The sequence below is a fragment of the Panthera pardus genome, unplaced genomic scaffold, assembly GCF_024362965.1.
Source record: "Panthera pardus isolate Hobbes unplaced genomic scaffold, ASM2436296v1 HiC_scaffold_12, whole genome shotgun sequence".
Classification (NCBI taxonomy): Eukaryota; Metazoa; Chordata; class Mammalia; order Carnivora; family Felidae; genus Panthera; species Panthera pardus.
In genome coordinates, this window is record NW_026526677.1 from 96,143,436 (window position 1) to 96,215,524 (window position 72,089).

Sequence of the window (72,089 nt, forward strand, 5' to 3'; positions counted from 1 at the left end):
TCCGCGTGCCATCATGTCAGCTGGCAGTGACCGGGTGACCTGTATTTCCTCTGCGATGGTCTGTCAAAGCCAAGGGGGGGTGTCAGATCTTGCGGAGACACTGAGTCGTCACGCATCTGACTTGTCACCCCTAGCTACTCTGATCCCTTGGATTCTCCAGCGGGAGTCTTCCAAGGGAATGCTGGGAGTGGCTTGGCCCCATAATTCAGCCTAATGGCCAGTAGGCCAGCTTTCTCCAGGGCCAAACCCAAGCTCTAGTTGGAAAGGAAAGGCTTCTGAAAGCTGCATTAACTCTCTCATGCCACCAACGCTGTGTTGCCATCAGGGGTCCTATAGTAGCCACTCCCTAAATGGGACTGTTGGAGCATGAAAAAAGTTAAGTGAGCTTCTCCAGGTCCATCCTTCCCAACAGGGGAGGATGTGGCTCACAGGGGCAGGGGATTTATGGGAATAAAAGAGAATGCCTGCAAACTGCTCGGAGCTCCATGCAGGAAGAACCCAGAGAAGAACGATCTAGCTAAAGGCAATTGTTTTCTTCCTTTCCAACCGCGGTGTATTAATTGGGTACAAATCAGTCCACTTAATGCCAATTGACATTAAGCAATTTGCCATTTGATGGCAATTGAAAACCCATGCTTACGGCTCCAAACCCTCTTGATTGTTCCAAACAAATTTCCCATCCTAAAGTGGAAATGGATTTAATTTGATCTCTCCAGTCTGTTCGCCATTATGTGTAAAATAGTGACATTGGTCCCAGGAAATCAGCAGCTACCTGAGCAGTGTTCACAATGAAGGCTCTCAGTCAATGGCGAGAATGCGAAAGGAAGAGTTGCTGTAGAGTTAAGGTTGCGGCCACAGACCTGGGGTAGCATGGTTGTTTTTTGTCGTTGTTGCTTACTGTTTTGATTTTGGTTTTCCTGCTCTGTTTCCTTAACAGCAGAGAAGCTTCGAGTTGAGAAAAGTCCTAGAAAGAATCTAGTTCCATTCTGTCACTTCTCCAGTGAGATACCTAAGGCCTAAGGAAGTTTCATGACTGGCCCAGATAGTTAAGAACGCCAATCCGTTGTCTCCTCATTCCTGTGCCTTCGTTTTTCTCTCAGATCCCCACTCCCACGCCCCAGAAACCCGGCTCAGAGCTCTGTAGACAGAGAAGTAATAGAAAGAATATGTGGTCTTTTTAAAAAAATGTTTATTTACTTTTGAGAGAGAGAGACAGAGAGAGAGACAGAGAGAGAGTGCCTACAAGTGGGGGAGGGGCAGAGCAAGAGGGAGACACAGAATCTGAAGCAGGCTCCAAGCTGTCAGCACAGAGCCCGACGCGGGGCTTGAACTCGTGAACCACAAGATCATGATCTGAGCCAAAGCCAGACGCTTAACTGACTGAGCCACCCAGGCGCCGCGAGACTGTGTAGACTTATAACCCAAGGACTTGGAGTTCAAGTTACGCATCCGTGGCGCTTAACTTCTTGGGGACTCAGTTTCTTTATTGGTGAAAGGGGAATAAAGATCCACACCTGCCAGTATTTTTATGAGCACTGGATGAAATAACTTCTACAGAAGCACGTTAAAATTGCCAAGGAACATGACATTTAAGGCATTGCCTGACTGCAGCCCAGCCTAGACAGGAAGGACATGGGACACAGGTTGAAACCCAGGCAAGGAACAAACTTGGAGCAATTGATGGTAACACCCGGTGCTCTCCACACGTACTTGAAACCAAAAAAAAAAAAAAAAAAAAAAGATTACAGATTAGAAGGCTAAAAATACTTGCAGATGTTTGGCATGGCTGTGGTTGGCTTTTTGACTTTTGGAGCACATAACATCTAGGGATATTTGTTCCACTTGGTTTTAACTAAGTTGTCAGCATATTATTTGAAAACTTTCTGAATTCTGAAGATCTATTTTGCAGAAAGATGTCTAATCATTTATTTGAACAAAGCTATAAACATGGCCTCCGGGCTGGCCCTACCATTATGCCTCCCAGTGAAAGGCACAGAACCCTACCCTTTATGCTGCTGGCAGGGCACCCAAAACCTTCATCAAAGTGTTTACAGAAATGCCTGCCGATGGTACTTTCACAGGTATAGGCCTAAATGGAACCACACACAGCCGGGTCCTAGAAAAAGCCCTGGGTTGTTTCCCATTAGCTGTATGACTCAGAGCCACTCTACCTCTCTGAGCTTCTAAGAGGCAAAAGGGGGATAAGTCACAATATCAACCCCAGGATTAAAAGGGATCGCATCATCCGGTCTTAGCTCAAATGTCCCCTGCTCAGAGGGGCGATAGCGGATGCTGTGACACGTCACTTCAGGACTCAAGCATCGTGCCCATAGCTGCTGGGTATGTTGGAAACCGACAGCTCACAGCTGGGCCCTTTCGTAGATTGCCCTCCTCTGCCCACCTCATCCAAGGCCTCACCCACCCACCCCCCAACTCAGCGCATGTACAACACTGGCCACTAAGAGGGTCTAGAGGCCAGCCCTCTGCCTCCGACCACAGAGTCGCAGCGAAGTTCCCCGTGGCTCCGGAGGCTGAGGTTTTGCTGCGACCATGTAACAGCCCAACTCCTCCCGCTCGCGAATACTGTTTCCTGTACTCCCGCATGGGTGTTGATCCGAAAAGAGCTCCGCGATACCCTCCCTATACGGTGATCCCCAATCCAGAGTTGTCCTCCCAAGGAACCAACCTGCAGCAAGGACCCTTCCCTGCCACACCAATGTAGAACCACTCCTCCCCTGGTCACTGTCTATCCCATCGCTCTTGTCACTGAGAAAAACACCATTTGTCTGCACATGCATCGTCTACCCCTCTGCTGCTATGATATATGCTCCCTGAGGGAAGGGACTTGGTGTGTTTGACCCACTGCTGCGTCCCTGGTACCTGGCACACAGTTGGGTGACACTCCTTAAATATTGTTGCATAAAAGAATATTATGTGTTAAGAGCTTCCAGTCTAGTGAATACAATAAGCCGTACAAATGTTAGCTTATATGTTTGTAGGAACTGAATTTGTGCTTCAAGAAGGATGAATTAAAGATTATTAATGTGGAGGCTGAAGGACTCACCCAGTGACTCACTTATCAACAAATTAATGGATCCTGCCTCGGTTGACATTTCTGTTTGTCAAGTAATGGCAAAGTTATTTAAATATCTCCATTATGGGGGCGCCTGGGTGGCTCAGTCGGTTGAGCGGCCGACTTCAGCTCAGGTCATGATCTTGCAGTCCATGAGATCGAGCCCCACGTCGGGCTCTGTGCTGACAGCTCAGAGCCTGGAGCCTGTTTCAGATTCTGTGTCTCCCTCTCTCTGACCCTCCCCTGTTCATGTTCTGTCTCTCCCTGTCTCAAAAATAAATAAAAACGTTAAAAAAAATTAAAAAAATAAATAAAATAAATAAATAAATATCTCCATTATGGGTCCTCTGTATATCCAAAGAACACATTTAAACATAAAAAAAAAAAAAAATTTGAATGCAACACAGTGTGTTTGTAGTCACCAGCAAATCCCATTTGGATAAACTAACAGCTCATAACTAAGGAAACAGCTATCGATAAAGTGAACAGATTATCAGTTCAAGAACAGAGTGTTGTCTGTTCACGTGTTGTCAATTCACGCGTTGATCCTCATAAAGTTCTGGGTCACAAAGGCTACAAGTCAGGAGATCCCCCTGGTCTCTGATCCAAGCTCTGCCTCTAACTCCCCAAGTGACCCGGGTCACCTCACTGCACCTCTCTGGTCCTGAATGTTCTCATCTGTGACATGAGAAAGATGCTTTCTATCAACCCTTTTAACAATGATATGCTACATGCAGACCATACTACCAACTACGTCTAGGACAAGGTTAAAAGATCTCATAGCCTACACGATATTTGCGGTGAAAAGTAGATAATTTATGATCTGAATCCAAGGCGATACTTAAACCGATTTTGCATGATACTGGATAAATAACTGAAAAGGCAAATAACCTTGAGGCCAGTGGATGATAGGATATATATAACTACCTTTGATCTATGGGACGGGATCTGTTTTTCTAGGTCACAAGAGGCAGGTTTTTCAGAATGGTTCCTCCAAAAATGTCTCGACAAATGCAACGGGTCTCCTTTTCTCGGGTGTGTGAACTAAGCGAGGAGGTACCAGTCTCCATCCGCTCTCGCTTCCGGTTTGGAGCCCTAGCTCAGAAAATTGCGACTTTTGTTTCCTACTTGCTCTTTCCTTCACAGCTTCTTTTTCCCTTCCTTCCCCATCCTCCCAATTGTGGTCACCCTTCAAGGCCCCATCCTCTACCCTCTTCCCTGTGTGCTCATCTCAGATGATGATCTCATCCACCCACATAGTTTGGTTATGGCAAATGACTCCCATGGCTGTCCCTCCAGCCATGAGCTTGCAGTTTCGAAATCAAATTCCTAATTGCCCGCTGGACAGTTTCGCTGGCCATCTCAACGTCTCAAACTCATATCTTAACGTAAACTTAACTTTTTTTTATCGTCCATATTTACTATCCACAGTTCCTGATGCTCGCTTCCTTCCCTTGGTTTGTGGTGGCACTTGTATTCAAATTCCTGTTTCCCAACTCTAAACAGTCACTAAATCCCCCCCTTTTTTCTTTTCCCTGTCTTCTGCATATGCCCCATTTCCACTGCTCCCACCCTAAAAGAGGTCTTTTTTTATGTTTATTTATTTATTTTTTCAAGTTTATTTTATTTATTTTGAGTGAGTCAGAGACAGTGCAAACAGGAAAGGGGCAGAGAGAAAGGGAGAAAGGGAATCCCAAGCAGGCCTCTTGTTGCCAGTGAAGAGCCCGATGTGGGACTCGAACTTACAAAATCACGAGATCATGACCTGAGCTGAAACCGAGTCCGGTGCTTAACTGACTGAGGCACCCAGGTGCACCCCGTTTACTTATTTTTGGGGGGGGGGGGAGGGAGAGAGAAAGAGAGAGAGAGAGAGGGAGGGAGAGAGGGAGGATCTCAAGCAGGTTCCGCACTGTCAGCACAAAGCCCAACCTGGAGGTCGAATCCACGAACCATGAGATCATGACCTGAGCCGAAGTCTGACGCTCAACCCACTGACGCTCAACCCACCCGGGCTCCCCAACAGAGGTGTTGAATAAGATGACCCATTCAGTAGTCAATAACATGCATGTTACTATTCGAAAAGTTGAAGTAAGCGATGGTATGAAAAAATATGTAAGCCTAACTCACTTAGATACGGCAATATGAGGGAAATTAGTAGCAAACCAGATCAAGCAATGAATAAAAAAGGCATTATGATCAAGTTGGGTGTATGCCAGGAATTCATATATAGCTTAACATTAGAAATCTGAGTAACATAATTCATGATATTAATAGACTGAAGGAGAAAAACCATATGCTAATACTCATAGCTCCAAAGATACAGGAAAAAAATATTAAAAATTGATAAAATTCAACACCCATGCAATTTAAAAAGAAAAAAAATTTAGCAAACTAAGAATACAAGGGGATTTTTTACATCTACCAAACACTTCTCTCATACATCATTTTTAATGATCAAATGTTAAAAGTTTTATAGGAAAGTTGCAGAAATTCCCACTATCAACATGTCTGTCTTTATAATAGAAGTTCTAAACAGGACAGTAAGAAAAGTCTAAGAAACAGCAGGTATAAAAATTGAAAAGAAAAAATTGTTAGTACTGCAGTCGACATGATTAGCTCTATGAAATAATAAAACAAAAGAATCTATAAGAAAAAATAGTAGATTTAACATTGTTGTATATAGCATAAATATACACAAATTAATTACCTTATAAATTAAACAAAAAAATGTTAATGTGATTTTGCAAATACCATTGACAACACCCAAAATAAAGTAACCAAATAATTAATCTCACAGAAAATGTACAGCATCCTTAAGGACAAAATGATATAACATCATTGAAAACATAAATGACCTAAACAAGTAGAAAGATGTACCAAGTTCATGGATAAGAATATTCAATATCTTAAATATGTCCATTATTCCTAAACTAATATATACATTCAAAAAAATTCCAATCAGAGTCCTAGTATAATTTTTCATGTAACTTAAGAAGCCAAATTCTATAATCGTATGAAAGAGCAAAAGGCCGAAAAAAGGCGAAGACAATCTTAAAAACATTTGCCCTAAATGATTTCAAGACTAACACTGTAGGGTTGGAAAAGGGATGGGCAAATTAAAAAACTTCCACACACACAAAAACAGGCTACAGAGCTCAAAAATATATCCATATATATGAGGAAATTTTACATATATTAGAGGAAATGTCGATCGGGGGTGGGCGGGGAAAGGATGGGCAATTCAATAAATGGCGCTAGGGTAACTCATCCTTATGAGTAAAGAAAAAAATTTCTACCCTATCCCACACCCATTGAAATCAACTTACAGGTGGCTCAGTCGGTTGAACATCTGACTCCTGATTTCAGCTCAGGTCAAGATCTCACAGTTTGTGGGACTGAGCTCCACATGGGGCTCCACACTCACAGCACAGAGCCTGCTTGGGATTCTCTCTCTCCCTTTCCCTCTGCCCCTCTCCCCCCGTCTCTCTCTTAAAATAAATAAACTTTTTAAAAAGCCATTTATAATAGAAACAAACATATAAAGATGAAAAGTTTTGGAAGAATTACAAGAGAATATGTTTATGGCTTTGTGATACAGGAGAATTCCTTAAAGATTCAAAGCATAATCGGACTATATTGAAATCAAAATATTTTGCACTTCAAAAGACATCATTAGAGGGGCTTTTGATTATGGCAGGATGAAGCAGTTTTTCCAAAATACATACAACACTGGACAAATTGTCAAAATCAATCATTTCAAGGTCCTAGAAATCAACCAATGGTAGATAATAAATTGGAAAGCTTTATTCTTGAAAAACTGCTAGAACTTTGGGTGAGAACAAGAAGGGTCTGTGGTCATCTTGCCTGGGGCTGCTCAATCTATTTGCCCCAGTTTGACTGGTAAGCCTTGTAGTTTTGCCAGTGCTTAGCCAGCTGCAAAACTAGGAGCTTTGCTGCCAGAGAGATGAGGTTCAATCCATGATGGTGGTCGGAGGGGTGACATGGGGAGCAAACACCCGGGGCTTTTCCAACTAAAAGTGGTGAATTCTATAGGAAATAAGAATTTCCTATGGCTTGAACTATAGGAAATAAATGAGGGAAACCCGTAACAGCTTGCTCGTCCAAGATTGCAACCTTAGTTGTGGTGAGTGATAGACCAATCCGAAATTTAATGGAGAGATCCAGGAAATGAAAATGCCATAGAAGCGCTGAAATAGACTCCCCACACACACCTTAGTGACTGCAAAACTACACACATGTGCAAGGGAGACCCAAGGAAGTCTGGAGATAAAATCCATGGGAGACCTGAGAACTGGTTGCACGTCTTAGTTTCCCTGCTCGCCCATAGATCATTTAGCACAGGGTAAAAGCCTCACTGAATCCAGAACAGCCTCTGCCCAGATCATTGGCTGGCCGCTAGCTATGCAGACACAGGGGTGACCTTTAAGAAGTCAAGATAAAAATTAAAGTAAGAACGAAAAATTTCAGCAGATACCTTAGTGACATCACACCTTAAGGGAAACTGTCTTTCCACACCCCCACCAGCTCTTGGTGTTGCTAATCGTCTTAATTATAGCCATTCTGGTGGGGACTTAGTGTTAGCTCATTGTGCTTTTAATTTACATTTCCTTACTGACTAATAATGCTGGGCATCTTTCCATGTTAGCCATTCACATATCTCCTTCAGTGAAGTGTCTATTCAAATTATATGCCCACTTTTATTTATTTTTTTTATTTTTTAATGCTTATTTACTTTTGAGAAGAGAGAGACAGAGACAGAATGTGAGCCAGGGAGGGGCAGAGAGAGAGAAGGAGACAGAATGGCTTCGGGCTCTGAGCTGTCACTATAGAGCGCAAAGCTGGGCTCGAACTCAGAAACAGATCACACCCTGAGCCGAAGTTGGATGGTCAACCAACTAAGCCACCCAGGAGCCCTAATATGCCCACTTTTAAAATATACATGCACTTTGGGGGCACCTGGGTGGTGCAGTCGGTTAAGCGTCCAACGCTTGATCTCGGGTCAGGTTGTGATCTCACAGTTTGTGAGTTCAAGCCCTGCATCAGGCTCTGCAACACTGGTGCTTGGGATTCTGTCTCCTCTTCTCTCTGACCCTCCCCCACTTGTGCTCACTCTCTCTCTCTCTCTCTCAAAATAAATTAAAAAACTTAAAAAAAATTTTTTAAATATACATACAAAACTGATGGGGATGAAAAATGGTACAACCATTTTGTGAGATAGTTCAGCAGTTTCTTAAAGAGTGTTAAACACAGAATTAACATACAAATCAGCAATTCCACTCTAAATATCTACCTGAAAGACATCAAAATATACATTTACCCAGAAATTTGTACACAGATGTACATAACAAATTATTCATAATAGTTAAATGCTGTAAACCATACAAATATTGGAGTGGATGAACAAAATGATAGAGCCATACAATGGAATACTAGCCAGCAATAAAAAAGGAACAAACAACAGTAGTTGGATATGCAACATCAGGGATGAACTTCTAAAATATTACATTAGATGAAAGAAGCCGGACATGAAAGACTACATATTGTATACTTCCAGTTATATGATATTTTTAGAAAAATCCAAACTAGAGACTCAAAGCAGATCAGTAGTTGCCTGGGGCTTCGGGTAGGAGGTGAGATTCACTGACAGTGGCCAAGAGGAAACTTTTAGGGGTGATGGAACTGCCCTAAAATTGCAGCAATGGTTGTCCAACCATATATTTATTCAAAACACATCAATCTGTCCATTACAGCGAGTAAATTTTGTGACTATACAAACTACAGATCAATAAAGCTTGCCTTAAAAAATAAGCCATCGTTGAAAAAGTAAGAAGTTGTAGATTGGGAAAAGATATTTAACACGTAGATAATTATAGAAGGATTAGAAGAATCCAGAATATATATGTGTGTGTGTGTGTGTGTGTGTGTGTATGTGTATCCATATATATCCATATATATGGACTCTTATAAATCAAGTAGAAATAAGACACACAATACCGAAAAAAGAAAAGATGGCAAAAGTGATGTACAAGCATTGCACAAAGGAAACCTGAACGGGCAATAATCACAACATCTACAAGACAATCAATCTCATGGTAATCAAGTAAAATGTAAGTTAAAACCACAATGAAATACCAAGTGGTGCCAGGGAAAAAATTAAAAATCTTGATCACATCAAACGTTGGCAAGGATATGGAGGAATAAGAATTCTTAAACACTGCTGGCGAGACTATAAATAGTCACTATGGAGAGCAATTTGGCAACGTCTCCCAATGTTGAAGCCCCGCACTCTTCAGGACTGAGCTGTTCCATTGCTACGCAAACACACAGACACACACACACACACACACACACGCACACACACCCCGAAATTCTCACACATACTCCACAAGATACGAGAACATTCATAATAGTAACTGGGGTTGGTGTCAGATTAAATCCTTTATTCTGAATAGCCTTAGGCAGAAATTTCTTCAATCTCACTCAGTTTTAATTTCTCTACTAGTAAAAGGGGGATAACCATACCTGCCCACCAGAGATGCCGTGCGGGTTAAAAGAGCAAAATGCGTATGACAAATGTAGCACAGTGTCTGAGACTTACTAGACCCTCAAGGAACATAATTTCCCTTCCCTCCGTGTACTAAATGGATGTTCATATCCTTAATTAACTGGAGGCAATACCTCCACCATAAGCGAGGCTGGAACCTACAGCGAAGCAAGTGGGTTCTTTCAAAATATTGAAGCTCCCATTTCCTCTCTTTGGGTGCTTTCCAGAAAGTGCACCACACCATGCTTCACAAAGAATTTAGAACCGGAAGCAAAAGGTATGTCGCGGGAAGAGGGACGCAGGGACACTGAGACAGTTACAAGGTTAGGAAGCCATTGATCACAGACTTTGCTCCACCTGGATCTCAGTATGAATTAAATCTAATTATGCTTGGCTTAAAGCAGCATTTGTGTTACGTTCAAATGGGTCTCGGTAGTTGTAAGGGGTAAATGTGCTTATATACGTTCAATGGGACACACGGATTCCTGCTCCTTAAAAACATACAAGACCATCTTAATTTCTCCTAGGAGGTAAGAAGACCAGCGATGTTATGGAGGTCAAAGTAAATGTGTTGGCCCTTTCTCATTTAACTTTACAAGGAAGCTCACAGCAAATGAGGATAAAAATGTGGCTGGATTCAGAAGCATGATGGTACGTCCTCCTCTCACAAATGAATGTCAGGCTAGAAGTCTGGTTATTCGGAGCGAGCCCTAACTAACGCAAATTGTCTATGTGAACATGTCAGAACTGGGAGCCACACAGAGCCAGCAGGAAGGGAGTAGGGTGGGATGCACTGGATAGGAAGAGGGTGGGTTTCAGACTCCAGCCCCCGGTGTGCTTACTTACTGGCTATGCCTTCTGAGCAAGCCCCTCAGAGCTTTCAGGCCTCCGTGAGACCCAGTGATGTGCGTGCTCTAGTTCCGGGTTCGGAAGCTCATCACGTCCTTCTCAAACCCCAGTTGTAGAAGTCATATTCCAGGGCATCTTTTAAGACCCCCGGAGAACAGAAAGACCTGTACTGGATATACAAATGGGTACCAACGAAGTATGGGAGACAGGGAACAAAGAGAGGAATTTAGAAGATGCGTAGACATTACAAATGCATAAATGATAGGGGCGCCTGGGTGGCTCAGTCGGTTGAGCGTCTGACTTCAGCCCAGGTCATGATCTCACAGTTCGTGGGTTCGAGCCCCACGTCGGGCTCTGTGCTGACAGCTCGGAGCCTGGAGCCTGCTTCGGATTCTGTGTCTCCCTCTCTCTGTTCTCTCTCTCTTCCCCCACTTGCACACTCTCTCTCTCTCTCTCAAAAATAAATCAAGATTAAAAAAAATTTTTTAGGCATAAAAAATAGACATGCATTTTTTTTCAATGGCATTCAATTGCAGTGGATACATTTAATTAAAATAATGCCTCCATAAGTTCAAGGAGGTCCAGGTGGGGTACCTACTTTACAGTCTGAACTCTTGAACTGACTAAATGTGTGACTTTGGGTCGGTCACTTTCCTTCCCGTGGCTTCCATTGTCTTCTCTGTAAAAGGAGGGGCTCAGCCAGATGGTTTCCAGGCAAAACAATGTGATGAACCTAAGTTTAGAGGTAAATACCACATAACGTCTGTACAAGCCTTGAGGGATCTGGGAGGAATCCAGGCAGGTTAGAAATGGGCGGGGCTTCCCACTTTGAACCTCTCCCCTTTCCAGAGTGCGCCCCTCCCCAGCAGACTTCCCAGACCACGCTGGCGTTGCCAGAGGGCTGCTGGGAATTTCTCTGCAGAACCCTGTTCCCAAACGAATTCCCAGGAGGTTGGGGGATGGAGAAGGGTGCCAGTTTAAAGCAGGTCTGATATGATCCAGGACCTGCTAGGGTTTCAGCTGCCTGCTTTCTGGCAATCTGCAGAGAAATTAAAGAGATTCTTGTAGAGGTTAAATGGCTGTAGTCCTAGGGAGGGGACTCTGTTGCTCAGAAAGAAACACAAAGACGAGATTCATCTTGCTCAAGAATTATAAATAGAACAGTCAGATTAGATTCGGCAGAGGAATGGGGGCACCAGGAAGGAGCCAAGTTCTCTCCGAATAAAGAGGCAAGGCTCCAAAGACTCCCAAAGCAGGCTTTCAAAAGGGAAAAAAAGGAAAGATGGGAAAGAAGAAAACTTCAAAAAAAAAAAAAAAATGGGCCTTTTCTTTTAACCCACAACTTTTTATCAGGCAAGAAGGCAAAATCATCAGTTCCCTGAAAGAGAGATTAAAAGTAAATTATCACCCCATAAGGAGCCGTTCCCTGTAAAAGGAATGAAAATAGTTTACTGCTCTACGGAAAATGCAGACGGCTTCCAAACTTTAGGTTAAAAACTTGGCAAGGGGAGTTTGGCCTCCCTGTGCGTCTGTCTTAGAGATGTTTATCCAGCGGATGGAGATACTGAGATGGGTCTGGTTTTCAGGTTTGTTTTTTTTTGTTCGGCATAAGGTTTCCATCAGATACAGTCTGCAAACTGGCGCAAGCCGGGAGGCTGCTGGAGGAGAGGCCGTGATTTAACTGCAGCCGACTCTGCACCTTAGTACCAACACAGCCACAGTGCAGAGACCAAGCTGGAAACCGCGCTGGGGACTGGTGGAGGGCCTACTGGCTCCTGACTCCAAAGACCTTTTTCCCAGGTCTCCTTCCAGCATTAAATGCCATATGGTCTTAGACAAGTCACTTGACCTGTCTGAGTTACAGATTCCCCATCTGTTCCTCAGTGAGTCTGGCTTACGCCCCCATCTCAAAGTTGTTCAAGGAAGTAATATAAAATACAAGTTCTGTAGAAATGCCATCAGTAGTCGAGGCAAAAACAGCTCCCTTCCAGGGGGCCTCGGGGCTTTCTACAAAACACGGATACCGGGGGCTGCTTGGCCACGTTGTACATTTCCCGTTCGCCAGGATTCCTCTTGTAAAAGGAGGCCCACAGGGGGCATGAAACACAGAGATTTCAGGTTTTAGGCCAAGACAGGCTAAAGTTTGAATCCTTCCCTCCTGTCTCATTCATTAGGTATAGAACACTGGGGGGGGGGGGGGGGGGGGAAGTTTCTGAAACTTTCTGGATCTCAGTTTACTTCACTGTGAAATGGGAATAATGCTGGCTCCACAGGTTTGCTGTGAGGACTCGTAAAAATGGTAGAAAGTATGCCCATGTGCTCAATAAAATATGGCTGTTGTGAATCATCACCCACTACCGTGGTCACCAATTTTATTCTTTCTGGATGAAATCAGACACACCCTCCTTGATTTATTCATATACCCCCAGCTGCAATTTAAGCCTTTTTGTTTTCTTAAAAATATGTCTTTTTTTTCTTATCATATTTCCACTTCCAGGAAGATAGAGTGGGCACGCGTTTCCCTATTCCTCCCACAAACTACAACACAAGAGCCTGGCCGTTATACGTGACACAAACACGAGACTCTACAACGTGGAGAAAAGGCAGAAGCCCGGCCAGGGGCCTCAGGACCCAAGAAACAAGGCAGGGTTGCGTTCTCTGGGTTTTCGTTTTGCTTCGTATATGCCAGGCTTGGAGCTGAAGAAACTGAAACCTCAGACACGGCAACAGGCACAGATTAAAAATAACGTCAACAGCAGCCTGTGCACCCTAGCCAAGGGACCAGGAAAGAGGCAGTCAAGCAAGATGGAAAACTTTTAGACAATAATCTCTCTACCCCTGCCAAAAAGCACAGAGAACACTGTGGCCTTACCCCCACCCATGCCAGCAAAGGCCAGCGAGGAACCTAGATTTCTATCCTTATCAGGCTATAGTGAGGCACCCACCACCCCCGTCAGGCGTTGTCAGAAAAGACCAAGTAGGAAGCTGCACCTTTTATCCCTGCCAGGCAGTAACCCCACCTCCCCACAGTGACACAGGAGGCCATGTGGGGGGCCTGGACCTCCACTCCCACCCAGACTGTTGAGGCACCCCTCCGCATCCCCTCTGGGGTAGTATCAGAGGAGGGCTAGTGGGGAGTCTGAACTTTCACCACTGCCCAGCTGTGATAAGGACACCTCCCCATGGTGTCAGTGTGGCCGGATAGAGGGCAGTAACAAGGCACATCAACCCCTCCCAGCCAGCTTGGGAGGTATTAGTGGGGAGCCAGAACTCCCATTCCCAGCCAGCTATGACAAGGATCCCCCCACTGGATGTCAATGGAGGCTCTGTGCATTTGCCTTTGCCAGGCATTATCAAAAGAGGGCCCTCGGGCGCCCGGGTGGCTCACTCAGTTAAGCGTCCGACCTCGGCTCAGGTCATGATCTCATGGTTTATGGGTTCAAGTCCCACGTGGGGCTCTGTGCTGACAGCTCGGAGCCCAGAGCCTGTTTCGGATTCTGTGTCTCCCTTTCTCTGTGCCCCTTCCCCGCTCGTGTGCTCTCTCTCTCTCTCTCTCTCTCTCAAATAAATAAACATTGAAAAATAATTAAAAAAAAAAAAAAAAAAGAGGGCCTGCTTTCCCATTCTTGAAGTAGTGTTAGAGAAAGCCAGCTAAAATGGAATGTTTACATAAGATCCAGAATATCATAACATATACAAATGTGATCAGTTTTCAACTGGAAATTCCTCATCGTACCAACAGCCAGAAAAATTGCCGAGAGAATACATAAAAATACATCAATAGGTGGTAACACCAACACCAAAATGACAGAGATACTGGAAGTCTAAAGAGGCCACGATAAAAATGTTTCAGGGAACAATTATGGACATGCTTAAAACGAATGAAAAGGAAAGCACTAGAAACCCTCAAATAAACACAGGATAAAAAGAATTAAATAGAAATTTTAGGGCCAAAAGTAAAATAATTAAAATGGAAACGCATGAAATAGAATCGGATGAAACTCCAATTAAGACAGAGATTGGCAGAGTGGATAAAAACACATGACCCAACTATATGTTGTCTATAAGTGACTCACTTAAGATCCAGATATATAAATAGGTTGCAAGAGAAAGGGTGGGAAGAGATATTCCATGCAAACCAAAAAGTAACCAAAAGAAAGCAGGGGTAGCTATCCTAATATCAAACACAACAGATTTTTAAACCCAAAAAAGGTCACAAGTACAAAGAAGGGCATTATATACTGATAAAAGGTTCAATACAGCAAGAAGACGTAACAATTATAAACATATAAGCACTAGTAACAGACCAGAAAAATATATGAAGCAAAAATTGACAGAATTGAAATGAGAAATAGTCCTACAGTAATAACAGGAGTTTAATAGACTACTGTCGATAATGGCTAGAACAACTGGAGAGAAGTAAGGAAACAGAGGGTTTGAACAATATAATAAACTAACAAGATCTAACAGACGTAAACAGAACACTCTACCCAACAACAATAGAATGTACATTATTCTCAAGTGCACGGGGACGTTTTCCAGGATAAGCCATGTTAGCCCCCAACACTAAATGCCAATCGATTTATTTTTTTATTTATTTTTTATTTTTTTTTTTTTAATTTTTTTTTTTAACATTTATTTATTTTTGAGACAGAGAGAGACAGAGCATGAACGGGGGAGGGTCAGAGAGAGAGGGAGACACAGAATCTGAAACAGGCTCCAGGCTCTGAGCAGTCAGCACAGAGCCCAATGCGGGCCTTGAACCCACAGACCGCGAGATCATGACCTGAGCCGAAGTCGGATGCTCAACCGACTGAGCCACCCAGGGGCCCCAAATGCCAATCGAAAATTTAAAGGCAAAAGCCATACAACATATCTCCTCTGACCACAATGGGATGAAGCTAGAAATCAATAAAAGGAGAAAAATTGGAAAATTCACAAAGTTGTTAAGATTAAGCAATACACTTTTTGAACAACCAATGGGTAAAATAAAAAACCAAAATGGAAATTAGAACATCTTGAGACAAAAAAGGAAAACACAAGGTGCCCAAACTTATGGGATTCAGTGAAAGCAGTGCTAAGGAGGAAATTTATTAGCTAAAAGTGCTCACATTAACAAAGAAAAAAGACTGGGGCACCTGGGTGGCTCAATTGGTTGAGTCTCTGACTCTTGCTTTCAGCTCAGATCATGATCCCAGTGTTATGGGATCGAGCCCCATGTCAGGCTCTACACTGAGCATGGAACATGCTTTGGGATTCTCCCCCCCTCCCCTGCCCCTCTCCCCTGTTTGCACTCTCTCTGTCTCTCTCTCTCTAAGAAGAATACAAAATAAAGAATAAATGAAAATAAATTTAAAAAAAGAAAGTGATGAGTTTAAAAGAAGAAGCAAAACTTCATATCAACAATCTAACTTTAAAAATTAGTAAGCTAGAAAAAGACCAAACTAAACCTAAAACTAGCAGAAGGAAAGAATTAATAAAAATTAGAGCAGAGATAAATGAAATAGAGAATAGAAAAATAACAGACAAAATTGACAAAACCAAAAGTTGGTTCTTTGAAAAGAGCAATAAAATTGACAAACCTTTTAGCTAAACTGACACAAAAAGACATAAGATTTAAATTACTAAAATTAAAAGTGAAAGTGAGGACAATACTACTGGAACTACAGATATAAAAAGGATTTTAAGGTAATCATAAGCCAACAAGCTAGATAACCTAGATGAAATGGACAAATTTCTAGAAATTTCTAGAAATACAAAATCTACCAAGACTAAATCATGAAGAAATAAAAATCCTGAATAGACCTATAACTCGTAAGGAAATTGAAAAAGCAATTAAAAATCTCCCAACAACCACAACAAGAAGCCCAGACCTGCTGGCTTCAGGAGTGAATTCTACCAACCTTTTAAAGAACACTAACTCTTCTCAAAAAAAATTGAAAATGAGGGGACATTTCCAAATTCATTCTGTGAAGCCAGAATTGCTCTGATGCCAGAGCCAAAGACAATGCAAAATTACAAACCAGTATCCCTTGTGGACATTGATGCAAAAATCCTCAACAAAGTACTAACAAACCGAATTCACCAGCATATGAAGAATTTATGTACTATGACTAAGTTGGATTTATTTCTGGAATACAAAGATGGTTCAACATACAAAAATCAACCCTGTAATACAACACGTTAATAGAATGAAGAAAAAAACCAACGCATGATCATTTCAATTGCTACAGAAAAGGCATTTGATAAAATTCAATAAATTCAATACTCTTTCATGATAAAAACACTCAACACACGAGGCACAGAAGGAAACTACCTCAACATGATAAAAGCTATATAAAACCCCACAACAAATATCATACTCAATGATGAAAGACTGAAAGCTTTTCTTCTGTGATCAGAAATAAGGCAAGGATGCCCACTCTATCATTCTATTCAACATAGTACTGGAAGTTCTAGCCAGAGCACTTAGGCAAGAAAATAAAATAAAGGTATACAAACTGGAAAGAGAAAAGTAAATATATCTATTCACAGATGCTATAATTTAATGTGTATAATATACTAAAGATTCCATATCAGAATAAAACTATTAGAATTAATAAATGAATTCAGCAAAGTAATAGAATACAAAATCAGCACACAAAAGTAACTTACATTTCTATACACTAACAATGAACAATATGAAAAAGAAATTAAAAAACAATTATATTACAATAGCATCAAAAATATTTACAAATTAACTTAAACAAGAAGGTAAAAGACTTATACAGTGAAAACTACAAAACATTGCAGAAAGAAATTAGACATAAATAAATGGAAAAATATCCCATGTTCGTGGATTGAGAGACTTAACATTGTTCAGATGTCACTATTACCCAAAATGATCTTCTACAAATTCAATGCAATCTCTATCAAAATCCCAACAATGTGTTTGCAGAAATAGAAAAACCCATCCCAAAATTTATACAGAATCTTAAGAGACAGCAAATCATTAAAACAATCTTCAAAAAGAACAAAGTAGGAGGATTCACATTTCCTGATTTCAAAACTTACTACACACATAAATTTGATAACGTTGAGATGAAATGGATCAATTCCTTGAGAAACAGAAACTACCACGACTTGTCCAATATGAAATAGATAAGTTGAATATTCCTATAATTATTAAATTGGATTCATAACTAAGAAATTCACCCAAAATAAATCTCTGCGCCAGTTAGTTTCAATGGAGAATTCAATCAAACATTTAAAGAAAGATTGACACCAATTTTAAACAATCTCTTCCAGAAAACAGAAGAGGAAAGAACACCTTACAATTTATTTTATAAAGCTAATATCACTGTGATATCAGTCAAAGACAGTACAAAATCAGTCAAAGACAATACAAAAAAAGAAAACTATAGTCCAATATCCTTCAAGAATATGAACACAAAAATTCTTAACAAGATATCATCAAATAGAATCCAGCAATTAATAAAAAGAAGTATTCATCACAACCAGGTGGAGTTAATTCCAGGGATGCAAGGCTGGTCCAATATTCAACTATCAATCAATGTGATTCATCATATTAATGGACTAGAAGAGTAAAATCATATGATCATATCAATCAATGCAGAAAAAGCACTTGATGAAATTCAATACCCATTCATGATTCTTTAAAAAAAAAACTCTGAGAAAAAAACAGAAATAGGGAACTTTCTAAATTTGATAAAGACCATCTACAACAAACCAATGGCTAACATTAAATAGTGGAAGACTAAATGTTTTCCTCCTAAGATCAGGAATAAAATAGGGACATCTGCTCCCAGTCTTAGTCAACATAGTGCTGGGATTTCTAAATGCAGTAACACAGTAGGCAAGAAAAGGAAATAAAAGACATACAAATTGGAAAAGAAGAAATAATATTGTTTTTACTTACAGATAGAATGCTTGTCTAAGACTCCTAAACTAATAAGTAACTTCAGCAACATTGCAGGATAAAAGATGAATATAATTTTTAAAAAAATTTTTAATGTTTTATTTATTTTTGAGACAGAGACAGAGAACGAGTGTGGGAGGGGCAGAGAGAGAGGGAGACACAGGATCTGAAGCAGGTTCTAGGCTCCAAGCGGTCAGCACAAAGCCCGACACGGGGCTTGAACTTACAAACTGGAAGATCATGACCTCAGAGATCAACCAACTGAGCCACCCAGGCGCCCCAAGATGAACATACATTTTTATATTTATAAATAAATATATTTTATACATTTATGTATTATACATACATAAATATAAACATGTTTTTCTATTTCTACACATTAGCAATGAATATATGACACTGAAATTATAATACCATTTACAATCACTCAAAAAAAATTAAACGCTTATGTGCAAATCTAACAAAACATGTACAGGGGCTTATATGTTAACAACTGCAGAACAATGATGACAGAAATCAAAGAAAATCTAAATACATGAGTGACACGTTGTTCTCATGGATTTGAAAACTTAACATAGTAAAAGATGTCACATCTCCCCCGAATTTATATGCAGGTTTAATGTAATTCCTAACAAAATCATAGAAAGGCTTTTTGGTAGCCATAGGTAAGATTATTCTAAAACTTACATGGAAAGGCAAACTAAATAGTTAAAACAATTTTGAAAAGAGGGAATAAAATACGACTGTTTTCCAGACTTTTTATATGGCTACAATAATCAAGATTGATATTAGCAGAGGGAGTAGACACACAGATCAATGGAATAGAATAAAGAACACGGAAACAGACTTACACGAATATGCCCAGCTGATTCTGACAAAAATGCCAAAGTAATTCAGTGGAGAAGGGGAAGAAGGGAAGGAGAGGGAAGGGGAAGGGGAGGGAGGAGTGGAGAAGGAGGAGGACGTCATAAACTTAATCTCCCTTTTTTTTTAATTTTTTTTCTTTACTGTTTATTTTTTATTTTTGAGACAGAGACGAGAGCATGAACAGGGGAGGGGCAGAGAGAGAGAGAGAGAGAGGGAGCCACAGAATCCGAAACAGGCTCCAGGCTCTGAGCCGTCAGCACAGAGCCCGATGCGGGGCTCGAACCCATGAACTGTGAGATCATATCCTGAGGCCGAAGTCGGACGCTTAACCGACTGAGCCACCCAGGTGCCCCTAATCTCCCTCTTTAAACAAAAATTAAGTCAACGTGGGGCACCTGGGTGGCTCAGTCGGTTAAGCGTCCGACTTCAGCTCAAGTCATGATCTCACGGTTCGTGAGTTTGAGCCTCGCGTCGGGCTCTGTGCTGACAGCTCAGAGCCTGGAGCCTGCTTGGGATTCTGTGTCTCCCTCTCTCTTTGCCTCTTCCCCACTTGCTCTCTCTCTCTCTCTCTCACAAATAAATACACATTGAAAAAATTAAGTCAAAATGGATCACAGGCTTAAACATTAAAAAAAAAAAAGTATAAAACTTAAAAAAATAGAAAAGTATAAAACTTAAAAAATAGGACAGGGGTGCCTGGGTGGCTCAGTCCATTAAGCCTCCAGCTCTTGATTTCAGCTCAGGTCATGATCCCACTGTCAGCAGGAATGGAGTCTGCTTAAGATTCTCTCTCCCCCTCTCCCTCTGCACCCCTTCAAAAAAGAAAAAGAACAAAATCTTCGGAAACTAGGCTAAGCAAAGAGACCCTACACTGGACCCCAGAAGCACAATCCATAAAAGGAAAAATTGATAAGTTGGACTTTATCAAAATTACAAACCTTTGCTTAGTGAAAGATAAGAGGATAAAAGACAAGCTAGATGCTGGGAAGAAATCTTTGAAAACGACATATCCGACAAATAACTAGTATCTAGAATATACAGAGATCTCTCAAATCTGTTGAGATTTCAACAGCAAAAACCCCCAAACGCTCCACTGTGCAAAACCCCCGAAGAGACATTTCACTAAAGAGAACATATAGATGGCAAATAAGTACGTGAAAATATATTAGCCATTAGGGAAATGCAAGTTAAAACCACAGTGAGATAACAGTATACACCTCACCAAGCTGGTGAGGGTGCAGAAAAATTGCATCACTCATATGCTGCCAGTGGGGTGTAAACTGGCAGTCTGGGAAAGAGTCTGGTGGTTTCTTTAAGCACCAAACAGGCAACTGCCATATGACTCAGAAAATGCAATACTGGGCATTTATCCCCGAGAAATTAAAAATTATACTCACACCAAAAACCTGGACACAAATGTTCATTGCAGTTTTATTCATAACAATGTATTCCTAATAGTGAAAAAGCTGGAAACCACCCAGATGTCTGAATAGTTAAACAACATGTGGTATATCCATGTACCTGAATAGGTAGCTGAATAGTTAAACAACATGTGGTATATCCATACCCTGGAATACACAACAACGTGGGTTGTTGTATACCCAATATACACAACAATGTGGTGAACTTCCAGAGCATTGCACGTTTTCTGATTCCATGCACATAAAATGCTTAATATAGGGGCGCCTTGGTGGCTCAGTCTTTTGAGCGTCTGACTTCAGCTCAGGTCACGATCTCACAGTTCGTGGGTTCGAGCCCCGCGTCAGGCTCTGTGCTGACAGCTCGGAACCTGGAGCCTCCTATGAGTTCTCTGTCTCCCTCTCTCACTCCCTCTCTGCCACCCATGCCCAGTCTCTGCCTCTCAAAAATAAATAAACATTGAAAAATTTTTAAATAAAATAAAATAAAATAAAATAAAATAAAATAAAATAAAATAAAATGCTTAATATGAAAAAATTACAGAAATGGAGAAGAGATCAGTGGTTGCCAGAGGTTAAGAAAAGGGAGATGCTGGAGGGAAGTATGGCTATGAGAGGACAGCATGAGAGATTCCTGGGATGATGGGATTTTGACTGTATCAATGTCAGTATCCTGGTTGTGATATTCTGCAATAGCTTTCCCTGATGTTACTTACCATGGACCAAGGGTACATGGTATCATGTGCTATTTCTTGCAACTGCCTCTGAATCTGTAATCATCTCACGATTAACAGTCTACCATTCAAAAAAAGAGATCCACAGAAATCTGGAAATTACATACATAGAAAAATAATAAAAATCATGTGTTTCTCCACCACTCAGAGACAACCACTTTTTAATACCCAGGCATATTTAACAAAAGTTTAAAAAAAATCTTTCTGGGCATGAATAATTTCAAAGAAAGAGAACACTTATTCAATGGAAGTGATTGTATGCCCACCATGAAAATTGTTTTACTTAAGCAACTCCTTTTCCTACAATGGCCTTCCATATATGTATATATACATATATATATATATATATATATATATATATATATATATATACACACATATATACACACATATATATGTCATATCTCCTATTAAATTTTATATGCAATATACATTATTAATATATATAGTTATCTTACATGTAACAAATAAGGAGTTGGCTCACACAATTATGGAGGCTGTGAAGTCCCAAGGTATATAGTTGCAGGCTGGAGATGCAGGAGAGCTGATGGTGTAGTTTCAGTCCAGAAGCCAGCAGACTCAAGACCCAAGAAGAGCCAGTGTGTTCATTCAAGTTCAAGTCCAAAAGCAGGAAAAGACCAATATCTCCACTTACGGCAATCAGGCAGGTGTCTTCTCTTACTCATGAGAGGATCAGCCTTTCTGTTCTATCCAGGCCTTCAACTGATTGCACGAGGCCCACCCACATTAGGCAATCTGATGTAGTCTACTGATTCAAATGCTAACCTTATCCAGAAACCTCACAGACACAACCAGAATAACATTTGATCAACTATGTGGGCACCCTGGAGCCCAGCCAGTCCAGCTGACACACAAAATTAACCATCACATGGCCGGATGCCATTCTCTGCCCCACCGGTGAATCACCAACCCTCCGCTCCCAACGCTTAGGCTGACTTCCTGTGATTTCTCATCTGAATACAGGAGAAGACCAAATTCTTCTTTATGTGTAAGAACCAGTGAGGGGCTCCTGGGTGGCTCAGCCGCTTACGTGTCTGACTTCAGCTCACAGCTAGTGAGTTTGAACCCTGCGTCAGGCTCTGTGCTGACGGCTTAGAGCCTGGAGCCTGCTTCGGATTCTGCGTCTTTCTCTCTGCCCCTCTCTGGCTTGCACTCTGTCTCTGCCTCTCTCTTTCAAAAATAAATAAAAGTTAAAAAAAATTAAAAAAAGAAAAAGAACCAGTGAGATCATAGCGGTGATGTTGCAGAACTTGGCTATCGTATTTTTCAGCCAAATATCCTACATCTGGAGTGTATCTCAAGGGAGGACCAGGGTGAAACTACCCCAGAGGAAATGGAGTGTTAGCTTTGTGATGTATGAGGGAAGTGATGGGGTGCCACAGAAAAACAATGGCGCACACACACACACACACACACACACACACACACACAATGGGACCTTGTGGCCTATCATGCCAACTGCTCCGTTGTTCTGCAGTGAACATCTCAGTCTGGTGGTGCACACTCACATCAGGACATTTTAGATGGGTCTAGTCTGCAGAGGAATTATGGCCCTCTCTGCTGCCATTCTGTGCCTCAATTTCTCTAACCGTCAAGTGGGCATCTTTGGTCTATTTTGGGTTCACAGAGCTCTTAAGAAGTGTAGTGATGCCTCTACAGCATTTCAACCCCTTAAAAAAAAAACCTGCATAAATAACTCAAAGGCCACTGCATAAGAAACAATTCCAAGTTCATAAATCACCCAGATCCTTGGGAGATTCTCGGTAAACATTTAATAAAAGTAGAAAAGTAGACAAATGGCTGGCAACATGAGGATTCAGTTAGCCACAGAGTTCGAAAAGAAAAAAAAACTCACAAAAAACTAAGACCCACATGAGCACCTGATGAAGTGACTCTATTGTGGCCATACAGTTCTCTTGCTCTATGGACCAACTTCCCAATGGAAATATTTTTCATCATTCGTCTATCTACTCTATGACCCAGCAATTCTACTCCTGGTATTCACCCGAAATAAATAAAACAGACGTCCACAAAAAAAGACTTGCACAAACACATTAATGGCAGTCTTACTCATAAGAGTAAATATCTAGAAACAACCCAAGTGTCAATTACCAGGTGAGTGGATCAACAGAAGTATATTCACACAACACATACCTCCTCGAAATGAAACAGACCTACACAATAATACAAGGCAGTACAAAATAAAAGGGAATACACAAACTACAGAGGTAGGCAACCCCATGGATGGATATCAAAATCATTGCGTGAGAGATGAGAACATGCTGTATGGTTCCAGTGACAGGAAGTTAGAACATGCAAAGTTAACATATTATGGAAGAAATCAATACCAGGGTTGTGTCTGGAAGCAGGGATGGGTTCGAGGTGGTGGGAAATAAACATCTGGGGAAGAGGGATGACGGTACTTTCTGGGGAAATGAAAATGTCCTAGATCTTTTGGGGATGAGGTGGTTTCCCAGGTGTATAGAATTATTGCACTCATCAAACTGAACACTTAAGATCTGTGCCCACCATTTTATGTAAATTATATCTTAATAGTTTTTTTTAATTGTCAGACCCACCCATGTCCAGGGGCAGAAAAACTATCTTGACTGAATAAACTTTGAATGGGCAGTGGGAAACAAAATTAAGTTAGGTTTGATCACATCCTTGGATTGTGCTTGTTGAAGATATCAGTGAAAGGCAGGGCTCATTTTGTCCAAGAAAGGCAGAAAGGAAGGAAGAAAGGGGATGTCTGACACCCTCTCCGACTTTTCCTGTTTAATACACTTACTTCCCTCCCCCTCAACCCATTGTTCTATCCATTTAATATTTCCACACCTTCCTCCATGCCTGCTGGGAGCTTGGTGCTCTCACGGGCACCCCAAGGTGGTTGGCTGAGAGGGGATGAAGGCCTGGACCAAGTAAAGGATGACCCAAGACACTTTACAATTGACGGGTGATTTGCATGGTACCTGTTCTAAGTGCCAAAATTAGAGAAAAACCCCTCCAAGGGGAGCTGGACAGTTTCACTGAAGCAATGGGGTGAATGTACTTCCAAGAACTGGGAGTATTTATATATATCTACGTATGTGTGTGTGTATGTGTGTGTGTGTGTGTGTGTGTGTGTGTGAGTGTATGTGTGTATGTGTGTATATATGTATACACACATACACACATACATATGCATAAAATTTATTTATTTTGAGAGAGAGAGAGCACAAGTGGGGGAGAGGCAGAGAGAAAGGAAGACTCCCAAGCAGGCTCAGCACTGTCAGCACAGAGCCCAATGTGGGGCTCGATCTCACAAATCGTGAGATCATCACCTGAGCCGAAATCAAGAGTTGGATGCTTAACTGACCAAGCCACCCAAGCATGCCGAACTGGGAGTATTTAAACAACGTAGACACAGAAAGGGGAAGTTCCATAAGGAGGAGATCATAACCAAAGGCACAGAATCAGAAATTTACCAAGAATGTTGGGGAGATAAAAAGGAATAATTATAGCTACTACTTGCTGAAGAGCTTCGCTTTGCCACCCATGAATGTAAGTATCTCTTTTCTTATTTAAACTCAGGACATCTCCACTTTATGCGGTCATCGACAGGGAGTCAGAGGGAAATGAAGGAAGTTGCTCAAGCTCTCCCGAGGGTCAAGTCTTGGTCCTGGGAAATGGGTTGTGTCGCAGCCTGGAAGGAGAAGGGGATGGTCAGCTAATGAGTATGGTACCTTTCAGGGGTCTGAGATCAAGTGGGAGCTGCAGACGTGGTGAGGTTTGCCCAGCAATAATAGAGGGGCAGGGATTGAGAGCAGAGAACCAAACCCGGGGCATGACAGTCACCAGGTGAAGAGCTTGGACTCAGAGCAGACCAGGATTTGGTACCTACCAACTATCTAAGCCTCAGCTCTTCCTTTAAAGATGAAATAATCAATGTACCTTGCTTCCAGGGTTGATGGGAGCATTCAAATACACCGTAAGTACTCAATAAATGTGTGCCGTGGTTTTTGAGGCATGCATGTATTTTGGGAGAAAGAACAGGGAGGGAGGCCGAGAGCACCTAAGGGGGGGGGGGTGGAAATCAGAGAAATTTACAAAAGACTTAGAATTGTAAGTGTCCCAAGACATGTGCCCGGAGGGTCTTTAGGAGACACTGATAAACAAAGAAGGGTGGGGTTAGAATGGACCACTAACAGTTGCAATTGGTAGAATAAAATAAAGAAGGCAAGGGGCCCTGGGTGGCTCAGTCGGTTGAGCCTCTGACTCTGACTCAGGTCATGATCTCACGCCTCGTGAGTTTGAGCCCCGCATCGGGCTCTGTGCCGACAGCTCGGAGCCTGGAGCCTGCTTCTGATTCTGTGTCTCCCTCTCCCTCTGCGCTTAACCCACTCGCGTTCTGTCTCCGTCTCTCTCAAAAATAAATAAACATAAAAAAAAAAAAGGCAAAGGCAAAGTTAGATTTCAGGGGGTTACAGGAATACTGGACAACATCACAATGGAGACAGTCGATGTGGACACAGAAGACCTAGAAAAGATATCAGAAAAAGAGCAAATTCAAACGAAGATTTATTTGCAGTATCTAGGAGGCTGCACTGTGATTGGAAGCAGAAGTAAACCAAGTAAAGTTCCAGTGAAAAAGAAACAGAACACATACTTGGGAGAAAAATGGTAATTAAGGGACAAAACCCCAGATGAATGAAGTCCAGGAGACACACGGATGACTTAGCCCGAGAGACAAAGAGAGAAATCTCTTATCTGGAGAAGATGAAGAAGACACAGGGAGAGAGCGGGGTATAAGAAAGAAAAAGGCAGGTGTTCTGAGGCCCTGTGGGGTAGTGGAGAAAAATGTGTCCCCAAGGCTAAGCCACTCCGGTCCTTTGGATTCATCTGTGAGAAGCAGAACCAGTGACCTCAGTCCACAAGGAAGGGACCCCCACTTGAAGACGTACACGTGGCCGTACCGTCTGGGGAAGACTATTTTCCTCCATGCAAATAAATGGAACGCCCATACACAGGCTGTTTCAGTAGCTTCTCTCAGTGGCCACCTCTGCAAAGCACTGTTCCAGGTGCCCAATGACAAAGATGGCCAGGTAGCCCCACCATACTAAAGTTGACGTGGAAAAAGTTTAGATTGTAAACTTGGTGAGGGGTGTGCCCTCACCAGGTTCCCTCTGGATCGATGATTTCTGTAGAGATCGTAAATGCCCCAATTCTCTAATGTATTGTGGCTCTGAAGCCTCACCCTCACAGGGGCCTAATTCAACATTTGGCAATCCATTGGAGTATGTGATACGTGGCATTTTCATTGCTTCATTATTTAAAGGGCAATTCATTATGTGCAATGGAAACAAATAAAACTCTATTTCTGACATTTCTAAATCTGAACCCTGAACTCTCAATAAACCTTCCAGTCTCAAAATAATTATTTAAGCAAAGCCCTGGTGTATTCACTCGAAACCATTGAGTAGCGCTCCTAATGGTTGGTGATGCAATCTCTGATGCTCAGACTTGCGCATTGGAACTTCCCCGAAGAATATTAAATAGTCCCCCACGCTACAACCCATTAAAGGCAATCTTGTTCTCACAGGCCTCAATCAAATTTGCACAGCAATTAGTCCTGCACAGGGTTTGATACATTTCTTAATTATAAAACAACTTTGTACTCTATTGGCCCTTTCAGATGGGTTAAGAGAACATTAATTACCTCCTCCTGAGACATCAAAGAGTTTTTTTTTTTTTTTTAATCCCCCTCTTAGGGCTGAATAAAGCAAGACGTGCGGAGGAACTAACATCTACTGAGCACCTACTATGCGTTAAGCTCTGTTTGGGGTGATTCACACGTGCGTAAATAAGCCTATAGGTAAATTATCAATCCTGTTTGGCAGATGAGAAGAACACACTGGAAAGAGTTAGATTACCTGTGGTTGGTCACATTGCTAGGAAGTCGGCCCGCCTGCCAGTCAAGTTTTATATCAAAACTGAGTTAGATTGAGGATGATTTTACCCCCCCCCTTTTTTTTTAATGACTTGTTACTGCCCATCACCAATTTTTGAGCACCTTCTGTATGCCAGGGAGCTAGGTGCGGTGAAGAATAAAATGACTAGGTCCTCGTTCCCAGGGCAGACGACAAACAAAAAATTTCTGGGTCCTGCGTCCATCATGCCAGCCCGAGGGCCCCGGGGATACACGGCGAGGAGCAAAAGGCTCAGCCCGGGTGGGTGGGTACGGCCCCGGCAGTTGGCCAGTTGGCGCAATCAGAGGTGAGGCTCCCGGGATCCGGATCCCGGGAAATCGCCGCCCCTCCCTTTCACCTTTGGCTCTAGGCATCACCCGGAGAAGGAAGTGAAGACGTATCCGGAACCATCCAGCCTGGAAACGCACCTAGGCATTCCCGAGCCCCTGGCTTCGGCGTCAGAAAACGCCAACCGCTCTCCTCCCTCCCTCCGACTCGGGCATTTCAGCCCCGCGCCCTCCGCGGCATCCCTCCCCCACCTCCAGCCAGTCGAGATTTGTTTTCACTGCAATCTCCCTAAATTGCTCATTTCATAAGACCTGCAGGAAAAAGTCAGGAAATGAGGTTTAGAGGAAGACGGAGGAGGAGAGTCGGGGGCCGGGAGGGGAAGCCGGCGGGGGGAAGCGAACTCTGGGAGAGCGAGTCTTTCATTATCGCGACCTGTTAGGCGCACATCCTCTCGCTCTCCGCGCGCCACCCTCTCGCTGGATGCGAGCCATCCTCCGGGCTAATGAGCAGAGCGCAGGAGATAACTAATCCTAATGCAATTACCGCTCGCCATTACACTGATAGGTTGGAGGCGCTCCCCGTGTGCCCCCCAGCCGGAGACCGGCTCGTGCAGATGTGCCTGCGCCTCCCGCCCTAGACGTTTTGACAGCTGTATACGGTGCCGGGCCCCCTCCCCCTGCCGGCATCCCGGGAGAGTGATCTTGGTACAGCCAGTCCCCCAGCAGCCCGGCGGAGGTGAAATGCAATCGTAGCAGCTGGAGGGGAGCGGGGCCCGGCCGCGCGCTGGCCGCGGGGCGCGGCGCGGGGCGGGCGGGCGGGCGCGCGGGGGCCGCCCCCTCCCGGGCCCCCTCCCCCCCCGCCACCCCCCCCCCCTGCCCGCACCCCCGCCCCCGCCCCGCCGCTTCCGGAGAGCCCGGGCGGCTCTTACCGCGCGCCGGCCGGGCCCTCTCCTGGCCGAGCTCGCGCTCCCGTGATAGGGGGATGGTTTGCAGCACACATGTTCCTTTGTTTGGCCCGGCCACGTGCTCTGTTTGCACAGCAGCATGTGGTACCACTGGAGGAAATCGAACCAACACTGAAAGTTCAAGGAACAGCCAAGCTCTGCTGGGAAGCGGCTGGGCCAGGGCCGGGTGGAGGGATGGAGCGGGAGGCAGGCCCGGCTCCCTCGCGGAGAGGCCCAGGCAGAGAGAAGGGGGGATGCGGTTGAGGAATGTTCTGGGTGAAGGGGACTGCGGGTCTCCGCAGAGCACGCGCGCGGTTGGGGGTGGGGGGGGGGACGGAGGGGGGGACTTTCTGCAGTCGCCGGCCAGCCCTGCCTGGGGTGGGACGTGGGCTTTGATTATGATACTCATCTCTTGAATTTGCAAGAGCTTCATGGCTGATAAAGGCTTCTCACAGCCTCCATCTCACTTAATCCTTACAAAAACATACGATGCTGAAGTGCCTCCCCTTCTTGGGGGGAGAGGGAGAGAGGGGAAAGGCCGCAACCCCTGAACTCTTGACCGAGTGGTCTGACCTTCCAGGCGGCCAGTGAGTCAGCCCCAACTATGATGGCAAAATGCATAAGACAGTGATCATTTGTCCCTCTCCCTCTTGCTCCCTCTGCTTCCCTCCCTCTCTCCCTCTCCTCTCTCTCCCTCTCCCTCTCCCTCTCCCCTCTCTCTCTCATTACCGAACAATATACATTTGTGGTTAAAAAACTTTTAAGCAATTCATAAATGTGTGAAACATAAGTGTACAATGTAAAAAGGGAAAGTTTTCCAAATCCAATTTCCCAAATATAGTCATGGTTAAGATTTTCAGCCATTTTCTCATTTTTCCATGCATGCCTGAACATAGTTTTGCAGTTTATAAATGCTTGCGTCTTTTTTTAAAAGAAAAAAAGGAGGGGGAATCTTACTACACATGCCATTGAGCTAAATCCGTTCGATTTAACACTGAATCAAGAAATACATCTTTCCCAAACAGAATATATTCATCCAGACCATTGTTTTTAACAGCTGCATAGTATTTCCTTGTATGAATGTATCATTATTTAATTGCATAATCAGATGGTTTTCCATTTTTGTTTATTTTAAAAAAGCCAAACTAAACATATGACATACATGAATATACATCATATGTGAATATATATCCGTAGATAAATATATACTGTGTATCGTCAAAGTATTATTTTAGGACGAGTTCCTAAAATTTCTAATTCAAAACAGTGTTTTGAATCAAAGGTAAGGCACGTCTTAAATTTCAACAGATATGGCCAAAGTGTTCAATAAAAATGTTACACTGATGTACAATGCATGTAACAAAGTTGACTATTAGTGTTTGACTTTACTGTATGAAACCTAACTGCCTTCCACTCATACCTGACCTGAACATTTATACATTTTTTTTAATTCTTGCTAATTCAACAGGATAAAAATCTAATGTTTTAAAAAGTGAACTTGAGAATATTTATTATAATATGTTTACTGACTGTTTGCTATTTTTATCTTCTAGGAGTTGTATCTTTAGCCCATTTTTCTATTGGTTTACTTATCTTTTCTTATTGACTTGAAGAAATTCCTTTGAATGTTTTGCAAAGATTTCTCCCAGTTCATTTTTTACCTTTCGATTCTTGTAATACAGAAATGTTAACTGCTTAATGTAGTCAAATTGGTCAATCTTGATGGCTTATAGGTTTCATGCTATGCTTAGAAAAACTTTTTCAAACCTCCAGAAAATTAAAATACTCTCCTGTATTTTCTTTTAACATTTTTATGATTGTTTCCGTATTTTATTTAGCAGATTTTTATTGAGCAAGTCACATACACCAGACGCTCTTTGAAGCTGGATATGTGGGGTGCCTGGGTGGCTCAGTCGATTAAGCATCCGACTCTTGGTTTGGGCTCCAGTCAGGATCTCGCGGTTCATGAGTTTAAGTCCCACATTGGGCCCTGTGCTGAGAGTATGGTGCCTACTTGGGATTCTCTCTCTCTCCCTCTCTCTTTCCCTCCCCTGTTCACTCTCTTTGTCTCTCTCTAAATAAATTAATTTTAAAAATTTAAAAAAAAATAGAAGCTGGGCATGTACACATAGTTCCTAAATTCATGGAGTTATATTCCAGAGTTGGAGACAGACAATAAGCAAATGAATGAATAAGCAATTACAAAATTCAAAGCACTATGACAAATTAATGGAGAATAACAGAGAGCATGATTACAAAAGGCAAAATTTAAACAAGGCTCTGGGGGCGCCTGGGTGGCTTAGTGGGTTGAGCGTCCGACTTCAGCTCAGGTCATGATCTCACAGTCTGTGAATTCGAGCCCCGCGTGGGGCTCTGTGCTGACAGCTCGGAGCCTGGAGCCTGCTTCGGATTCTGTGTCTCCCTCTCTCTCTCTGCCCCTCCCCTGCTCATGCTCTGTCTCTCTCTGTCTCAAAAATAAATAAAAACACTTAAGAAAAATTTTTAAAAAATAAAATAAATAAATAAACAAGGCTCTGAAAGACGAGCGATAGCCAGTCATTGAGGTGAAGATCATTCCAGGCAGAAGAAAAGGCCCACAGGAGGAAAAGAACTTGGACTTTTTTTAGGAACTTAAAGGAGGCCAATGTGACGTTAATACTGTGAGCAATGTAGTGAGTCAGAAGATAAAGAGCCTTATAGACCAAGATGAAGGTGAAATTAATGGGTGCGTTGAAGACCCAGGTAAGGAATCAATTTTATTCTAAGTGCAGTGGGACACCACTGAATAGTTTAAGGTGAAAAAGTATCTGACGTATCTGAGTTATTTAAAAGAATGTTCAGGCTTTCTTGAGAATGATGTAAAGGAGGTAAGAGATGAAGCAGGGATCCAGGAAGGAGTCTGAGGGAAAGGATGCTGGCTTATTGGATAGTGATCAGGGTAGACAGGGAGAGGGGAAGATTCAAGAACCATCTGAGAGGACATTGACATGACTTGTTGATGGAGCAGATGTGGGTGATAAGGGACAAGTAAGAATTATCTTGACCTCTACGTTCTAATTTGAGTGATTAGGTGGGTGGCGGTACTATTTCTTGAGAAGTATAGATTGGAGAAAGACGGGGGTGGGGGGCAGGGAGTCCAACAATCACTTTCAGTGATTATCATGAGTTTGAGATTATCACGAGACATTCAAGTGGATTTATCAGGTAGGTACAAGTTGACCAGCGGTGCAACATTGGAGCTGGGGAGAGAAGACTAGGTAGGAGGTAAAAATTCGGAAACTGCTGGCCGTTACGCACCTGAGTCCAGGAGAAGGGTATAGAGAGAAGAGCAGAGGCCCTGACTATGAGCCCTGAAGAACTCAGAGTGTTTGGAGTTGAACTAAGAAGAAGCCATCAATGTAGACCGAAGAGCAGTCAAGGAGGTAAGGCAGAAAACCAGGAGAGGTTGCTGTCTCAGAGATACAGACAGGAGGAATAGCAAATAGCAACAAATGCTAAGGAGAAGTATCATAATATAGAAAGACCAAAAAGCATCCATCACAGTTGACAACAAAGACCTTTACTGACGATATTGGCAAGAACGGTGTTAGGAGAAAAAGGAGGTATTTAGTGGAATAAGAAGTTGTAATCTGAGAACCATGGCAACTCCCTGAGAGAAAACTGAGAATTTAATGGGAGACTTCTGTAGATATACAGCCTTCATCAGGTGTTTCTCAAATTTTGCTGTGCATTAGACTCACCTCGTTAAACGTACAGTTGCCTGCGTCCCAACCCCAGAGCCTGACCCTGTGGTCCCAGGGCCAATATTTTAATTCAGTTCTTCAGATGACTTTGATACATAGCAAAGTTTGAGAATCACTGCCTGAACCCAAGACTTCTCAAAATGGAATTTCGGATTCTACGTCTGAGGGAGAGAGGGAAGACGGGAGGACAGAAGGCCTTTCGGTATCTTTCAGATCATATCACATAAGCAAGCTGCCTACTTACTCTTTTATGAAAACAGTGACCGTACAGAAAAATACACCACTTGGCCTTACACTGAGGTGTTTTAACCTGAAAATAAATTAGACTCACTGCATACAAGCTGAACTCCCTACTTCCCCTGCCTGTTTGTTATATCCAAAGATATAACAGAGTTGTTGACTCAAACAGCACTCACAGGTGAAATTCCAACCCCCCCCCTCTTTTTTTTTTAATCAAGACCTACCCAGAATTCAAAAATGTCTCGTATTCCATTGTTCTTCTAACCGACTAGATGGTCTAAGACTGAGACCATCTCCTTAAAGGCAAATCAGCCTCTGGTTTGGGAATTCGGTCACCTCCCTTTGATTTAGCAACCCCACTCCAGGCAAGCACTTTTACGTACATTAATGAATCCTCGGATGAACCTTTTGAGGCAATTACTTTTATTTCTAGTTTATGGATGAACAACTGTAACTAGACTAAATGGAGCTGAAATAAGTTATTAAAGATGTCTCAAAAATAGCATTCCTTGGCTCTGTGTAGACGTGACGGTCTTATCCCTATTATGGAAGGAAATATGGGTGGTTCATTGCCCATGTGATTCTGGTATTTGTCTTTCCTACCACTCTTGGCCCTGCTGTGTAGATCAGATTGTCAACAGCCCAGGCTCCACTATCAGCTGGATTTTTATTCTTTGCCAACGTGGACGAGGAACACGTCGTCATGAAGTACGTGAGCATGAGCTCTAGGGTTCAAACCCTGGCTCTGCCCCTTTGTAACTCAGTACCCTTGGACAAGTCATGTAGCCTCTGCAGGCTTCATTGTCCTCGTGTGAAAATCAAAGGGCTCTCAAAAAAGACGTTGTATTAAATGATATATATCTCAATATTCAGTAACGATTATTTATAACAAACCCCATTACAGCCCTCAGTCAAACCCCAATCTTGCCCAAATGCCCCGTAGGATATATTCCTAAAATATTTGGGGGGGAAGGTACTGCTATTTCTTATTCCTCTCTAACCCCTGATGGTGTTATTTCAACCATGTTCTGCCTCTCTTCTGAGTTCCTCATAGCCACCCGCCTTCATAAGCTCTTCGTTTGGGTCCTGAAAGAGAAGCTGTGTCAACCTCATTTCTTTCTAAACCCAGCATCAATATCGACCCAGTTACCCAGGAAAATTGAGGAAATGGAAGAACTTTGCCAAAATTAATCAACTTCATAATGAAAACATATTCAAACCTCTAACATCTAAAAATACAATCTTTTCCACAACATCCCTGCTACCTTGTCGTGTCAATAATGGTTGGGTACTTCTGGAGTTGGAAAACTCCAGAACATTCCATAGCTCTAGCTAGCAGAAATTTCTTCCTAATGTCCATTAAAATCTCTGTCCTATAGGGCGCCTGGGTGGCGCAGTCGGTTAAGCGTCCGACTTCAGCCAGGTCACAATCTCGCGGTCCGTGAGTTCGAGCCCCGCGTCAGGCTCTGGGCTGATGGCTCGGAGCCTGGAGCCTGTTTCCGATTCTGTGTCTCCCTCTCTCTCTGCCCCTCCCCCGTTCATGCTCTGTCTCTCTCTGTCCCAAAAATAAATAAAAAACGTTGAAAAAAAATTAAAAAAAAAAAAAATCTCTGTCCTATAGTTTTCATCCTACCCTTAAGGACCATGAAGAACTTAGCCTATCAAATATCTAGCAAAAGTTGGGAGAGCCTTCTTGAGTCTTCTCTCTCCCAGCTACATATTCCCAGTTACTCCTTCCATAACAAGGTTTCTGGTTTCTCCATCATCATGTCTTCCATCCCCAAATACATTATTCATCTCTTCCCCTCGCGAAGTGGGCTACCCCAAAACTAAATGCAAAGTGGGGTCTAACCAGCACAGAAAGCAGGTTTATCCCAACTGTGTTTTTTCTTTTCTTTCTTTTTTTTTTTTTTTAATGTTTATTGACTTTTGAAAGAGAGACAGAGACAGAGTGTGAGCAGGGGAGGGACGGAGAGAGAGGGGGGGACACAGAATCCGAAACAGGCCCCAGGCTCTGAGCTGTCAGCACAGAGCCCGGCGTGGGGCTCCACCTCACGAACAGTGAGATCCTGACCTGAGCCGAAGTCAGACGCTCGACCGACTGAGCCACCCAGGCACCCCTACCCCGCCTCTGTTCTAAACCCAGATTCTTTTACCCAGTTAACAGGATAGGCATTTAGATACCCCCACAAGATTCGTAAGGTGGAAGTGAGGTGAAATCCATTTTCCTACCTTCTGCTATTGCCACTAGCAAAGGACAGCGGTGGAGACTGGGATTATTCTGCAACCCAATGAAGTTTCCTGATCACCAGCTTTAAGGGTAATAGAGACAACTATGAAGACATCTGGAGTGGCTTCCTGATTCCAGGGGCAGCCTCCTGATTCCTCTCTGACTGTGGCGCAAGTAGACACTCCCTGGGTGGACCAATCGCCCAGTTTTATTCCCGGAGGCCCACCCTACAGCGTGATCCTGCAGCACATCCAACAACTCCAGAGGCACCCAAGTCCTTGTATTAAATCTCTTACTGCTTAAATGGATGCGGTGCCTTCCGTTCCCTGCAATGGCGTGCTAACAATTTGGGCCAATGAAGATCTCAGAAGACAGAAAACATTATAGCAATTTAAAGTGTTGCTTTGGGAGCGCCTGGGTGGCTCAGTCTGTTGAGTGTCCGACTCTTGATTTCAGCTCAGGTCATGATCCCAGGGTCATGGGATGGAACCCTGTGTTGGGCTCCACGCTGAGCGTGGAACATGCTTAGGATTGTCTCTCTCTCTCTCTCTCTCTCTGTCTCTCTCTCTCTCTCCTCTATGCCTCCCCCCCACTCACACTCGCTCGCTCTCTCTCTCTCTCTCAAATTAAAAACAAATAAAATTTAAAAAAATAAGAATAAATCAATAAAATGTTGCTTTGTACTCACACGTATGTGATCCCCATGGGACGGGAGCTGGACGGGCCAATGGTTGGACCTGTGGGTAGATGAACATGGGAAACACTATCCATGGGTTTATCCCATAAACTCACAGGGTACCAACACTGATTCCATCTATATTATTGATTGAAATATCTAGTTTGTCCACAATTCTTTTTTTTTTTTTTTTTTTTAATTTTTTTTTTCAACGTTTTTTATTTATTTTTGGGACAGAGAGAGACAGAGCATGAACGGGGGAGGGGCAGAGAGAGAGGGAGACACAGAATCAGAAACAGGCTCCAGGCTCCGAGCCATCAGCCCAGAGCCTGACGCGGGGCTCGAACTCACAGACCGCGAGATCGTGACCTGGCTGAAGTCGGACGCTTAACCGACTGCGCCACCCAGGCGCCCCTGTCCACAATTCTAAACCCTGCTGTTTCGGCCAGGACTTGTGGTCACAAGGGACAGAAACACAACTCAAAAAACTTAAGCAAAAGAGGGGAGGATTAATAATAATCCAACAGCATAAAAGGCAGGGGGAGACATGGCCTTAGGGACAACTAAACCAAGGATCAAATGTTCTAAAAGGTCTCTCTGTTCATCTCTCATTTCTGCTTCCCTCCGAATATTAGATTTATTCTCTCAAACTATCTTACCTAACAGAGTGGCATTTATGGCTGCTGGCTACTCCAACTTTGTATCCCAAATGCTCTAAAACCAGAGGTGTAAATAAAGGCCCTCTTCTCCCAACCGAAATTTGAAAAATCCCCCGACAAAAATTCCGAACATGGTTTTGGATCTTTTGCCCATCCCTTGGACCAATCACTGTGGTCTGTGAGTGAGTGAATGGCCCGCCTGGACCACATGATCACCACAATCGCCCTGTGGCCAGGGGTGCAGAGTTCATTAGCAAGGGACAGCAGGAGAATAGGCACTGAGCAGACAGCAATATTCACCCCCAGTACGGAACCGATCTGAATGACTCACCAACGGCAGCTGTTAGGCTTTTCATCTTTTTTAAGTGTATTTATTTATTTTGGAGAGGGGTAGAGGGGCAGCGAGAGGAGAGAGAGAGAATCTCAAGCAGGCTTGCATTGCCAGCGCGGAGTCTGATGCGGGGCTCGAACCCACAAAATGTGAGATCGTGACCTGAGCCAAAATCAAGAGTCGGTTGCTTAACCGACTAAACCACCAGGTGTCCCAGCTGTTGTTAGGCTTTTGGATGCTAACTCTTCTCAGAGGATTTAAAACCACCGACCTGACCACTACATTGAGAAGTCCAAGGAACACGTTTCTGAAAGATTTCGTCCATGGAGGATTTTGAAAATAAGGCACTTATCTCAAAGTCAGTTATTTGGCTATCTCAAACATTCAGAATCTAGAAATAGGAAAAAATAAATAAACAGCCTTTGAATAGTTACGAAAGGTGTTTTAAAAATCAAGTTGTAGGGGCGCCTGGGTGGCTCAGTCGGTTAGGCATCCGGCTTCGGCTCAGGTCATGATCTCACGGTCCATGAGTTCAAGCCCCACGTCGGGCTCTGGGCTGACATCTCAGAGCCCGGAGCCTGTTTCAGATTCTGTGTCTCCCTCTCTCTCTGCCCCTCCCCTGTTCATGCTCTGTCTCTCTCTGTCTCAAAAATAAATAAATGTTAAAAAAAATTAAAAAAAAATAAAATAAAAATAAAAATCAAGTTGTAGTGATGTTGGAAAGTTCTGGAAATACGACACTGGTCATGGTTATACAACATTGTGAATGTACTTAATGCCACCAAATTATAAACTTAAAAATGGCTAAAATATTAAATCTTATGCATATTTTACCACATAAAAAAATAAAGCTATGTATCAAATTCATTTATCCATTCATGAATTCGCTTATTCACCATTTATTTTACTTTGGTCTCAGAGGATCTAGAATGTAGGGACGTACCTATGGAATAATGGGATCAAAAATGGTAGGATTTGGAACGATCCTCAATGCTCTCAGCCCACCAAGAAGAAACCCTTTGTGCCACTTAATTCTTGAGTTAAAAAGTGTTAGCCCAGACCATCTAGTTAATTCTCCACTTGTCACTAAAGAGCATTTCACTCCATCCATCCAGGACACCTAATTCATCCTAGACACAGATGCTTCACCTAGTTTAGAAACATCACTGACAGTAATTGCTCTCCCTCGGCTTCATAAGCAAAACCTAGGTGTGGCCCAGACTGGAAAGAAACACTCATGTGAAGGATGTTAGTACAACGCCCCCACTCCCTGCCACGTCATAATGAGCCAGGAGGTATTTTCCTCTCAACTTATAGAAGCTCATTTAAAACAAAAATGAAGACCTTCCATACTCTTAACCTTAAGAACCTGCGACTGTGCTATAAGAAGAAAAAGAGGGCATAATGTTTTTTCTTCCCCAAATAACAGGCAATGATGAGCTCAGAGAACGCTAAGGTGAACTGATAGACACTTCCAGGGACCATTTGAAGTTTTAGAAACAGAGATTAGAAATCAAGTACTATGTGTCCGTTTCCCTCTACCCCGGCGCTAGGCTTTCAGATAAGTATTCATTTCTCCACGAGACAGAGGCTGTCATGGAAAAGCTGCTCTAGCAGAAAGAATTTAGGACACTTGTACAGAACTGGGTTAAATCAGAGATATTCTCCGGTCAGCTGGCCATAATCTGCCATTTTCAGATCTCTTGAAACTGAAAAGATTTTGTGGTTTATGGTTGATCCACATGACAAGGAAACAAGAAAGTGGGTGGGGTGAGGAATGAAGTAAAAACTCCCATTATGCATTCCTTTAATAGATATTTATGGAAGGCTCAATACATGCCAGGCTGATGTTACAGTTAGTTATCTATTACTATGTAATAAGCTATCTCAAAATGTAGTTGCTTCGGCAGCAATTTAATTTTGCTCGTGAGTTTTGAGAGTCAAGGATTTGGGAATGGTTGAGCTGGATGCACTTGGCATTTGTTGGCTTGGTGAGCTGGAGGGTTTACTTCGAAGGTGGCATCTCCCCTCAAGTGTCTAGAACCTCAGGGCTCCTTGGCCATTCTCGATCTCTCTCTGCCTCTCTCTGCCTCTCTACATCTGTTTCCCTATCTTGCTCTCTCATTCCCCCTCCCACCTTCCCCCCACAGGATGTCTCATATTCTGAGTCTTCTCCACTTTGCTTGGATTTTTCACAACATGGCTATCTCACAGTATTTGTAGTCCTTATGAGATGACTAACTTCACCGTGGCAAGTGTTCCAAGAAACCCAACTGGAAGCCTTAGAAGTCCCTGCACATCACTTCTACCACATTTTCTTAGTCAAAGTGAATCATTAAAGCCCACCCAGATTCAAAGTGAGGGAAGGAATAGGCTTCACTTTTCCACAGGGGGTGTGGCACGCAGATACAGGAAGGGAAGGACTTGATGGTGGCCATCTTGAAGAGAAACGACCACATATAGATAAGGATCTAGATACAGTCTGTCCTCCCAGAAAGAATGGATGATACGAACGAGTAAACAGGCCCTTACAATGATACAAAAGGTATACTGTGGAATAGGAATAGGAGTTGAAGGAGAACCCAGCTCAGACTTGAGAGGTCAAGAAAGGATTTCTGGAGTAGAAAATATTTAACGTGAGACCTGGGCCAAGCTTGAGGTGGTTGTGCAAAAGGGAGGACAGAAGAGACAGTGTTCTAAGTTGAGAACAATGTTCTAGAAGACCCAGGACAAAAGAGAGAAAGAGCATTTGCGTAAAAACAACCCTGAAATACCCCCAATATGTCAGAACAGTAGGGTGAAAAGATATGAATGTTGAAACATGAAATTGAAGAGAAAAAAAAAAACGAACATAAATCCCCATTCTTTTCTATGTAAAGGTAGATATGCGTTAAAAATACGTTCTTAGAGCAGTGCCTGGGTAGTTCGGTCCGTTAAACCTCTGACTTTTGATTTTGGCTCAGGTCATGATCTCATGGTTGTGAGATCGAGCCCTGTGTCCAGAGCCTACTTGGGATTCCCTCTCTCTCTCTCTCTCTCTCTCTACCTCTGCCCCTTCCCCACTCATGCTCTCTTTCTATCTCTCAAAAAAAAAAAGACATTTTTAAAAAAATGGGTCCATGCCATTCATAAGGTTTTGTGGTACACATTTCATCACTTTATGTTGTTAATGTCTTTTCCTTCTCAGTAAGTACACTTCTAAAACACCGCTTTAAATCTGTGTATAGGGGCGCCTGGGTGGCTCAGTCGGTTAAGCGGCCGACTTCGGCTCAGGTCATGATCTCACGGTCTGTGAGTTCGAGCCCCGAGTCGGGCTCTGTGCTGACAGCTCAGAGCCTGGAGCCTGTTTTGGATTCTGTGTCTCCCTCTCTCTGACCCTCCCCTGTTCATGCTCTGTCTCTCCCTGTCTCAAAAATAAATAAAAATGTTAAAAAAAATTTTTTTTAAATAAAAAAAAAATCTGTGTATAATATTCATTTATTGTCTCTGTTACTTTATTTACTCAATCTCTTAGTGTGGGATAATTAGGGCATTATTTCCAATTTCTTTTTACGTTTCTCCTTATACTTAAATCTTCATCGTTTTTGATGATAATTTCCTAGATACAGAAGTTCTGCCTCGATATATAAGAACACTTTTTTAAGGTTTTTGATACACAGTACCAAAGAGTTTTCCAGAAATTTTTATTCATGTTTAGCGTCCCACAACAAGGTGAGAAAGTGACGACTTCCCTATACACTTCCCGCCAATAGGAAAAATCATTGTGTTTCTAGTTTTGATCAATTTGATACATTTCAGTTTACATTTCTGTCATTACTGGGGAGACGGAAATTTTTGATGCTAGTAGTTCTTTTCTTATGTCAGCTTCTGAAGATGACAAACTTATCAAAACTAGATGTGAGTAGACTTCAAACTTGAAAATGCTATAAAACGTAATAGGCAAAATTTAATCCACTAGTACATTTCGATGTCTTTTGATAATAACTCTGTCTGCCTCTCTTTCCCCTTGAATGCTTCTGTGTTGGAGCTGTTCTGAAACAGCCACAGCAACTTTGTAGAGAAAGGAGGAGAGGAAGTCAAGGGTTGTGACATATCAGAGACCCGGACTAAGTTCAATTCCAGTTAAATAGGGTGAAGTGGGGTGAGTGGGGGCCTTATTTCATTCATGATAGCTCACTGGCTCCCTCCTTTAATGCATTTAATGGTCCTGTGAATTTAATGACCATTGCAATTAAAGTCACCCTGCTTAAGCATTGTGAATTACATTATGCTTGTTAGTGGCTGCCTCTGATAAAACATAATAGCAAAGTCATCTCTTTTACATCATAAGTCATTTTAAATATTGCTTTTCTGTATCTGTCCTTGCCCAATTGATTTATTACCTGGTACTCCTAAGAAGTGCAATAAAAAGAAAGTTAGGTCTTGAGTAATTCTTCCGGTGTCTGGATAAACAGGCAGCCAAGGGGGACCATGGCCTTCTGATTGGTTAGCCTAAAAATGAAGATGGAAATGAGGGTGGCAATCGGGAATTAAATTAGACGAGTTATACAAAAGGAAAATATTAGTTTTTTGTGGCCTCTTTGCTCTTCTCCCCTTAGGATGGAAACTCAACAAAGGTCACGTCTCTACCAGGAAGACTTGAGATACAAACGTATTCAGATAAGCCAGGGAAGTGGACCAGAGAGTCAGGAATGGGGACAGGGGACAGAAATGGTGCTAGAAATACGGCATGCCTGCTTTTGTCTCCTTAACTTTATGAATGAAAATTTCGACATAGATATTTGTAACCAAAACTGAACAAGAATCTGTTGAAGTCAATGCCGATTACTGAAGCAAAAACAAACAAACAAACAAAAACAAAACAAAACAAAACAAACCACCTCAAAAAGCCCTCATGTTGCTGTGTTATTAAGTACCTCAACCCTAAATCATGCGAACTATTGTTGTCATTTTCTTCTTCATTTTGCTCCAGGAAACCAGGTCTCAGCCTTTTGGTCATTCAGTCCAAATAGCTTCCTGGAGACAAGCCCACTGATGCCTAATGTTCATGTGAATCCATAACCCTTTCATCCAAAATCTTTGTCCTTACTCATAACATTCACACTGGATGCATTTGGAGAAGGTAAGGTAGCAGTTGTGTTAAATATAACAAAGCTCAGTGATTCAGTGCGTGATTTCACTCTGATTAGTCCCAAATGACAACGCAGAATTACCAGTGATAAAAAGTCTTTTGGGGTACACCATCAGGATCTCGGAGAACAAGGGAGGATTCTCACCCGGTACATTATTTTGGTGCTTCCTTAGCTCCAACCGGCTGTTCTGTGATGTCTCCATAAATAATAGAACAAAGGGTTCTCCATTCCGCACACCCAGCCAAAGTTCTTGAGTTGACAAATATAAAGAAGAGTTCACAAATCTCCGTGCAATACCGTCTGCTAACAAAATCACTTGTTGAGAGACAGAGTGGCTTTGTAGAAAATACACTACCCCTGAAACAGGGAGACCTGGGTTTGAGACCCATGTCTGGACCCACCCTGCTCTCTTTCTTCAGATGAATTATTTTAACTTCAAGAGACTTCAGTTTCCTCATCTATAAAAAGAAGGGCTGGACTATACTATCTCTAATTCCCTCTTGCTCCTAAGGACCGTGATTCCACTTTGCCGTCCTGATCACTTCCACTGGATTTTCTGATATAAATTCAGTGGTTTGGGGGCACCTGGGTGGTTCAGTCAGTTAAGCGTCTGACTCTTGATTCTGGCTCAGGTCATGATCTCCCGGTTCATGGGTTCAAGCCCCACATCAGGCTCTGCACTGGCAGTGCAGAGCCTGCTTGGGATTCTCTCTCTCTCCCTCCCTCTCTGCCCCTTCCCTGCCCGCACTCTCTCATTCTCTCTCTCTCTCTCTCTCTCTCTCAAAAAAAATAAGTAAATAAACTTAAGAAAACTTTTAAAAAATAATAAATTCAGTAACCTTTTTTTCCTCTCAAGATATTTTTTCCATGAAGATACTCATATTCATTCGGGAGGCAGTGGTCCCCTTATGACCTGGAAGAAAAGAAAATAATGACATAAAAGCTTTAGAAGAAATGCAAGTAATAATAATAAATGGATACAGACACATCTAATAGTGTATATGCACACACACACACACACACACACGCACACCTTTAGTTTTGAGTTGCTAATTCGCCGCAGGCAAAAAACATTGCTAATATAGTTACACAATGGGCTTGAATCTCCTCTCTCATTTTTAATAAGCGCTCGACTTATCCTTCAATTTTAGTCTGCGTCCTTACATTGCTGTGTTTACCGAAGACTGTTTCCATCCTAAATTGCTGCAGTAGACATCTTCTTAGATCTGTGAGTTGCCTAACTTCTATTGTTTCTTGGGAAATCATAAGAGCCACCAGCACAAAAGGGCATACTTGCATACCACTTTAAGGTCTGTATTATTTAGAGTTAACGTCATACCCACCAGGATTGTATTAGTGGCACCGCACATCAATTCAGAAGATGACATCGATCATTTCACCAAAACAACCTTCCAGAAATAAATGACTAACATTAAATAAGTATCATGTGTTAAAACAAGGTTGATCCAGGGTGCCCCGAGGGGTCTGTCAGTTGAGCGTCTGACGCGGCTCAGGTCATGATCCTGGGTCGTGGCATCGAGCCCTGAGTGGCTTCACACTGAGCAAGGAATCTGCTTGGGATTCTCTCTCTCCCTCTGCCCCTCCCCCATTCGCCCTCCCTCTCTCTGTCTCTGTCTCTCTGTCTCTCTCTCTCTCTTTCAAAACAAAACAAACCACGGTTGATCCAAAACACCCTCTAAAAAAGTTGGTCAGACAGTTGAAGTAATAAAATGTAGAGTAAATATGATGAAATGGGCACTCTAAGACCCATTAATGAAAATAGAATTGATTGTTTCAGTCTTTCTGGAAAATAATTTGGGAAAATGCACCCAGAGGCTTAAAAAAAGTTTGTGCCTTAGTGATTTTAGTTCTATTCATGTATCCTAAGGAAAAATGTGAAGCACAGAGATGTTTTTAAATGTATTCATGTACGAGGGGCGCCTGGGTGGCTCAGTCAGTTGAGTGTCCGACTTCGGCTCAGGTCATGATCTCGCGGTCCGTGAGTTCGAGCCCCCCGTCAGGCTCTGTGCTGACAGCTCAGAGCCTAGAGCCTGTTTCAGATTCGTGTCTCCCTCTCTCTCTGCCCCTCCCCCACTCATGCCCTGCCTGTCTCTCTCTCTGTCAAAAATAAACATTAAAAAAACTAAAAAATGTATTTATTCATGTACGAATCATTTATGATAAATGAAAATTGGATCTAATCTAAATGAGCAATAGAAGGTAATGGTTTAGTAAATTATGGCCTATCCATATGATGGAACATTATGTAGTCACCAAAAATATATTTTGTTAGAATTTTTTAATGGCACAGAAAATGCCTCTGATATTCTATTAAGTGAAAAATGTCATAAAATTATATGTTAGAATTTAATCTCAAAACTTTCATACCCAGTAAAAATAGAACACAGTATCAATATTGTATTATTATTATTATTATACTCTTCTTCTTTAAGTTTTTTGTAGTCTCCAAATTTGCCAAGTTGGGCGTCTGCTTCTTTTAAAGTCAACAAAATACCCAGAGACATTAAAGATGACTTGTATTGAGAGGTCTGGAGTAGCCAGAATGCTCAGGGGAATGAACTATTTTGGTGGATTTAATGTTGTGACAAACTATAAATTAATTAAGAACCCCTTTCTGAATCTCTTTGGTGAGAATCCCACCATCAGCCACCAATTGTTTTCTGAATCTGTACCACATCCTTGATTCAGGGCCCCGAATCAAGGGGCCCAGACCAGGCACCTTGCAGAGATTCCAAATCACTACCATTTGGTATTCACCAAGAAAGACTTCACGAAAAGTCTTCACTGACGACACAAGGGAGTCCTGCGGACCGGACAGGATTATAGCAGAACCTCCCCACCCCACCTCCAGGCTGAAGAGCTGGATGGACCAAAGCACAGAGGTGGAGGGAAAGTCAGGGCACGTCTGGGATCAAGAAGTCAAGAAGAGATCTTCCTAGAAAGAGCCAGGGTCTTTGAGGGAGTGCTGGGGCACGGTTTCTCAAGGTCATCAGTTCCCTTTCTAAAACAGTAACTAATGGTCGTAACTGAGTCTTTGCTTAATTACTGTAGACATTGTGGTTCCTGGACCATCCATGGGAACATTAAAAGCCACAACATATTTCATAAAAGCCCATGTCAAAGCCGCAAGATACTGTTCTAAATAACAACTGTAATCCCTTACCTTCATATAGCGCCTTTCTGTTTACAAAGCTTATCACCATTTCACCGATAAGGAAACACAGTCACAGACATGTGATGAATCATCCCCATTACGCCGTGCACGCAAGTGACAGTTGGGTTCAAATCTTGGAACTCCTTAGCATTTCTTTCTGCCCCCAAGCTGCCTCTGACCCAGGGACACACTCCCTCGAAGCCCACTTCTCCTCTACCTCTTCCCCAATCTCATTTTTATCATTGTCATTGTCTGCTTTCTTCTTGGATTATAAAGTACAGGGGGTTCTGTTTAGACTGGGTCTGGATTCTTCAAAGCAGTTCTCCACTTTCAAAGTGCTTTCACACCTCATTTATCCTTACAACTTCTCAGGTAATTCCGACAAATTGAAAACTTTACTTTCGTCTGAATACACCGAGGACAGAATGGGACGCGGAGGGGGTGGGAGCAGGGAGGGGGGCGCTGGGGGGGGGGCAGGAAGGGGCGGCTAATTTACACACGCTTGGAATCCCTCTGTGCTGCACACACTGAGGCAGAAAGGGCCCTAGGTCCTTGGACCCTAGGACCCTAGGACCATGCACTTTGGTCCTTCTCAGGTTGACAGGCTCCTCCTGGAAATGTCAAAGGTATAAAATCCCCCTTTACAAATTCCATTTTTGTTGTGCCACTTTTCTACCAAAGCCTCTTTCAACAGTCGGTTCCATAAGAAAAACCGTTCTGTCATATGGTTTCAAGTAATCTTTACACTTCTAACATCGAATATGGCTGCCAAGTATTATTGCAAGAACTAAATAGATGACATCTGGAAAGAAGAATGTAAAAACCCACTGTTTCATGACCCCCACCTGTGTCTTTCCAGGCAGCGCGAAAAGGAGAGGGAAAGCAAGCAGCCAAAAAGGGATTCTCAGCAACATCCTCCGGAGGAAAACAGGGAGGAGGGACACATGGTAAAAATCGGAGCTATCATCTGTCTGTGTTGTCCTGATTTACCAAACGCATTTCAAACACTGAGGGTGAAGCAGAAGGTTGCCTATTCAGCCAGTCAGTTCGGGAGATTTTCCCAGCCAGTCGTCTCTCCCAGATTCAGAACCTATTGCTTAAGACATCAGACTGGTGGCGGAACCGAGCCCGGATTTAACGAACAGATAAATCGATGATACTGATTGAGCATCTCCGATGGCCCTGTCCCGTAGAAAATATGGGACAGTGTGACTTTGGGCAAAACATTTTACGCTTCTTAACTCCAGGCTACCCTGTCTGGGAAAAGAGGGAACTAACGACACCGGCTCTTCTAAACTGACAGAATTATCGTGAGGCGCAAATAAGGTAATAGATGTGTAAGCTCTAAAGTGCCAGAGAAATGCAAAGTAACATGATTATATATACAATGAACCAGTAGGTCTGCCCCTTGCTCGCACGGAGCTTGCAACCAATCTGGAGGAACAAAGCATCAACATATCCAATGTAAGTACCAGCATAAGGATTACATTAGAGAAGAGACAACGTGACAAGTGGTTTGGCAAGATAATATGCAATTATTTGCAAGTGAGAGGTACAGACAATGAGATTTATGAATTTTAAATAGGTGACGATCTCAGCGAGCTGGAGTGATGGGGACAGGCTTTGTGGCAGAAACAACTCGCGATCTGGCCTTGGAGGGTGAGTAGTAGGTCGGGCAAGAAAAACACGTTATCATCCCTACAGCCAACCTGAGCTCCTTGGCCAGACCCAGGTAGAGACATGCTGAGATAGAATTCACAAACTACGTCAGCCCGTGGTCTACTGTCTGAGGCCAACTGGGTAAGACTCCACCATCATCAAGACGCAGAGTGAGCTTCAGAAGAAGTCCCTGAACATTACCATAGAAGTTTAACTTGGAATTGTTTGGCTGCCCCATAACCAAAAACCACCCAGACCCTCATACTCTTCTTCGCCACCCCCTTCTCACTCAGATTTGTCTTGCCTGTTAAAACTGCAGGGTGTCTCACAGGAAGACAATATAGTCAGTCACCCAGCAGTTGTGTTTCCGACGTGAGGCGGTCACAGCGTGGCTGGCTGTGGTTGGCCAAGAACTTCCAAGGAGGAAACACAGACGCAAAGATAGCAAACACAAGATGGGCCTCATTTCAAAACCATTCACTTAGCAATGGCCGTGTTAGAAGTCTTTTTATCTATGAGGCTGCATGAGGTCACAGGCCAAAAGGGAGTGGGGGTGGGGGGGAGGCTGTGAAGTGTATCTGAGTTGTTTGGAGCAAGGTGCTAATGCGACCAAGTGCAGAGGTTTCACCTCCCACGCATTCAGTTCACCGACCAAAAAGCAGCAGTCACACTTTGCCGGACGTAGGATGCAGTAGAATTTCATCCAGCCATCCCACTGGTGCAAAGTGCGGGTTGTGACATAGTTCAGAACAAGGTGCAAATGGCTCCATCCAACACATTTGCTATGCCTCGACACCTGGACAGCAAGTCAATGCCCAAGGCGCGACCCGGTCCCTACTTCCTTCTTCCCAAAGGCTTGCGCCACTGGTCCGGCCACCATCATCCAGTATGTCGAAAACATTTCCCGATCCACGTCTGTGCTCAAGCTGTCTCTCCTGCCCTGAGGCCTTCCATGTCCCTCCTGCACAGCATCGATTCAAACCTGCTTCCTCCACAGGGCCACTTCTGGTGCCCTGATTTTCATGGTCTTCCCACTGCCTGAACTCCTGGCATAGTCACGATGCTTTTCATTTTGGCCCTTGAGCTTCAGCACGGTACTTTGTACACAGCAAGCTCTCCTTTAAATGCTTCAGAAATAAATTTCAGTTACATACGGTAGAGTAGGGGGTGGTTAGAAAGAGCGGGAGAAAACTTCTCTGGACTTACCTGTTTTGGGGTATAAATGCCTGGTCTTCCCAAATAGCACATCAGCAACAATATCAAGGACAGCAATGGAAGTGGAAACCCTAGGAAGCAGAAGAGCGATGGTGTTAGTCCTTGATTCCTTAATAATATGAGACAAGAGGAAAGCGTCTGGCTCTAAATAGAGAAGAACTAACTACATGATAGAAGCCATTACCTGAGTAGTTTAAGTCAACACACTGGACAGGGACACATGCAGATCTGTGGGGCATCGAGACGAGACAGTCATCATCTCCCGGCCCTATCTATCCTTTTTCCTCTTCAAAATCCAGTAAGTACGTCATTGATCTGGTTCGTTCAGCCTCTAAAATGTCCCCCACATCTATCCCCACTTTTGGATCACCCTCAAGCCCTAGGCGTATCTTATCTGGGACAAGCCTGGAAAATTCTCTTGACCTGAAACTCCTGGCCATTTTTTCTGATTCATGGGCTTACTTCGTCTTCACAATAGTACCTAGAACACTCTCTCCTTAGGTCTCCTTTAATACCACCAAAGTACCATGAAGGCAACCTGGTAAGAGGGAGGGACGCTGGATGATGCGTCCAGACACATAGCTTTTAGTGCCACCTTATCTGCTAATTAATGGTGTGACTTTGGTCAAGACATGTTCTCTCTCTGGGTCTCAGTTTCCTTTCCTACTGTCAACTTGGAGAAAAAAAAAGCCCTCCTCCAGAGAAGCCTCTAAGAATAACTACCTTTTGAGCTGGTCTTCTACCAGAAGGTGGTCTCCGAGGAACTTTCTAGGTCTAACACTCAGGCTCCAAATTTCCATCCTTCTGTCTTTCCTGCTCACTTGTTTTCCCACCCTACTCCCCCCCGCCATGGCATGCCAGTACCACGCCTGACCAAAGCCTCAGCATTTTATCAGAAGTTATTTCCATTATGACCTTCGCGTGGAGATCTCCAACCAGAAATAGGAAGGGTGAATACAAACGACCTCTTTCCTTTCCATTGTGTTCCCGGCTCCCTCCACTTTCTAGTGAAAATGGCCTGTTTGGAGAAGCCAAAATGCCTCGGAATTGAATTCACCAAAGTAATATACACAAGGTTTTAATTTACAGTTTTGGGGTCTCTGGGCCCCTGCATATGAGTTCTATAAATGAGATGTGTTGCTACAATGAGTCCCATTGGGAAAGGCTGGGCTGAGACTACGAACAGCTGTAGAGCTATAATCCAACAACGTCAGCTTCTGAATCAGATATGAATTATTGGTTCAGTCACAAAGCTATGGATACGCTTTCCCCCACAGGCACTTGCATATGGCCTTTGGCAGAAATGAAAACATCTTTTCCCCCCTTTACTGGGTTTGGTTAATAAGGAACCTTTATTCTGAATACTTTCTTATGTCTTAACTTCCTCTCTCTTTGTTCTCATTCCGATTTCCGCGTCAAGGCCGCCAACAGCCCCCTGCACGAGGTGAGGCCAACAGCTCTTGTGAACTGTTTAGAGCTAACGGAGGCCGAGACATCCCAGAGAGTGGTTCTCAGCCTTGGTTTTAGTACTGGGAACACGTGAGGCTCTTTCAAAAACCCCAGGGCCTGCACCGCACCCCCAGGCCAACTAAATTACGAATTCTGGAGTGGGACCAAGGCATCGGGAATTTTTAAGCACTGAAGTGATTCCAATATATAGTCAACATTGAAAGCACTGCTTTAAAGTCCATTCTGTCTAAAACACGAACAGCCTTTTTCTCGACCCTCTAACAATGTGTAGGAAATCTGGACACAGAAGACTTTTTCCTTGAAGCTGAAATTGGTGTTCAGTTCCTAAAACCGAGACCTGTCTTCTAAACCAAGGTGGGTAGCCAAAACTTCAAACCATTTACCCAACTGCCATACCTTCTGGAGCGTCAGCTTTCTGATCCTGAAAGCATTTGGTTGTGAAGGCTGGAGGAGAGCAGGGAACAATGAAAAATGTACAAGAGCTGAGTCCTAGGAAGGCTGGGGTGGGGGAAGTGTGTTTCTGGTACTACAGTGACTGGGGAGCAGTCCATTCAAATTTAGGGGTTCTGTTCTCTCATCTGCAAACTGAATTTGGAGGTTGGTGAAATACAGCCTCTGAGTGGCTTCCTCCACCATCCCCCTAAAGTCATCAGATGGACCAAAAATATATAAAAGACTAACCTTTGTTAAACACCCCCCTTTTAGACACAGCCACATGCTCTCAGTATAAACGTAACAATGATAAATAAATACATTTTGCCCTTTCCAGAACTGCCAGATATTTGGAGAGAAAACCAGAGGGAATTTGGAGGGAACCCTCACCTTGACACCGACTAGAATGACAGAACGACCGCTCTGACACTCGAGCCATTACAAGATCAGAAAACTTTCTGCCCTGGTAGGAAACCCAAATCCCTCTAAGCCCCTTCTTCTTCCTCCTCTGTGAAGGACTGAGCTCACCCAGCACAAGTTTACTGCAGACCTCCGGTTTCTACATGACCACCTTTCAGCCTCTGTTGCTACCCTGTTAGTTCTGAAGCTTTCAGACTGGCTTGGGCATGACCCACGCGTAAGCAGTTACTTTTCCCTTTTTCTGAATAACAAATAGATTGTGTTAAAGGTGGAAATATCATGCTCTCCCTCCTGACTCACTGGGATAATTCGTGCTGGATTTTTCTCTCTACCTTGACCTTCACATACAATTGTTTCTCTTAATTCCACTTTTCAATAATCCCTTAAACCTCTTGAACCCACTCCTCCCTTTCCATCCCCTTGCCACTGACCTGGTTCAGGTCACTCTTTTTTTCTTTTTTTCTTTTGAAAGCACAGAGCCTGACTCAGGGCTCAATCTCACAAACTATGAGATCATGACCTAAGCAGAAATCAAGAGTCAGACGTTTAATCGACTGAGCCACTCAGGTGCCCCTCAGCTCCTCCACTCTGGGGGGGGAAAGCTGTGCTTCAAGAGATATCTGTGGACAGGCAGGTAACAGAGGAGGTGCCCACTTGACCAACCAATCAATCAATGCAGAGGGGATGGGTTTTGAGAGAGGTGAAACCCAGATCTCCCTCTACCTCATAGTCCAGATCTTTGCCATTTCTTCCCCGGGACAACTGCAGCCTTCTCCTAATTGGTCCATTGTCCACTCCCGCCCCCAAGTCTTTCTTGAATAAAGGATATGTAGGAAGCATCTTGAATAAAGGATATGTAGCTAGGACTACAGAGACAGATCCTCCTGGGCCTGGGTTCAAGCAGCTCTCAATCTAGCAGATGAGATACATGTAAGAAAACCATTGCCACGATCTGGGAAGTTTCCGGCTATTGCAACAGAGAGGAGGATGTAGCAACTCTGGGCTAGAAAAATCAGCGAAGGTTTGGAGCAGAAGTGAATGAATCTGAGCCGGAAGCCATTCCCAAAAGAGAGCGCGGCGTGTGCAAAGATCTGAATGTAGGAAAGATTACGATTCATTTTTGAAACCACAGCTCAATATAGCGGGCGTGTCAGGAAAAGGGGCTTACAAGGGGGCAGGGACCAAATCATGGAGACACCCATATCTGCACTGCAGTGATGAATTTGGGTTGGTCCCATAGTCTTTGAGGTGCCACTGGAGGATTTTAAGTAGGGGAGTCACAATATCATACCGTAATTTCAGAATACTCTCTTGGATAGCAGCTTGGGGCACCTGGGTGGTTCAGTCGGTTAAGCATCTGACATGGGCTTTGAGCCCCACATTGGGCTCTATGCTGACAGCTCGGAGCCTGGAGCCTGCTTTGGATTCTGTGTCTCCGTCTCGCTCTCTGCCCCTCCCCCACTTGCGCTCCGTCTCTCTCTCTCAAAAATAAATAAACATTAGAGAGAGAGAGAGAGAGAGCGAGAGACAAAGCTTACAGGCAGGTGAAGTTGATAGAAAATGTTGCAAAAATCCAGGTGAGATTATGGGCCTAGGCTGAGGTGGTAACAGTGGGCCCAGAGAGGAAGTAAACCTTTCTGCTTTCTTTTTATGAAGACATAACTGACATATAACATCGTATTTGTTTCAGGCGTGCAACATAACCTTCCGACGTTTGTAGAGATTGCAAAAATGATCACCACAATGGGTCTCGTTGACATCTGTCGCCATACGTAGTTACAAATTTTAACATACACTGTCTTAGCAACTTTCACATATGCAACACGGTATTATTAACTATAGTCATCATGCTACACATTATACCCTGAGGAGTTATTTATTTTATAACTGGAAGTTTATACCTTTTGACCCCATTCGCTTATTTCACCCACCCCCCCCCCCCCCCCCACCTTCCACCTCTAGGCAACCACCAATCTGTTCTCTGTATCTATGAGCTTGGGTTTTGGGGGGTTGTTTTTTTAGATTTAACATATGAACTCATAGGTATTTGTCTTTGACTTATTTCACTTAGTATGATACCATCAAGGTCCATCCTTGTTGCAAATAGCAAAGTTTTCTTCTTTTTTATGGCGGAGTAATACTGTATATATTATAGATGTAACATATATCACATTTTCTTTATCCATGCATCCCTGGGTGAACACATAGGTGGTTTCCATATCTTAGCTGCTGTAAATAATGCTGCAATGACTGTGGGAATGCAGGTATCTCTTCGAGTTAGTGTTTTTGCATTCTTTTATTTTTCTTTTAACGTTGATTCATTTTTGAGAGACAGAGCATGAGCGGGGGGAGGGGCAGAGAGACAGGGAGACACAGAATCCCGAAGCAGGCTCCAGGCTCCGAGCTGCCAGCACACAGCCCGAGGCGGGGCTCGAACTCACGAACCGCCAGATCATGACCAGAGCTGAAGTCGGACGCTCAACCGACTGAGCCACTCAGGCGCCCGCATGTTTTTGCATTCTTTGAATAAATACCTAGAAGAAGAATTGCTGGAACACATGGCAGTTCTAAGTTTTTAAACCGGATAGTTTGGCATTTTGCAATTGGGTTGTCTGCGTTCTTTATATGTTTTATGTGTAGTAACCCCTTATCAGATATATGATTTGCAAATTCTCATTTTGTTGGTGTTCTCTTCTGCCGTGCAGAAGATTTTTAGTTTAACGTGGTCCCACTTGTTTACTTATGCTTTTGTTGCCCAGGCTTTTACTGCCATATCCAAAAAATTATTGCCACGATGGATGTCAAGGAGCTTATCCACCTATGTTTTCTTCTGGAAGTTTTGTGGTTTCAGGTCTTACACTGACGTCTTTAATCCATGTTGAGTTACTTTTCGTGGATGGTGTAAGACAGAGGCCCTGTTTCATGCCTTTGCATGTGGCTGTCCAGTTTTCCCAACACCATTTACTGAAAAGAGGAGGTAACTTTAATTTATATCAATGTTTAGGGGCATGGTTGAGCGGCCGACTTTGGCTCAGGTCAGGATCTCGAAGGTTTGGGAGTTTGAGTCCCGCATCGGGCTCTGTGCTGACAGCTCGGAGCCTGGAGCCTGCTTCGGACTCTGTGTCTCCTTCTCCCTCTGCCCCTCCCCGCGCTCTCAAAAATAAATAAACATTAAACAAAATTTTTGTTTTAATTATGTGAATATTTAGCCTGATTTCCTCCTGGACTTACAATCTTGTTTTTTGTTTATTGGTTTGGTTTTTATTTTTATTTTATTTATTTATTTTTTTATTTTTATTTTTTTATACTGTGCTATTCCATTCATTATTTTTTTTAATATGAAATTTATTGTCAAATTGGTTTCCATACAACGCCCAGTGCTCATCCCAACAGGTGCCTTCCTCAAAACCCATCACCCATTCCCCTCCCTCCCACCCCCATCAACCCTCAGTTTGTTCTCAGTTTGTTTTTTTTTTTTAATTTTTTTAAACCTTTATTTATTTTTGAGACAGAGAGAGACAGCATGAACGGGGAGGAGCAGAGAGAGAGGGAGACACAGAATCGGAAGCAGGCTCCAGGCTCTGAGCTGTCAGCACAGAGCCCGACGCAGGGCTCGAACCTACGGACCGTGAGATCATGACCTGAGCCGAAGTCAGACGCTTAACCGACCAAGCCACCCAGGCGCCCCTGTTCTCAGTTTTTAAGAGTCTCTTATGTTTTGGCTCCCTCCCTCTCTAACTTTTTTTTTTTTTTTTTAACATGAATTAAGTAGTCCTGTGCTTTCATTTACATCAACTAAGATTCAAAACACCCCCTGAAAAATACGTATTTGTATCTCAGTTTTACCAGTGAGGAAACTAGCTCAGAGAAGTTAAGTAACCTGCCCAAAGCCACCAGCTAGCTGGTGCTCAGATTTTCTGGCCAGACGTCAAGGGCTCTCTCTCTTGCCTTTCCACTAAGTAGCCCCAGACTACTTCTTGTCCTACTTCTTTTCTAGGCCAGACTGAAGCCGGGCAATTAGACCATTTGTCTGGACACGACGTTGGTGGCTCTGAATGCCGCTGTGGCTAAGAGCCTGGCTTTGAGTCCAGGTAACCTGGGTGTGATTCCCAGCCTTGAGCAATAACTCTCAAGCCTCTCTCCCCATCTATCACCAGAGGGGCAATAACATCACCCCGCTGGGTTGTGGAAAGGATGCTGTAAATGAGGTCAAAGCTGCCGGCGCTATGCCTGCCACATCGTCTGTTCTCAAGAAATGGTAACAATTTTCCCCCAGAATAGCCAGGATAGAGTCAAGCTATAACCAGAAGACATGTCCTATATTTGACTCAGACATATGCTCGCAGATGGGGCACCTGGGTGGCCCAGTCGGTTGAGCGTCCTACTTCAGCTCAGGTCATGATCTCAAGGTTCATAGGTTCGAGCCCTGCGTCAGGCTCTGTGCTGACAGCTCAGAGCCTGGAGCCTGCTTCGGATTCTGTGTCTCCTTCTCTCTCTGGCCCTCCCCCACTCACTGTTTCGATCTCTCAAAAAAATGAATAAATGTTTTTTAAAAATTAAAAAAAAAAAAAAGAAATAGGCTAGTAGAGGTGGGACACAGACATAAACCAGGATCTAAAAAAAAAAAAAAAAAAAAAAATTTGCTTGGTTTTCATATCTCTCCTGTCACCTCAAAGACAATTCTTTCCATTTCCACTTATGTCACTGAGATGATGGCGAAAACACCCCCTAACACCCCCCCTCCCCCAAGACACACACACACATACAAGCTTAATATCAAGCCCAGGAGATCCTTCTGCTAAGCTACTTTACTGGGGTTTTCTGTTCTTCCCCCGCCCCCCCCCCTCCTTTCACGCTAGAATTAAGAAACCTGTAACTTGCTGCTTATCTCATTATCTCCTGCCTTGCATTTTAATGCGTCTCCTCTAAAAAGACCTCATTGATATTCCGGTTATGTATGTGTTTGTTTGTGTCTCTTGGGAAAATTTGCTACCGATCTTCCAAGTGGAGCACCAGCATCCTTACAGCTCAAAGTTGGATCTCTCCTTTGTAAAGGAAAAAAAAAAAATGGAGATGGTTTGAATATTTTGCATCGACAAGAAGCTGTAAATAGAACAGCGAGTCTCCGTCCAAATCCATGCACAAAACGGCAGGTAAAGAATTGGGTGTCTTCCCGGGATGCTGGGTTCTGTCGATGAATAATTCAAGCCTAAAGGCTCTTAAAAGGACACAGTTACCTGGTTTTCCAGATAATTAGAGGCCCCCCTGACAAAAAGGTTTTAACCTAATTTAACCAGATAATTAACCAGATCATCCAGAAAAGAGCAAGCTTTTTATCCTGCCTAAATTATCCAGAGCTTTATCATTATTAGGTAACTGACAACCTTCCCCACTTACCATAACACGGAGTCTACACTGTGGGAGGAGCGGAATCAAGCCTCGAGTTAACAGGTGACACGAACAGGATAATAAGAAATCATCTCGTACAATCTAGCTGTTCTCTTTTCAAGATTGCAGATCGTGGCTACCTCCATGCAAAATACACCGGGAAGCTTAGGGCATTATCTAGAACAAAACAAAAAATCCTGCTGTGAGAAAGAACAAGACGTGGTAGAGACCTGATTGTATCGACTTTTTACACACACTGAATTATTTAAATAATAGCTTGCTTCGTATCACCGTGCTTACGTATTGACACCAGGAGATAGAAGTGCATGTGTCCGATGTTATTGCAGCTGATGAAATTCTCCCATGTTATTCGTCATCATTATTTATTTATTCTACTTCCCCCAAATAATCCACTGAGATCTTTGGTGAGGTACCACTGCTCATACTAATAAAACGGTCTGAGTGCCAAATATATGCCAGGTCTTTAGCATCTATGATTTCCTTTAAATACAGAAAATTCCCTTCGAGGTGGATTTTTATTTATTTACTTATTTTTGAGGAGGGGGGGAGCACACGTGCAAGTGGGAAAGGGGCAGAGGGAGAGGGTGAGGGAGAACCTTAAGCAGGCTGAGCGTGGAGCCCAACTTGGGACTCGATCTCCCGACCCCGAGATCAAGACCTGAGCTAAAATTAAGAGTCCGACGCTCAATCGACTGAGCCACCCAGGCACCCCGACACAAGCGATTCTTTAGCGATAACCAGTGATCTGGATAATTTAACTTATGACGATTAACATCAATATAGCTGGGCGGCGTTTAAAGTGCTCTGTCCACGTTAACTTGTTTAAGTCTTGCAGTGACCCTCTGCGGTTAGCAACGATTATGATGCTATTTTACAGATGAGGAAGTCACTTAAACTCAGAAAAGCGGAGGGGTCAAAAATCAGGTCCAAGTTCACACGGGTAGTTTGTGACCGAGCTGGGATTCAAACCCGAGGAGTCCCACTCCAGAGTCCATACCTCAGCCGCTATCCTCCACTGCTCCCCCAACCGGAGAGCAGGATTTTTACTCACGGCTACAAGTCAGTTCCACCACCCTGACCATGACTCTCTGTTAAGAATCCTGGCTTCCCTTATTTGCCAGCACTTAAGCTTCGTCCACCTTTCAGGGTGATGATATCTATGGAAATTCTGGCGGTCATTTCTTGGGATTAACTATTTTATTTTTGCTCCCTGTACCAGCTGAATCGATAGCAAGAGGCAAAAAATATTTCTACATAACCACAGATTCTAGACATCCATGTGGTTGCTACAGGATATTAACAAGGGAATCTACTTTGCCTTGACAAGAAGTCGTGGAAGAGAGCCAGATGTCCCATTAAAAGTCCTTTCTAACCTAAATGAGTTTGTGACGATGTGTGTTTATATGTATGAGGATAAAACATACTGTGAGCGTCGCTTCTCCTAGCGGATAAGCTGTTATCGGAGAATGAGGCACTTCAGGAGGCTAATTGACCACTGGAGGCTGTCTACACAGGCAGAGCAGAGGGGCGATCTGGGGCCCTCCCCAGCCTCCCCAGCCCTGTTCCCCCCCCCCCCCCCAATCCACCCACCCACACTCAAGAAAAACCCTGCTAAATTATCCAGGCCGGCCAATTTCATCTGACAGTGAATCAACATAAACGTCTTTTTGCCTCTGTAGACAAAATATTTTTACGTTTTCAGGAGCCTGGGCTCTCTGATGCCCAGAGAAATCTCAGCTGCCCTACCCTGTAAAACGGTCCTCACCGTCCTTCTGAGGACACTTGGGATCTGCCCCTTGAGCCAGCTCAGACTTCACCACTGTACCCCCAGCCCCGATTTCCGGAGCCTTCCTGTGCCGGCAGCAGCCATTTTGTCACTTAAGAGCCAACGTTTGCCAGAAAAATAAATAAATAAATAAATAAATAAATAAATAAATAAATAACGGTGAGAGAGACCCATGCTAAAAGTCACCGCCATATTTTGTATCAAGATGCTATTTCTTTTAATGGTTATTTATTACCGTTGGCCTTTTTGGATTAATTATGGCACCGTTTTTATAAGGGGCAGAAGCAATCTGTCACCCAGGATTACACAGAAGGCCACCCAGGCTCCGTGTTTCCTGTTATCCTGCTGTAAATCAGTATAACGTGCAGGAGAGCAGGCCACAAGGCACCGACGGCCGGGCCGTCCTCTGGCCCGATCACGCAGCGCCCACCACCCCCTCTTGTCACTCCCCAAAGGGTCCCTGAAAGAGAGTTTGTCCAGGAACGCCGCGGCCCCGCAGCGTGCTGACTTTATAAAGAGACGAGGTGAAGTAACACTTTTCTTTTTAATACCCCGTGGTGCCGAACCGAAATTGCAGCCTGCTTCTATTTTCAGAGGCCTCCTTGGTAAGAGAATGTTTTTATCTGGAGATACAATGACCGTGGCCCATGCTCCGCAGTTCCCATGAAGGCCTTGCCAAAGTCCATGAATGCTCGCTTTATGCATCGGTTTTGCAGGTGTTCAGGGGGGTATGTAATCACTAATGAATAGTCGAAAAACACAGAAACTCTCTGCGAGCTCTGGCACCGGGAGCTGCTGGGCTTTATAATTCTGTGAGAAAACACACATGCATCTAAAGCATTCCCTAGGCTCCAGCATTGCCTGAGGCCAAATATTCGTCACAGTCCATCCCCGGGCTGGTGGTACGTTCCAGAAAAGAAGGGATTTGTAGCTGCCCTGTGGACTAAGAAGTTTGTGGCTCTTACGTGATTTTCCTGTGCTGACTTGTTACAGGCATTGCCCGGGCCAGGCTCCCATCTCTGGCACACGCCATTTACGTGGCACAGCAGGCCGGACCACCTGGACATTTTAGGAAGGCTTTATGGACCCAGGCCACGGACTGGCTGCCCAGGGCAAGAAGGCATTAGAAGGTCAAGACCGAAAGACCTCAGATAATCCTCACGGATTCTCAAGCAGGGCAAGGACTGGAACTGTGGGGCGTCCGGAATATTTTCTCAAGAGGGCTGCTTAAAGGGAGAAGGGGACTGGGAAAGAAAGAGAGCGTTAGGGGCCCATCGAGCCAGAGGCCTTACATCTACACAGAATCTGTCTTTTCCTCTCCACCCAAGAAAAGCTACCTGAGAATCAGTGATTGCGGGAAAAGGGACACTATTCGCAAATCTACCTTATCCTTCCCAGCCGCGGTCCAGAGAGAGCAGAGATGTGGAAGGTTGTGTTTGTCGTTTTCCTCACTCCCCCCACTTCTCACTTCCCCCCTTCTCACTACCAGGGGTCCTCTCTAGCTAGGGCAGGAACCCGATCAGCTCTCTAGCCCCCTTGAAGGTTGCAAAAGATCTGGAAACTTTGCTGAGATCTCCAACTTCTCTGGCACTTTGAAGGGGTAGTGAGATCTCTTTACCAGTACAGACATAGGGCATTGGAGAAAGACAGAAGCCCAGTACGGGGAAAACAGGATATTGGGCCATAACAGGTGGCACCTCCCAGAAGCCTGCATGGCCAGGAGCAACCCCAAACCGAGGCACCACGAGCCCCCAAAGGCACCGGTGATGGCACCTTGGCCCTGGGAGGGGGACTTCTCGTCACCCGGCACATGAGACACTAACTCTACTCTCTCATCCAGAGCTAGCAAGGGTGGCCCCAGAGCAGAGCTAGAAGTGGGGATCAGAAGCTGGGCTGTCACCGGGGTGCCTGGGTGGCTCAGTCAATTGGGTGTCTGACTTCAGCTCAGGTCACAAACTCACAGTTCATGGGTTTGAGCCCCACGTCGGGCTCTGTGCTCACAGCTGAGAGCTGGAGCCTACTTTAGATTCTGTGTCTCCCTCTCTCTCTGCCCCTCCCCTGCTTGTTCTCTCTCTTTCTCTCCTCTCTCTCTCTCTCTCTCTCTCTCTCTCAAAAAAAATAGATAAATAAAATAAACATTTAAAATAAAAAGAAGCTGGGCTGTCAAGACTACCCATAAACATCAAAAAAGTTAACCTTTGTACATTCGGGGTTGAAAGAATTTTGAGACAGGGCAGCCACAAAGATACCAGACTTTCTCACAAAAACCCACCTTCCCAGGGTTTTCAGACCTCTCCTAATACACATTCCTCCAGCATTTCCATCCCCTACCCTGACACCTAAGACGCCAGTCTACCTTTCACAGTTAAGCGGAAGGGGAAGTCTTTGAATTAGCGATATTTCAGAACCACAAGAGAAGTTATTTTATTTCCAAAAATATTTCCCAACTTGGCCTCCCACACCAAAAATTCCACAATTCGAGACGTATTCCTTTGGTTTAAGCCAAACTTGAGCTACCACAAACATTAATTTATTTGGAAAAATATCTCCCGAACACCTTCTTTGTACGCTCCCATGTACGTACTGGGCATTTGATAAAAGGGGCAAATACCATAGAGAAGATTTGTGCTCTCATGGCCCTTACATTAATCTGTATCAGATATTTAAGAATAAGTTTATCAAGTTATTTCCGGAAAACACATTTCAATAGTAGGAGGGGATTATAGTGAGTCCATTTAAAGGAGAGCAGGGTGGTGATAGGTTGTCCTTGAAGGGAAAGACAAAAGGATAAAAAAGTAGGGAACTGTAAGGGCCATTGAGGATAAACTTTCACCTACTTCATTCATTCATTCATTCATTCATCCAGCCAGCCAGCCCACAAATATGTCTCGAGCGTCTCCGTAAAGCCAGATACTGTGGATATATTAGTGAACTTCTATCAGGGAGCTTTTATCTAGTGTGGGGGACAGACAGGCAACTAGACAGTTATAGTTAAACATGGCCAGTGCTAGTCAAGGTGGGCACTCAAGGGGCACGCATCAGGGGCAGGCAAACTAGACTTGAGGAAAGGGGTTGATCAGGGAAGGCTTCTTAGAAGGAGTGAAATCACAGGAGTGGGGGCTGAGGGGTCAGCATTCTTGAGAGTGGGAACACTATATGCAAAGTCCCTAAAACAAGGGTGCCGTTGTGCTCCCCAGATCCACAGTTGGAAGAGGCAGCATTAAGGCACAGTGGCGGTCAGACTACACATCACCTGTGGGTCTAAGCTGGGGGCTGGCTGATTTTTCCTGCCAAGGGCCAGAGAGTAAACAGGTAGGCTCTGTGGCCCTGTGCCCTGTCGCAACCGCTCAACTCTGCCATCGTAACAGGAACTAGTCACGACAATATGAAAACGGATGGCTGCAGCTGTGTTTTGATAATACTTTATTTACAAGAAACAGCAGTAGGCTGGACGTGGCCCACAGGCTGTAGTTTCCCAACCACTGGTCTAGCCGGGACTTGGAGCCAAACAGAGGAGGCTAAGCCAACCTCATCTGCTGGGGTGGGCCTCCCTAGAGAGAGGGAAAACTGGGGGCAAAAGAATACCAGGAAGGGGGCTGGGAGATCTGACCTCAGATCTCTAGGATACTGTCTTGCTCTGCGGTAAAATGAAAGAGTAGAATCGGACAGTCTCTGAAGTCTCTTCTCTGAGAATCTAGAGCAGGGGCACCTACCTAACCTACAGTACGGAGAGGCCCCAAGGAGCCTAAGGATAATATTGGGCAGTCTATGAGCTTGCATGGAAAAACATTACATTTGTAGTTTCATTCATTTCCAGCTGAATTGTAGAGTTTACGTTCAATCACAAGTGCAGGCGACAAACCACAGTCACGTGAGCAGTACCTATGACTTTGCCTCCATTACAAATCACAGATCTTTTCATATCATGTTACCGCTGTGGCATATATGTTGAAATATCATCTATATTTCACTTCTTTGAATTAATGGTAGCTATGAGCCCTGCAACTAGACTGTTATTTAATATGTTAATAGAGACACACATACGTCTATATTGTACATTGGAGGTTTTTCGATATTTGAAAACTATATTTCAATATAATTAGTTTTCTTTGTGATCCCATGTAATTTATTCTGCCTGTTAAAAAAACAGTGTTCTGAGAAGGAGTCCACCCCCCCCCCATGACTCCCAGTCTAGAGCAATAAATTATTCATTTATATCTATCATGCTGGCAAGGAATTTCTTTAAAAAAAAATACCCTTCTGGAGGTATAGCAAAGGAGTAGTTTCTTACACAGCTGATGAAAATGAGAACTGTTACAGTCTTTTCAGAAAGTACTGTGACAGTATTATTAAAATTTAAAAGTATTTTAATTTTAATAATTATTATAAATAAATATACGTATAAATAAATATAAAATATAAAATTATAAAAATTGTAATATTTATTAAAATTAAAAAGTACGTATATACTCTGTAATCTCCTCCTGGGAACTTAGCTAACATAAATAAAAACACCCGTACCAAAAAAAGGAGGCATAGGGACACACATTGTTCAAAAGGTCAATAAGGAACAAACAAACTTGGGAACAAACAGGCATATTGCTAAGGAGAAGGTTAGGATACGATGATAGAGCCACACGATGGAATATTATATAGTCACGAAAAAGAATGATTTAGAGCTCTGTGTCTTGGTGGAATTTCCGTGCAGCACCATTGAATAAGGAAAGCGATACTATTTTATTCCATTTAGTTAAAATACACCTCGACAAAAGGAATGCTATGTGCACCTGATGTGTGTCTGTGATTATATACACACAGAGAAAAGTGAGGAAAGACGTATATCAGGGTATCAATACGAGTTACGTGGGAGAAGGCAGTATTAACGGACACAGTGGTTGGATGAAGAAGGACCCAAACAACAACAGAAAGGAAAGACCATGCTACCAAGGCAGAAAAATCTCTGATATCAGACACATGTAGGCTGATTCACCTTCTCCAGTTTCCTACCGATACATGGAGTACCTTCGGAATCCCGCTTTGCTCCAAACTGATGCCTGACATCTTCTGGCAGCTTTCTTGGGAATCGCAGAGAGAAATCACAACACCCCAAACCGTTTTATTTTACAAACGAGCATGTCTATTTTGACACAAACAGCCCATTCATTCGTTCATTTGCAGAGATCCACGAGTGCCAGGGACGAGGCTGGACTCTAAGGATCAAAAGGAGGCGAAGGGGACAGGGAGGGAGGGAGGAGTTTACATTCGTCCCTATTTCTGGCTTCTTTATTGTGGTTGTTCACTAATATTAAACACGGATTTTTGGGGCGCCTGGGTGGCTCAGTCGGTTAAGCGGCCGACTTCGGCTCAGGTCATGATCTCGCGGTCCGTGAGTTCGAGCCCCGCGTCGGGCTCGATCTCACGGTCCGTGAGTTCGAGCCCCGCGTCGGGCTCTGTGCTGACAGCTCAGAGCCCGGAGCCTGCTTCCGATTCTGTGTCTCCCTCTCTCTGACCCTCCCCCGTTCATGCTCTGTCTCTCCCTGTCTCAAAAATAAATAAAATGTTAAAAAAATTTTTTTTTAAATAAAAAAAAAAAACCACACATACTTTTTTCTTCTCTTTCCTCTATTTTACTCCTTTGCTGGCTCACCAAATTCTCACAAAGATCAGATCAATGCCCAGTACATCCTAGAGAGGCAATAGAGGCTTACAGAGGCAATGAATGTGAGTCCACTCGTCACACCTTTCAAGGTCAGGAGGGAGTAGCATGGCTCCGGCCAGTCGCGATCCTGCTCAATGACCTAGAAGCTCAGGAATCTGATCAGGCCACTTTGCAGAGGCCACCCGCCACCAACTGCCCATCAGTTTCAGTTCTGACGGCCAAGAACGAGAACAAAAGAAGTGAAAGGCCAGCAACCCTCGGTCTCCTTCCCCGGTTCGATGACCTTTTTGTTTTTTACTCCCCCAGTTCTATTCTGGGAACTGTTAACCCAAAGACAGCCTGGTTCTCTCAGACCGCTGTTCCTAACTCTTAGGAAGGAAAAGGCTCTCCGGCTTCTCCTTGCACGGGGTGGAAGATGAGAACCAATCCTAGACATGCTGGCTTCTCTATTATAGGTGGCAGCCGTTACCACCTGATAAAAATGAGAATTCCTTACAGCCAGCGCCGCACATTTCAAAGCGTTCCCTTCCCCGTATAAAATTTCATGAGATGCAGGAAACACAGGCAGTATTATTAGCACGAGGTGAAGAAGTCTGAAGCTAGGTAGAGGCAAGAAACAAGTCACACAGGAACTAGAAGTGTGGGTCCAGGCCTTTCAAACGCGAACAGGGGCACAGGAGCAATCTGCATTCTGGAGAAAATAAATTGGTGTAGCTCAGCACTGCCCAACGGGAATAGAACGCCAGCCACACGGGTCAACGTTTTGCCAGTAGCCACATTAACAGAGTAAAAAGAAACAGCTGAAAGCCATGGTAATTTCTCACGTAACCCGACAGAGTTTCAATATTATCGTTTCATCGTAATTAATAGGAAAAAACTTAACGAGCTAGTTTACCTTCTGCTTCGTACTAAGGCTTGGAAACCCAGGGTGTTTTTTTACGCACGGGAGACATCTGAATTCGGACTAGCCCCATTTCGAGGAAGCAATAACCACATGTGGCTGGCTACAGCACAGGACAGCTCACAGACAGAGAAAAAGGGAGAAGACGGAGACAATAGATTACATTTACAAATCAAGCGAAATTCGGGGAGCCTGGGTGGCTCCGTGGGTTGAGCATCCGACTTCAGCTCACGGTTTGTGGGTTTGGCCCGCGTCGGGCTCTGTGCTGACAGCTCGGAGCCTGGAGCCTGCCTCGGATTCTGTGTCCTCTCCCTCTGCCCCTCCCCGGCTCCTGCTGTGTGTGTGTGTGTGTGTGTGTGTGTGTGTGTGTCTCAACTATAAATACACATTAAACAAACAAACAAAAATACAAATCAAGTGACATTCCCTCCAAAAAGACAGTTGTGGTGTTTTAGCAGCAAGGGAGCTTAGGACAGCCAGCGCCAGCCCCAAACCGGGGAAGCCCCCAATCGAGGCCTTGATGCTGCGCGTGGCTTCACAGGTGACCCCGGAAAAGCATATCTAGCCCTCAATGACAGAAGCAAGGCCTGCAGAGGTTGTGGCGAAGCAGCTCCCTCCAGGCTGGAAGCCGGAACAGACATAGCGGGGGCTTATAAAGCCTCTGTCAATAAGAAACCGGCTCCACAATAATTTTCAACCACAGTGAGCCCTGACAGGAAACTGACCTAGTAAACCAGACAAATTACCGCTACAGCCAGGCCTGCCTGCCTGCCACTCCATCCCCCAGTGAAATTCGAGCTCTTTGCAAGCTTCTGCTCCGCTTACTGGAGGGCAAGAGAGGGAAGGCCCCAGAGAGGCTTTGAGTGAGTGTTCTGACAGCCCCAGCCACAAGCCCTGGAGTTCTAGGTCACGATCACATCCGGGCGAGAGCAAGAAGGGAGGGAGTGCACTGGGGGGTCGGGGGTCAATCCTGCCCTGCATGCATGCCCCTTTGAGCCGACTGGTTCCCCTCTCTGAGCTCTCTGTCACCCTATCAGAAAGTGGCCGTAATGACACCTGAGCACCTGGGACCACATCCGTTCAGGTGCCGAGTTCCTCAAGTAGCAAAAGACCATTTGTTGCCGTAATATTTAAGCTACATTTGGATAAAGTGGCCCGTGGCGGTCACATTGGAACCCTTGAGACTTGGTTCCCGGCAAGGAGGCCAGAGGGACCCAGAGGAGGCCACCACCGAGGAAACAACATGAAAGTCTGAAGCCTGGGGAAGGGATCTTGTGTGAAAACAGGTTTGGGCGTCACCAGGACCGCCCACGCGGGTAAGAACCAGCCTTTGGATTTGGAGTTTGATGCCATTTCTCCGTCCCCTTTGCAGACAGGAAGCCTGTGCTCCTAAATGACAGTTACAATCAGCAAACCAAACTCAGAGATGGTGTCAGATCAGCCTGTTGGTACAGGGCACCTGGGATTACTCACATCCCGCTAGACTGGTGTGTGAGGAGCAAGCCGGCCGAGCCCCTCTCTGAGCCCCGTTACATGGCCACAAAACAAGGCAAGACGCCTCCCACCAGGCATGTCATCTGAATCTGCTTCCGAACCCTCTGCCCATTCTGCATGCACCACAGGCTGTAAAGCACACACTAAACGGACAAGCCAGCACATTGCACGCAGCACAGCCAGGCAGCTCTGTTAGGATTTTCTCCTGACTCTCGTTCAAGATGCCAAGGTGCTAGAAAGCCATTCTACAGGAAGTGCCAGGGAGGGCGGTGCACGTTGAGGAAAGAGAGAGCTGAAGACCCAGGGCCTCATCATTTAGGGAGCTCCAGGGATTCGCTGCCCCAGGTATGTCGCCCCCCCCCCCCCCGCCCCCCGCTTGCCACGGGCACCTGTGTCCCCAGCACCAGCATTTGGGTTCCTTTCGACCCATTTGTGTCCCCTCCATCTGCGGAATTTCTCAAATGCTCCACATTTTCTGGCTGGTTTAACAGCCTTATGGAGGGGTTAAAATCTCAAATTTAAACTGTCAAAGCTGTTTAAGGTCAAACAAAGCCTCAATGATCTAACTGAATCCAGGTTCCTTTCAAAGATGCAACTGAACGCCATCGCCATTTGGTTTTTACAAATTTCCCCTTTCCTATTGATGTTAAGAAACCCTGACATAATCCTAGAAGGCAAGTAAACATGCAATGAAAATAAAGGCAATGCAATTTCTTAGTAATGCCTCGCACTCGAATTCAAATCCATCATGGAAACTCAAGGCAGTGGTTCCGGGAAGAGGGGCTGCTCTACCATGACCTGTCGGTTCCACACTGGGAGGGGCCGTCAGCACACCTAACCTTTCTCTTGTGTCTTCACCCGGATTTCTGACGTAAACTTGAGCAGTCTTCTTGAATCTCTGAGTCTCAGTATCACTACCTATAAAATGGAGAAGGCGGCTTCTTTTCTACCTAGCAACCCATGTGAAGAATATTGGAGGGGGCACCTGGGTGGCTCAGTCGGTTAAGCTGCCGACTTCGGCTCAGGTCATGATCTCACGGTTAGTAGGTTCAAGCCCCACGTCGGGCTCTGGGCTAACGGCTCAAAGCCTGGAGCCTGCTTCGGATTCTGTGTCTCCCTCTCTCTCAGCCCCTCCCCTGCTCATGCTCTGTCTCTCTGTCTCTCTGTCTCTGTCTCTCTCAAAAATAAATAAACATTAAAAAAAGGGGGGGCACCTGGGTGGCTCAGTCGGTAGAGCATCCGACTTTGGCTCAGGTCATGATCTCATGGTTGGGGAGATCGACACCCGCGTCGGGCTCTGTGCTGACAGCTCAGAGCCTGGAGCCTGCTTCAGATTCTGTGTCTCCCTCTCTCTCTGCCCCTCCCCTGCTCATGCTCATGCTCTGTCTCTGTCTCTCAAAAATAAATAAACATTAAAAAAAATTTTTTAATAAAAAAGAATATTGGAATAACTCTGGGAGTATGGATTTTTTTTCTTTCCTTTATTTTCCAACAATTTTGAAATTTGACTGCATTACTTAAAGAAAGGAAATTTAACTTATTGTAAAATTTAACATAAAGTAACTTGAAATTGATGAACTCCATATGAGGGCAAATCACAGTCAATTCTTTCTTTCTTTCTTTCTTTCTTTCGAGAGAGAGAGAGAGAGAGAGAAAGAGAGAGTATGAATGAGCAGGGGAGAGGGGCAGCGGGAAGAGAGAGAAAGAGTCTCAAGTAGGCTCCACACTCAGCACAGAGCCCAACAGGGGACTCGATTCCACAATCCTGGGATCATTTCACCTAAGCTGAAATCAAGAGTCAGATGCTCAACTGACTGAGCCACCCATGTGTCCCTCACAGTCGATTCTTAACTACCTGTGTGCCACTGAATTCACAGAGTGTTTTGTCTACACTCAATTTTTTAAATCCAAGTGGAACTCCCCCGGCTGTTAGGAACACCTCTGAGGCCACCTCAATCAATCAAAAAATGTAAATGTACATGTTTATTTTGAACTGTGAGTTCAGCATTGTGGGAAAAGCTTGGGAGATCGGGAGCACTCTGGTCCTGCCCTGAAGAAATTCACGATGATGTTAGAAAACAAGACCAGGAGCTCATATTTGCTGGTACCTACTACTCAGCAGGCACCTGCCGTTGGGACTTCGCTTAAGTAATCTTGTTGACGTCTTACAAGCCTATGTGAGGAGCTATTCCCAGTATCCCCATTGGACAGATGAAAAAACGGAGCCCCAGCTACCATGCTATGTTCACAGGACAATGCAGGAAAGTCTCCGATTATAGTAGGACATAATGTGACATAAATCAGAATAAAGAGGGGTCAGTTGACAGAAAGCTGTACTGTTCACGGGGCGCCTGGGTGGCTCATTCAGCTAAGCATCCGACTCGGTGTCGACGCAGGTGTTGATCTCACGGTTTGTTAGTTCGAGCCCCGCGTTGGGCTGACAGTGCAAAGCCTGCTTGATATTTTCTCTCTCTTTCTCTGCCCCTAATCCCCCTCACTCCCTCTCTCAAAAATAAATAAACACTAAAAAAGCAAGCAAGCAAGCAAGCAAGCAAGCTGTTGTTCAATACGGTAGCCACAAGCCAACATGCCCACTGACCGGAGACACATCCCGGGTAACTAAGGAACTGAAACAGAGTGAAATATTTTCCTGTTAAACACAACCGTACCGCTTGGTAGGACTACATTGTACTTTAGCCACTGAAAATTTAATTCCCAAACTGAGATGTGTTGTAAGCACAAAATACACACTGAAATTCAAACACTTGAGTGTGAAAAGGGAATGTAAAAGAATTCATGAATAATTTTTACAGAGATTAAACATCAACATGATAATATTTTAGATGCATTCAGGTGAAATAAGATACAGCAATAAACATTTTTCAGCTCTTTCTTTTTATGTTTCTAATGCGTCTACTAGAAAATTTTAAGTTACAAATGTGGTTCTCATTATATGGACAGTGCTGGTAGAGAGCCTCAAAACCCTGGGCATCAATAAAATATACGCCACAAGATTGTTTTTTTTTAATTTTTTAGTGTTAGCCTGAGCTCCTATTTCCTTAAACGAAGAATTAAAACACATTCCAAGTGATTTTATTTGGCTGCTGTTTAGAATCATCTGTAACTCTTTTATTTATACCTTACCCTCTGCAAAGCACCGTCACATGTGTTATGTAAGCTCCCACATCTCCTTTATAGACAGTGAGACAGAGCAGGGATATAATTATCCCATTTCACAGAGCAGGACACCAAGGCAAGCTACTCCCATTGCTAGTGAGGGGCAGAGAAGGCTTCGGCCGCTTTTCCAGCTTCAGTCTCCCATCCTTCCTTGGCCAGAGGCTGCCTCGAACACACATTTGTCCCCATCCCTCGCACTGGCAAATCCAGAGGCCACCAGCCCAGGCGGCAAAATTGCTCAAAAGAGGAATGCCGTACCCGGATGCTTGCCTATGTGGGTCCTGATGCAGCTGCACAGCCCCTTTTCCATACTCCAGGGAGGCATTTGGGAGCCGGCCGTTTGGCTCCAACAGGCTGTTAAAGCAAGTACCTCAAGACAGCAGGAAACCACTGGCAAAACGTAGGTCTTCTCTGCATAAATTGGTAATAACCCCAGGCCCGTTCAGATGCGAACCATCCTCCTGACTTTACCTGGAGGCTCTGATTGCTTGCTCAGCTCTTTGCCTCCCACGGCACCCTATCCATAATCCCTATCCATAATCCCAAAGGATATGCTTAATAAAAGTCTGCTTAGACGGCTGAGTGGGGGGGAGGGGGGGGGGAGGGAGGGTGGAGCGAAGCCAGCACCTTCTTCCTACTATAAATCCGGGGAAGCTTCCTGGCTCCGACAAGGCAAGAGAGGCCATGTTGCCTAATGCTAAGCGTGTGGCTTCCAAAGCTAGAGAGAAAACTTGCGTCAAGTTTCTGATTCAGCCCCTCGGGACACGTGCGACCGGGGCAAGCTACGTAACCTTTCTGAGCTATGTTGCCCATTTTTAAATTGAGGATGATCCTAGGGGTCGGAGTTGATCCCTAGGGCCAAGGACGTGAGGTGGGGCTGCAGTGTAGCTTGTACCATCCCCAGGCCATACACCCTTCAGGGCAGGGTCCCCAGAAAAGAGGGTCCCCGTTCTCTGAACCATTCAGCGATGCTAATTGCGCACCAAGCCGGCACCTGAAAGGCCAAGTCCACCCAGATGGGGAGCCTTTTTCTTGTTGCAAAGACTCACCGTGATCCATAATCCATAGCGTACTTGGTCAGAAGCGACTCCTTCAGGATGCTGCCGTATAGGAGCTGATGAAGTATTTTCTGTGTTCATGGAACTTTCTCTCCCTCTCTGAGGTAATGGAAAGGGTTCCTATCCCGGTTCACCCCTTTCATTTGTGCCTGTCGGGCCTCAGTTCCTCATTTGTACACAGGAGCAATGGTCACACGGTAACAGGACTCTTGCGAGAATTCCTGAAGGGTTTGCAGCACAGTGGTGGGCACATGGCAGGCCCGCGGCAATTCTGAGTGACCTTCCCACTTCCAGAGAGAGAGGGAAGAAAGCAGCAAGGGAGGGGGGCCTGAGCATCAGACCGATTTCCCTGACTCGGCCTCCTTTACCGAATTCTCGATTCCTATCCTTGCCCCCAGCTTGGGGGCAGGTGAGAGGCTTACTCCTTTGCATTTGCCTGTTGGAGAATTCAGCCACTGTTGGGGTACAGCTCCCACAGGTTTGCACACGGCACCCAGCTTTCTCTCGAGTGAGACACCCCCTCCCCGCCACGAGTTGCAGTCGCACTGCTCTGACCGCCTGTCAAATAGTTTCATTTGAGAGATCAATCAGCTCATTACATTCAACGCGAGCTGAACCAAAATGACCACCCTCCTTCCCAAACCCCCACCGTCCCTTCCCCCCCTCCTCTAGCCACTGGTGACTTTGTTTCTTCCTTCACTGCTATGGCAGCAATCAAAAGCGAACTTCTGCAAGGCCGCCACCAAATTACCATACCAAATCTATTACCATAATGAGCTGTCCCCACTCCTGCCTCCAAGGCCAACCCCTTCCCTTCTCGCCCTCACTCAACCAAACCTCCCCTTTCTCTCCCTAAAAGCCCCTTCTCAGGTGGGCCATTCCCATCAGCCAAAAAGTTATGAACAAACTGGAACATCTCCCCCGCCATTAAAAAACTCCCTTGACCCCACATCACCCCATTCCTCTTCTTCCTTGTACAATGGGAGTCCTCAAAATAAGTATTGATACTTGTTGTCTCTGCTCTTCTCTCATTTGTTCCAGAACCATCTTCTGCTAGGCTTTCCGGTCACTCTCGTCCAAGCTCTTATTGTCCTATTGTTCTGGTCACCAGTGACCTCTGTGTTGGCAAATCTAGTAGCTGCTTCCAGTCATCAGATTACTCAACTCACACACACACACACACACACACACACACACACACAGCCTATTTTCCCCTGAGATATCTCCATCTCCGTACAGGCCAAAAACTGGCTTGCCAGGCCAAAAATTTTAGAGACAACCTTGACACCCTCTCCATTTCTCACACTTCAAAACCAGCTCATCAGTTCTACCATCAAAAAATATCCAGCATCGGGGGTGCCTGGGTGGCACAAGCAGTTAAGCGTCCAACTTTTGATTTCGGCCCAGGTTATGATCTCACAGTTTGTGAGTTGGAGCCCTGCATCAGGCACGACACTGGTGGTGTAGAGACTGCTTGCGATTCTCTCTCTCTCTCTCTCTCTCTCTCTCTCTCTGCCCCTCCCCCATTTGAACTCTCCCATTTGAAAATAAATTTTTCTTTCATTTGAAAATAAATAAAGGAACTTAAAAAAACTTTTTCTCAATATCCAGAACCTAATTTTCACCATTTCTGCCATCATCACCCTCATCCAAGCCACCGCCCTCTCTGCACATCAGCCTAACAACTTCCAACAAGATCCCTGCCTCCCTTTTATACTTTATTTTCCACCCGGCAGCAGGATGACGTGGTAAAAGAAGTCAGGTCGTAGCGCTCATCCAAAAATGAATATCCCCTGCCCTGTGCCCCTTGAAGATCTCACAGGTGGCATCAGCCATTTGGCATTCAGCACACCCTGTCATCATTCATTCATCCGACAAAATTGATGTTATCGGGCTTCCATCACATATTGTCAATATCTTCTTTCCATACTTGCACCTGACCTATTCGGTTACGTTATAAACCCTCTGAGCGAGAAAACCAAGACCTCAAACGTGTTTGAATGGTCTATGCAATTTTCTACGTATAGGCATAATTACCGATCAAAGAGAATGTGGCCCGATTCATGCCCCCGCATGGTTACCCATGTCGTTCCATCTACTTGAATGAGCTCCCTCTCCTCCCGCTCTTTGGATTCCCATCTGGCACGCAAATTCTCACCTTTCTTTGGGTGAGGCTGATCTCACCCTCCGTTGGATATCCCCTACCTCCAGCACACTGCCCTTGTCAGGTTTCATGGTTTTCTTGTCTGTTTTGTTTGGTGACTGATTTCCTCTCCTAACACCACTGCCGATAATATTTTATGATATATTTAAGCGTTTTACACTCTTCGCAGGAAAAGCCCTAATTAAACCCATGCAGACGCCACAGTTATTGTTGTGGCATGCATCTAGGAACTTTAAACGCATATTCTTGTTAGGAGTACCTTATGTATGTAAAACGCATTTCCTCCTTTTTTACCCTCACAACGTCCACGTGGGTTGCTATGGAACCTCGCCGTGTTGCATTTGAATTAACGAGTTCTGCAGCTCCGTGCTTCTGTTGCTCTACATGTCGCTCCGTTTGCCTGCAATGCCCTAAGAGTAGAAAGAGATTAAACGA

At 44.1% G+C, this 72,089-nt stretch overlaps 1 long non-coding RNA gene across 1 annotated transcript; it reads right to left on the bottom strand.

Annotated features, from left to right (window-relative positions):
- Positions 1-35,397: 35,397 nt before the first annotated feature.
- LOC109278731 (uncharacterized) lies at positions 35,398-42,550 on the bottom strand. The gene is made up of 4 exons (XR_008421038.1): positions 42,475-42,550; positions 41,780-41,884; positions 40,886-40,994; positions 35,398-35,574 (listed from the first exon to the last, which is right to left on the bottom strand). It is a non-coding gene; the product is annotated as an uncharacterized LOC109278731 (long non-coding RNA).
- Between the last annotated feature and the right edge of the window lie 29,539 nt (positions 42,551-72,089).